This window comes from Mytilus trossulus, chromosome 5, assembly GCF_036588685.1.
Source record: "Mytilus trossulus isolate FHL-02 chromosome 5, PNRI_Mtr1.1.1.hap1, whole genome shotgun sequence".
Classification (NCBI taxonomy): Eukaryota; Metazoa; Mollusca; class Bivalvia; order Mytilida; family Mytilidae; genus Mytilus; species Mytilus trossulus.
The window spans coordinates 14779467-14850732 of record NC_086377.1 but is presented as its reverse complement, the minus strand read 5'-3'; the positions used below and the strand labels follow the sequence as shown (position 1 = coordinate 14850732).

The following is a 71266-nucleotide window of genomic DNA, read 5'->3' as shown; positions in this document are numbered from 1 at the left end:
AGGACAAGGTATCACCTGTAAAGAAAATAACATATGTGCTGTATGTCATTCCATTGGCAAAGGACAAGGTATCACCTGTAAAGAAAATAACATATGTGCTGTATGACATTCCATTGGCAAAGGACAAGGTATCACCTGTAAAGAAAATAACATATGTGCTGTATGGCATTCAATTGACATAGGACAAGGAATCACCTTTAAAGAAAATAACAATAACATATGTGCTGTATGGCATTCAATTGACATAGGACAAGGTATCATCTTTAAAGAAAATAACATATGTGCTGTATGGCATTCAATTGGCATAGGACAAGGAATCACCTGTAAAGAAAATAACATATGTGCTGTTTGGCATTCAATTGGCAAAAGACAAGGTATCACCTGTAAAGAAAATAACATATGTGCTGTATGGCATTCCATTGGCAAAGGACAAGGTATCACCTGTAAAGAAAATAACATATGTGCTGTATGGCATTCCATTGGCATAGGACAAGGTATCACCTGTAAGGAAAATAACATATGTGCTGTATGGCATTGAATTGGCAAAGGACAAGGTATCACCTGTAAGGAAAATAACATATGTGCTGTATGGCATTCCATTGGCAAAGGACAAGGTATCACCTGTATAGAAAATAACATATGTGCTGTATGGCATTGTATTGGCATAGGACAAGGTATCACCTGTAAGGAAAATAACATATGTGCTGTATGTCATTCCATTGGCAAAGGACAAGGTATCACCTGTAAAGAAAATAACATATGTACTGTATGGCATTCCATTGGCAAAGGACAATGTATCACCTGTAAACAAAATAACATATGTGCTGGATGTCATTCCATTGGCAAAGGACAAGGTATCACCTGTAAAGAAAATAACATATGTGTTGTAAGGCATTCCATTGGCAAAGGACAAGGTATCACCTGTATAGAAAATAACATATGTGTTGTATGGCATTCCATTGGCATAGGACAAGGTATCACCTGTATAGAAAATAACATATGTGCTGTATGGCATACCATTGGCATAGGACAAGGTATCACCTGTAAAGAAAATAACATATGTGCTGTATGCCATTCCATTGGCAAAGGACAAGGTATCACCTGTAAAGAAAATAACATATGTACTGTATGGTATTCCATTGGCATAGGACAAGGTATCACCTGTAAAGAAAATAACATATGTGCTGTATGCCATTCCATTGGCAAAGGACAAGGTATCACCTGTAAAGAAAATAACATATGTACTGTATGGCATTCCATTGGCATAGGACAAGGTATCACCTGTAAAGAAAATAACATATGTACTGTATGGTATTCCATTGGCATAGGACAAGGTATCACCTGTAAAGAAAATAACATATGTGCTGTATTTCATTCCATTGGCAAAGGACAAGGTATCACCTGTAAAGAAAATAACATATATGTTGTATGTCATTCCATTTGCAAAGGACAAGGTATCACCTGTAAAGAAAAAAACATATGTGCTGTATGTCATTCCATTGGCAAAGGACAAGGTATCACCTGTAAAGAAAATAACATATGTGTTGTATGGCATTCCATTGGCAAAGGACAAGGTATCACCTGTATAGAAAATAACATATGTGCTGTATGGCATTCCATTGGCATAGGACAAGGTATCACCTGTATAGAAAATAACATATGTACTGTATGTCATTCCATTGGCAAAGGACAAGGTATCACCTGTAAAGAAAATAACATATGTGTTGTATGGCATTCCATTGGCAAAGGACAAGGTATCACCTGTAAAGAAAATAACATATGTGCTGTATGGCATTCCATTGGCAAAGGACAAGGTATCACCTGTATAGAAAATAACATATGTGCTGTATGGCATTCCATTGGCATAGGACAAGGTATCACCTGTATAGAAAATAACATATGTGCTGTATGGCATTCCATTGGCATAGGACAAGGTATCACCTGTAAAGAAAATAACATATGTGCTGTATGCCATTCCATTGGCAAAGGACAAGGTATCACCTGTAAAGAAAATAGCTCCCAATTGATACGATATTCCCGTGCTTGCATTTCCTATCATGATTTTCTTGATAGAGGGTTGCTGCTCATAAGGAAGCTATTAAACTAAGAGTTTCAAATTGTGAAGTTGAAATTGTCCCTTTGTTAATTTGTCGGACGCCTTCACGAGTTGGTTGACCGTTATGGAATAACCGTTTCATAAATGATATCGGATATGTTCCTTACGTCGTAACTACAATCCCCTTTCCTTTCATGAATGTGACCTACCGAATGAGACTATTTACCGGATTTGATATCTAATAAGCATAACGACGGGTGCCACATGTGAAGCAAGATCTGCTTACCCTTCTGGAGCACCTGAGCTCACCCCTAGTTTTTGATGGGGTTCGTGTTGTTTATTCTTTAGTTTTCTATGTTGTGTCAACGTGTACTATTGTTTGTCTTTTTTCATTTTCATTTTTAGCCATGGCGTTGTCAGTTTATTTTAGATTTATGAGTTTGACTGTCCCTTTGGTATCTTTCGTTCCTCTACTTGAAAGAGTTAAACAAGGTAAGTGCAATACAATTTCATTACTGAGTCTGATAAATCGATGAATCATGTGGCATGCTGAAGATCAGAGATAATCAATCACTTGTTTATAAATAAAGGCAGCAGTAGTATACCGGTGTTAAAAACTCATAAATCCATGGACAAAAACAAAATCGGGGTAACAAACTAAAACTGAGGGAAACTCATCAAATATATGAGGAGAACAACGACACAACATTAAATTGTAACACACACAGAAACGGTCTAAGCATTAGACAAAATCATATGAGAATAACAAATATAACATAAAAACCAAATACATTAATTTTGGATAGATAAGTACCGTGATATGTCTTATAGTAATGTGAATTCACACTCAAAAATAAGAGAAAACAAACGACACAACGGAATAACCATTCTAAAAATAAGGTTTGCAAAGAACGTATTCTTGAAGTGGACTATCTAAGAATAGGGATAATGATAATATGAGATTTCATTTCATAAGATTGAATCAACTGGTCGAACTGTTGACTCTCTTTCCAATTAAAACAAAACAGTTCTCCACTAGCTTTTAAAACTACAAAATGCAAGCCTAATAGAAAATGTGTTGAATTTATATAAACGCCCGCACTATTGTCATGTAGCGCCTATAAACGCATGCACAGTTGTCTTGAAGTGCAGCAAACGTTTCAAGATTTGTTAAGGACTATAAGAATTATGCTCAAAACTTAGTTAAAATACACCATATATATAGCTGTCGTGAACTATCTCCATATAAACAGGGTTTCAGACGTTCGCTTATTTACGACGAGTCCATATATAGACAGGAGTTCATAGATAAACTCATAAATGAAGTGTCCCGTTCGTCGTCTCATATCATACACTCAGTTCTTTTGTAAATGCGTTTAATAACACTGATAGGAATTTAATAATAATTATAATTATCACACACATCTTCAAATAGACTGCCTTAATGCAAGTTAAACATTAACTCCGCCCGATCAGTCGAAAGAATATTAGTAATAGACTTATGAAAAGAGTTATTTGATTATGCAAGCATCTGCCTATGCTTAACCGTAGATGGCTTTTTGTTTTCTGTTTTGATAAGTTTCTGTAAAACTCACAAGAACTGCATATCTCTTTTTACCTCTTATGACACCTAAGATAGTGTGCTCGGCATGTTTGTTATACCATAAAAAAGCGCTTGTCAGCAACAGAAATTTATTTTCTCAACGATCTGTATGCTAATTTGAATATAAACAATCACGTTTTCAAACATATCACATGAAATGGTGCCAGACTTAATTTGTAGTCAAGTAATCGTATAGGTCATGCCCGCATCACCTGCCAAACAAATCAAGGCTGACATGACGCAACAGAATATTTACAAGAAAACATTCAATAATTAATATATGAACAAAAACTGCGAAAAAATGTGTCTGACGTAAATAAAAACCTAGACAAAAAAGTGTTTATTAAACAAGTTGTGATGTTTAACTTATGTTGTTTAGACTTCGACTATTCTATATCAAAACATTGAAAAGCAGTTTATGCGTTTTGCTACATTCCAAATAACTAAATCTGTTTAGTAGAAACATTCACGCGCTGGAAATAAGCAAAGATATCCCAACTGTGATTTTGATTTAGAAACAATAAGGATAAACAACCCTATTGATTCATGTAAAATGAGCTTACTGATTTGATCAAATTTGATGAATACATCAACCTCAGACAACTTTCCTTTCAGTATAAATAACTAAATGTATTAATTATATTAAGAGACATGGGGCTGTATGTAAAACGTCCTGTATTGATATCAGGAATATTTGAGTTTAAAGAAATCGCCATAAGTGATTTCCTGGAAAACGTTTAAATCGAAGTAGACAAATCAATCGTCGTATAACATATTCTATTCTCTATGTTTAAATACAATATAAGAAACCATCAATCAATATCTAAACTTGATCAAACATTAAGTAGTAAATTACATGATATTTTGTAGGAGTGTTACACAATGTCGTTTTTCGGCAAATTCAATAAATGACTTCGTATAATTACAGTTTTTTTACAGTCATCAGAGACTGTTCCCGCGTATCGATTAACCAAAAAGTAAAATCACAAAAATACTGAACTCAGGGGAAAATCAATTTGGAAAGTCTATAATCACATGGCAAAATAAAAAAACAAAACGCATCAAAAACGAATGGACAAGAACTGTCATCTTCCTGACTTGGTACAGATAAAACATGACATTTCTTAAAATCACCAATATTAACAAAGGTATTAATTTTGTAAGTATGGTGGTTTTCAACCAGAGAGTTCAAATGCAAAGTAGAAAGTGTCCCTATGAAAATATCATGAACGTGACTATGAGTTTTTTCACAGTTATTTAATATCTGTTTCGCCAGATGACGACTGATAGATTCAATCGACGTAATCAAAATACCGTCAACTCTGCCTTGAATGTCACCTATCGAATTGATACGCTTGGCAAGAAAGTAGGAGTTACATGAGCCACAAGACGGGTGTCACATATGGAACCCCAAATATTGTTTGGGAGGTTTGTGTTACTCAATCTGTAGTTTTATATGTTGTGTTTTGTATACTGTTGCTTGTCTTGTTCGTTTTTTGCCTGGCTTTGTCAGTTTGTTTTCAATTATGAGTTTGATGTCCCTTTGATATAGTTTGTTACTATTTAAGTAGTAAAAGTTGTAGATCATGATAGTTAAATGTATCATGATAACAATTTCGTTCTATATATATATATACATTTATATCAATATTGGGCTGATAACCAATATCAGGGGCATCTCGTGCACAAAATCCATAATAGTGCCTCTCGTATATGTTACTTTCGGTATTTCCGGTATCGGTTGTTAACTTTTCCATTGTGACGTCAGATATTTTTTATGACGACTTCAAAATTTACGGGAACTGTATGTGGAGTTGGTTAGTACTTGCTAACAAATGCCATTGACAATTATGAATATTTTAAAGTATATACATTTATCACGTACTTTACATTAACTTGTAGGATCCTTAACTATAGATAATTTAGCTGATATGTAACAATAACATCTTCATGCCTTATATATCATGTACTGTAGTACGCCGCTAGATTAAAACTGACGTGGAAAGGTAACACATGCCCACCGAAAGCTCTTTTTTTTTAGAGCCCAGGTGGTCGTGGGGTCTAGCGAGACGGCTGCAGTGCAGGCGATTTGGTGTCACGATATTACAATAGCATGGGTTCGAATCCCGGCGCGGGAAGAACCAAAAATTTGCGAAAGCAAATTTACAGATCTAACATTGTTGGGTTGATGTTTAGACGAGTCATTTATATTTATGTATATACATTTATATTCATCATTTATATTCATCATATACTTAGCATTGATATGATAGCTTTTGCATATGTGTAATGAGCAGAAGAACACAAGCCATAACTTCCCAACCGGGCTGATAATCAATATCAGGGGCATCTCGTGCACAAAATCCATAATAGTGCCTCTCGTGTATGTTACATACGATATTTCCGGTATCGGTTGTTTACTTTTCCATTGTGACGTCAGATACTTTTTATGACGACGTCAAAATTTACGGGAACTGTATGTGGAGTTGGTTAGTACTTGCTAACAAATGCCTTTGACAATTATGAATATTTTAAAGTACAACAATCATGGAGTGATAATGATCATAAACTCTTCCAATTTTTCAATGTTTCAAAATACCTCTATAGGAAATAGTAACATTAATAAATATTGATGTAGTGATGTAAGTTGGGTAATTAAATGGTGTTGTTGCATTCATAATTTAACTTTTGTATAAAGTGTTTGACTGTTTGAGATATTCGTATACAATAAATCTAACTTAATTATCCATTCTGAGTGTCGTAACCGAATATTTTAATTGCATTCAAAATACAGAGGAGTATCTTGACTATTCAATCATATTTTAAAGTTAATACATTTATAAATAAAATATCTTCTTGCTAGTATCAAAAGATATTAAATATTTTGAAGTGACATTGTAGTTTCATAATCATTTCTTAGTATATCGTTTATACGAGATTAGTATTGAACTAAACATAAATACAAGGTTGTTTTCATATTCATCATTTCATTATAAATAAATAAAAAAAAGTACAAAGCAAGAAGTTTAAATAACTTTAATGATATCTGTGTTAAAAGAAAGTTTAACAAATAGAATGAAAACACTTTTATTCAACACGTTCGTAGTATTTCTACTAAAACATATATACAATTATTTTCTAATAAAGTTTTTAGATTCTTAGTAGCATGTTTTTATATACAAGCCAACAATTTTCTTTATATAAAAATAAATGTATTTTCCTTTACGTGTTATGTTGCGCCTATCTCTTGGATTTTCTTTAAATTTTCTGCATAGATTTTGTATCTAACTATTTTATTAGTTGATGAACGAAATGTGGAAAATTCTATGTATTTGCGTTATGTTTTAGGAAATTGTCCCTAATCTGAGTACTTTTGTTTGAAGATTTTTCCCAACCTCATTTGCCATTTATCAAATAGAAACGTCAATCTCTGCATAAGAAACAAATGCCATCAGGAATATACAGGTATTCCATTCAATGGATTCTTATTTGTTTTGGAAAACAAACTATGTTGGACATTAGAAGATTCTTAAATAATTCAAAGGTAATCAGAATTACTATTTTTTTAAAGAATTTTTATTTTCGCTTGATCATCATAGTAGTTTCCTTGTATGAGTACTCAAATCCATGCCAAGCGTACCAGAACATCCCTGTTAGATTTTCTGCATGTCCATTAAGGTACTCTCCGTTCAGGTTGGAATATCCACATGTGCTGTACCACCATGCTCCATTGTGTTTCGATGGACAATTATGTCCTTGGTTGTCACGGTCAAATGTGCTGTATGGCATTCCATTGGCAAAGGACAAGGTATCACCTGTAAAGAAAATAACATATGATGAAAATTAGGCATAACAGGGAAATGTGCTGTATGGCATTCCATTGGCAAAAGACAAGGTATCACCTATAATGAAAATAACATGAATCAAAATAGGCATAACAGGGAAATGTTCCGTCACTACAGGTTTTAAGAGACTGTCCTAGAAAATATCAGGCAAATCCTATGATATGGTAGGCACTATACTATATTGGTACTGATAGTGTTACTTGTTTCAATGCTACACTTAAAAACACTTACCTAACATACCTTCTTAAATTGAACGCATCAAACATGTTTTCCTTTCAATATGAACATGATGAATTTCCATACAAAATTTTGTAATGGAATCATTTAAACATAATCGTATTTACATTTTGATGGCAGACGCAGAACAATTACATTTTTATCAATTTGAAAGGGTTAAACAAAGTAAGTGCAATATAACTGAGTCTGATAAAGCGATGAATCATGTGCCATGCTAAAGATAAGAGAAAAGCATGCACTTGTTTATAAATACCATGCAGAAAATAAGGTTTGCAAAGAACGTATTCTTTAAGTGGACTATCTACGAATAGGGAGAGTGATAATATGAGATTTCATTTCATAGGATTGAATCAACTGGTCGAACTGTTGACTCTCTTTCCAATAAAAACAAAACAGTTCTCCACTAGCTTTTAAAATTACAAAATGCAAGCATAATAGAAAATGTGTTGAATTTATATAAACGCCTGCACTATTGTCATGTAGCGCCTATAAACGAATGCACAGTTGTCTTGAAGTGCAGCAAACGTTTCCATATTTTTTAAGGACTATAAGAATAATGCTCAAAACTTATTTGAAATACACCATATATATAGCTGTCGTGAACTATCTCTATATAAACGGGGGTTTCAGACGTTCGCTTATTTAAGATATATAGACAGGAGTTCATAGATAAACTCATCAATGAAGTGTCCCGTTAGTCGTCTCATATCATACACTCAGTTCTTTTGTACATGCTTTTAATGACACTAATAGGAATTTAATAATAATTATGATTATCACAAACATCTTCAAATAGACTGCCCTAATGCAAGTTAAAACACAAACTCCGCCCGATCAGTCGAAATAACATTAGTAATAGACTTATGAAAAGAGTTGTTTGATTATGCAAACATCTGCCTATGCTTAACCGTAGATGACTTTTTGTTTTATGATTTGATAAGTTTCTGTAAAACTCACAAGAACTGCATATCTCTTTTTACCTCTTATGACACCTAAGATAGTGTGCTCGGCATGTTTGTTATACCATAAAAAAAAAAGCGCTTCTCAGCGTCAGAAATTAATTTTTCTCAACGATCTGTATGCTAATTTGAATATTAACAATCACGTTTTCAAACATGTCACATGAAATGGTGCCAGACTGAATTTGTGGTCAAGTAATCGTATAGGTCATGCCCGCATCACCTGCCAAACGAATCAAGGCTGACATGACGCAACAGAATATTTACAACAAAACATTCAATAATTAATATATGAACAAAAACTGAGAAAAATGTGTCTGACGTAAATAAAAACCTAGACAAAAAGTGTTTATTAAACAAGTTGTGATGTTTAACTAATGTTGTTTAGACTTCAACTATTCTATATCATAACACTGAAAAGCAGTTTATGCTTTTTGCTACATTCCAATTAACGTAATCTGTTTAATAGAAACATTCACGCGCTGGAAATAATCAAAGATATTCCAACTGTGATTTTGATTTAGAAACAATAAGGATAAACAACCCTATGGATTCATGTAAAATTAGCTTACTGATTTGATCAAATTGATGAATACATCAACCTAAGACAACTTTTCTTTCGGTATAAATAACTAAATATATTTATAAAATTAAGAGATAAGAGGGCGTATGTTAAACTTCCTGTAATGATATCAGGAATATTTTAGTTTAAAGAAATCGTCATAAGTGGTTTCCTGGAAAACGTTTAACTCGAAGTAAGCGAACCAATCGTTGTATAAAATATTCTATCTTTATGTTTAAATACTAATATAAGTAACAATCAATCATTATCTTAACTTGATCAAACATAAAGTATTAAATCAAATGATATTTTGTAGGAGTGTTACACAATCATGTTTTTCCGCAAATTCAATAAAAGACTGCGTATAATTACAGATTTGTTTTCAACATAGACTGTTCCCGCGTATTATAAACCGAACGTTTATACATGACATTTCTGAAAATTACCAATATTAACAAAGGCATTAATTTTGTAAATTTATCTAATGAATTAATTTGCTCTATTTTTCACTGGGTCGATTCCGCTGCTGGTGGAGATTTATTTCCCCGAGGGTATCACAAGCCCAGTAGTCAGCACTGTTTGTGCTGACATTAATCATCATTGATATTGTTATATTTATAACTGTTTACAAAATTTTGATTTTTTTTGAAATACTAAGGCTTTTCTACCTCAGGCATAAATTACCTAAGCTGTATTTGGCAAAACTTTTAGGAATTTTGGTCCTTAATGCTCTTAAACGTCGTATTTTATTTGGCCTTTTTAACTTTTTTGGATTCGAGCGTCACTGATGAGTCTTTTGCTGACGAAACGCGCATCTCGCGTATATATAAAATTTAGTCCTGGTGTCTATAATGAGTTTATTTATTGGTTACATGTAGTACTTTCTAACAATTGCCAATGACAATTATGAATTATTTTAAAGTACAACAAACATGGTCTTTTGTGGATAGTTGTCTCATTGGCAATCAAGTTTCAAAATGCCTCTATAGTAAATAGTGACATAAATAAATATGGATGTTGCGATGTTATTGTTGGTAATTAAAGTGTATTTGTTGGATCCCTAATTTAACTGTTGTATAAAGTTTTTGACTGTTTTAGTTATTCTATTCGTTAATTTAAAATACATTAAACAATTGTCGGAAGTGTATGATCAAGCGATTAGTACATAGCCTTTTCCATATCGGCCCGGGTATCATCACACGACCAACTACGTCTCGGGTAGATATGGGGGTCTCGGGATGATATCCGGGCCGATAGGAAAAGGCCATGTATTAATATATATATATATATATATATATTACCGTGAGCAAATCAAGTTATTTGCGCGGATATTTGTCTTATTGCGTTAATCTTCTTCACTTTCCATTTAGGCGTTTTCTATGCCGATTTTCATTACTGCAAGTTAATGTACAGTATAATAATACTAAAGGGACAATCAACATCTCAATCCATGAATCAAATAAACTTAGTTAAAACCATGAACAAAGAAAATTAGTCCAAGAGAAGATCAACAGTCCACAGCACAGCATGAAAACTATAACGATATAAAACAGCGAATGATCTTATGAGGTCAGGAAGGGTATTCAATTTTTTAATTTTCTTATTTTACAACTGCTTATAGTGTTTTACAAACACAATGACCTGCATTTGTATTTTAAAAGCTTACGTTGAAAAATACTCAAAGCATATTTTATTCAAATAATTAAAGAGATTAAACTTCTAAACACATTATATATATCTACTACTATTTATACCTAAACAAGAAGCAGCGGCATTATATCTGGTTCGTTTACATCCCACTTAAAACAACCAAGTATTTCTAAACAAGGTTACTTATATCAATTTAGCCTACGATTTAGTCGCAAAGTCATGTTTGCATTTGAACTTGATTACGAAATTGTATATATTCTTTTCGAACTTTAAATATCCCTTCTTTAATTATGGAAAATTATTCTCCCCCTGATATTGATAATTAGCGATGTGCTATCTTAACATAGACCAACTAAATGATCGCTATTTGCAGATGGCAGATTTTTTGGGCAACTGCAAACACTTCAATAGAAGGCTGTTCTATGAAGAATAATACATAATTGCATCTTTTAAAATTTCAAAACAAATATTCCTCCACCTTAAACATATACATTTATCTATTTTTTTTAGCATACAAATATCAATCCTCCAAGATATATTTTGCTTTTGGAACAATTTTACATTTTCTTAGGATTTGTGATTAATTTAAATTTTTGGAAAATATTGCGCATGTATCCTCATATTTTTTGTTTGATTTTTAAATAATGTATCGTGTTATATAAAGTTCATATGATCTTTTGGAATAGTTGATGGTACAAGAATAGGAAAATTGCTTTTTATATTGTACTCGAAAATATTGGAATGTTTTTTCATGACCCTTGACCATGATTTAACAGAAAATGCACCGTCTGATGTTTTTAAGATCGGACAATACAAGATTCATGAGTCTATAAGCTTTCGAATGATATATAATACAGCCGTGCGTTAGGTGGGTGCATTTAGGTCGTTAAATAGGCGTCTTTGTTGGAATAAGTCACTCGCCTATTAATTGATAAACTCAAGAACACTTACCGTTAACTTAATGATTTTTTTGTCAAATAATAGGGATTGTTTTTATTTAACGACGAAATGTATGCAAAGAAATGTATTTTCAACATGTAAGATATACACATTAATGTCCTACCATTAACTTAAAATTTCAGTATTACACGGGAAACTGTGTAAAACAATTTTAGACAAAACAGATCATTGTTTGTTCTCTGGTGTTAATTTTCTGTTTTATTGCGTTAACCAGAAATAAGAAAATATGGTATGAGTTCAAATGCGACAAATCTTCATCGAGTTCACAGCGTTCATTTGTCATCATCTTACTGTGTTTTTATATGCAACGTTTTAGCTATTTCCCTGTCTGCAGTAATTATGATTTCAATTGACGTAATATATGTCTTACTAGTACATATAATATATTAAAAGCAATGATTTAGCTACCACACATTTTTGTAAACATTCACTATTCCTCAATAATTACAATGTTGGAAGTTTGGCTACACAGATAGCAATATAGAATATCCCAATATTACAGTTATATTGTGAAACGAGTCACTATTTCGATACGATCTATGTAAACCTATCAGTTTAACAATGTTATTTGGCCTTACGGCATGATCTTTATTGAACTACATTTTAAACCAATAACAACAGTATATATACCTGCAGTTCCGGTATACTCTGACACATACAAGCGATAGAAATGTCTTTCGTCACCAATCGACACATAAGAGTAGTTTGCTGTTCTCGTCTCACCTGCAAAGTCTTCTAACACAACCACCATATCGTGTGCACTTGATCGAGATATAAAATGGATGTTGTCATTCCCTGGTAATATAAGATTTAAAGCTAGTCATATGTTTGTTTCTGCTTTCTGTTCAGTATTTTGTTGGCGAGGGAGGAGGTTGGTTAGATTGGGAAGGTGAGGGTCTATGCCAAGCACCCATTGGATATATTATTTCAATCTGTGATTTCTCAATTGTTGCTTGATATCTTTCAAATTGTTTAACATTTGGCTAATATACAAGCTACCCAATTAAAAAAATGGCTTCATCAATTTGGTACGTGCGTCGAACTTTTCTATATTCATCGTCATACGGAAGGATCAATAACCATGGATATGAATGTACTGAAAAAATGATATACTGAATGACCGTATGAGAACAATAAAATAATAGTTAAATCGAACGATCACCAACTCTGTAGAAATGGAAAAACGCTTAGTCTTTAAATAAAGGCAACAGTAGTATACAACTGTTCACAATTCATAATTGAGAAAAAAAACATATCCGGGTTACAAACTAAAACTGAGGGAAACACAAATATAAGAGAACTACGACACAACAGAAACTATAAAATATAAGTCACAAACCGATACGAGATATAATTAAATTGTCAATAAGGAAACTGTTCATCTAAGAAAAATACAAGTTATCGAATAGTCTTCATCAATTAGCAAACCACATTCCATAGTATAAGCATTGACAAATTCATAGATGAAATATGAACAGGTTCATACTAATGTGTTGGGTTTCTTTTCTTTATTTAATATTTTTGTTAATACTGTACATGTTTTAGTAATCATTGTTTAACATACTTTACATCGTGCATTTACTAACATTTGGAAGCAGTAAAGAAAGAAAGTCAGGCAGCCTTTTTTTTAATATTTTATGGACACTATTTTACTGCTTGTCCTGCAGATATCGTCTGTCATAAAGACCAATCGACAGTAAACACACATATATTCGCGATCATTCATTACATAAATACATTATTGTTTCAGTATTAAAACTGGTCTAATCACTTGTTTCGTCTGTTACACCTCGCTAGGATTCCTTTTTTTCAGAAATAATTTTGATATGGAAGATTTAGAATACGATTTATGAAAAAGATCTATCAGACCAACTAAAATTACCAAGTTTTGTGGTAAGACATCCAATGTAATGTTAAATGATAGTTTAAACCTGTTTTGACGTGAACTTACCTAACCAGTATTCGGTAGAAGCTGATCCAAATCCTTTCTTATAATCTGCCCAGTTTCTATAAAAGTCAACCGCACCATTCATCCGTCTTTGTATTACCTATAGAAATAAACAAAACACATTTAGAAAAAAACATACAATCTGACTTCAGGTAACATGACTTTTGATTCTATAAATACCCCCTGAAAGGTAAAAATAAGTTTTAAATGGACGAGTATTGAAGACAAACTTTTCTAAGATTATTGTTGATAGGGATATATATTTAGATTGTCTCGTTAATGTTACAAAACTTATTTAATAAGTGCATCGAAAACTGTCCTGACCATGTGCTGTGATATCTACTTTTTAAATAATTTAGAATTCTGGGTAGTAATTAATTTAGATTAATATTTGGAGATTCTTTTTGAACATGTCTCCAGGATATATAGTTGCTTATTATTCGGTGACACCATGGTAATTGATACTTGAACTTCTGCTTAAGAATATTTTATTGTGTGCGTTATATGAGGTCATAATAATAAAATTGGCTCATCGTTTACAATTTGATAAAACGGTAAAAAGGAATAGCAATAGTTAAGATTTTTCTGTTTTGATTTGATGAATAATTCTTTTATTAAATGATTTTTAATTGTAAAAGTGACGTGCGTTGTGCCAAATAATTTGAAAAGTTTCGTTAATTTATAGTGATCAAGATAATAACAAATGCTGACCATTGTTTTCCTATTTGTTTTACATGTTTACCTTTTATGTTTGTTTGTTTTGTTAACATACGTTTTTAAAAAAATGGCATTTTATAAGAATGTCATACAAGTGAGAGGTTTTGCTAGCTATTTAACCATGTTTAATCCACCATCGTTTGCATACAAAAATGCATGTACCAGATATAAATATCACAGTTGTATTCATTCGTTTGATGTGTTTGAGCTTTTGGTTTTGTTATTTTCCTTGGTGTTTCTTAGTGTTCATTATTTTGTGATTTTACTTTTTATACATGCAGTAATGGCGGATTATATTTTTAACATATTATATACCGTCCATATTCCTCTTCTGTCTAATATACAGTACACTGGTATTGGTTTGAATGGACCAGATGGGTATATCATAAATACTCCGTTGGCGTTTATGTTCTTTATTTCTGAACATTCAGTTGGAAACATGTCTAAACTCCCACCTGTAAAAGAGGGACGAAATATACCAAAGGGACAGTAAAACACATAAATCTTTAATAAACTGACAACGCCATGGCTAAAAACAACAAAGACAAACAGACAAACAATAGTACAAGTACACATGATACAACATAGAAAACTAAATAATAAACAACACGAACCCCACCAAAAACTAGGGGTGATCTCAAGTGCTCCGGAAGGGTAAGTAGATTCTGCCCCACATCTGGCATCGTCGTGTTGCTTATGTGATAACTAATCCGGAAATGGTTTTATTAGGTAGGTCACATTCATGAAAGGGAAGGGGATTGTAGTTACGACGTAAGGAACATATCCGATATCATTTGTGAAATGGTTATTCCATAACGGTCAAACCAAATCTTGATGGCGTTCGTAAAATTTACGAAGGGATGATTTCAAAAAGTGTAAAAGTATAGAGATAATAACAGAATAGTGATGCGAAATTGCATCTCATCAAAAATCTGATTAACAAATTTGTTTTCGTTGAAAATTAAACCTTACATTTGACAATAACTCAGTGAATCAAGTACAAGTCTCGACATTATTTAATCCCTAAACATTTATAATAAGGAAGCAAAAGAATATTTGATATCTAACCAGGACATAAAATCAAAATAAGCACAGTAAAAAAACAGACAATAAAAGCAAAGGAACAGCGCTTTAAATGTCGTTGTTTATCTGAAAGAATGAGACTTCACTTCAAGTTAAAGACTACCTCTAACAACTGAATCTGTCAGAGCAGTTCCTGTATCAGGATCTATATCCTGTCAATGGTGACTGTATGTTGTGTGCACTCATGGGCGTAACGTCTTATTTGTGATTCATAATCACATTTCGATGACATAGGAGGAATGTCAATGCTATAAAATAGAAGGTTGATTTCATCGTGTTTGTTCAAGTTTTTTTGTTTAAGTAATGTATTACTGTCAAAATCAAAAACAACAATTTCAAGATAGAAAATTACTTTCTACCGTTAGTATCATAATGAATGTCAAATGTATTGAAATATTTAAAATGCAGATCCTCATTAAAATGTATGAGTTTTTATTGACAGAAAATCAAGAATATATATATAGGTGAAGTTAAAAAATAATTTATGCTTTTTTAATCTTTTTTTAATCTTTTGTTATGTTCTTTATTAATAAACTGCTTGGCATGCAAACAACAACAAGCAGCCATTAGGGATGCATAGTTAGTAATCTGGTGAATAAATTACTCGTTTCTAAACAAGAAAGTGTTATCATTTATTTGTATCTATCATGTCTATATCGACCTAGATTTGTTTGCGGTTTTGCTTTTATAATACAATATTTTCACTGCATACTAAAACATTATGTCGTATTTATGCAATACTGTAAACCAACTTATTTTTCCGCGAGCGATTTATTTTCGCGACTTTCGCGAGTGGAAAAATAACGCGAATATAAATCGTCGCGAATATGTCAATCATTGATCGTTCCTTAATAACCATCATCAAGTAAATCAGATAATCGCGAAAGTAAATATCCGCGAAGTGGTCAAGAAAGGGTAAAACGCGAAATAAAGTATCCACGAAAATAAGTTGGTTTACAGTACTCTAGTGACTTCAAAACGTTAACATATGTTACCTCCATTATCATTATGGTCGCAAACTAAGTCCATATTACATATATTTGTATTGTTGCAACAGCTTTGACATACAATGTGATGACCTTCGTCTGCTCTTTTACCGATAGGAGGTAAACCACTGCCTCCCGGACATAACTAAAACATTCAAACATTGTAGTCAAGTAAAACCACCATAAAATCTGAATCAAGTTATTCAAGACATATAGCATGACAATAAAATCAGAATATGCTCGTTTATATAGTAATGAATCAACGCCCCTCATTTCTTTGAAACCGCCTCGGTAATGTTGTTACAGCTTGTTCGCGTCGGGTGCAGGGGGTCATAGGTGTAAACCCAGTTGAGGTCAAAGTTTGAAAGTGAGTATTTAGTTGTTCTCATCCAAGAACTGCACATAAAGGGGTTATTAAAACAGAGAGAGTGGTTATGATTTCATACTTAAACAGGGCAATCCAACTTTTAGAAAAAAACAATATACGTTGTAATGAATGTTTAAGTTACCTTAAGAATTTAAAAAAAAAAAAAAAAAAAATTTGAGACCTATAGTTAACATTTTATTTCACATATCTTAAATGGCCGTATTTTCCATAAAAATACTTAGTGATATTGATTGTTGTAATATAATATTTTTAGTATCTATTGATACATGCTCAAAAATATTATAAAAATGATAGGTCACCGCGCATTTTCTCAAGCTACAGGTTGTGACAAAATGACAAATTTTGTATGGATTATACAGGAAAAAAACACCATTTTGTGAATAGAAACTAAACAAAATGATAGAATTGTAAAATAAATAAGGAAAAGATTGCTTTCATACAATGCTTTGAGAATATCAAAAGAAAAGATAGGGTCACCGTACGTTTTTTCCGGCAAAAAGACAAAATAGGAAAATTTCATGTAGAGTCCTTCAGAAAATGCACTCTTTTAGATTTACCTCCCCTTAAAATGCCAATTTGAAAATATTCAAAAACAGCCAAAAATAATCTACACTTGTAAAAATATTATTATTTCTAAGTTATATTCTTATAAATTGGTTCTTTTAAATGAAATTTCACATTAAATATCTGAATTCCTGAATAAAATTTTGCTAACTTGATAGAAAATATGGACCTTAGATTCTCTGTTTTTTACAATCCAAGATGGCGAAAGACACCCATACTACCTTAAGTGATTTGATACATGACTTGAACATCAAAAATACATGTAATAATATTAAAAAAAAACACATCAGAAACGTGCTTTTACTTTCTAAATATTTTATCGAAAGAGAGGCAATGGGCTTTTTAAAAAGAATGTTAAAAATAGTTTCAGAATAGAGGTAAATGTCCTTTAAAAAGAGGGAAAAATACTTTTCGAAACAAATCCTCATTTCTGCAGGTTATTGATTTTTTGTTTCATGATTGAATACGTTCCAATGAAAAAGACCCTTAATATTATAATCATAATGATAGTCAATAATTATATGGATATGTACTTTTTAACTATGTCGGTGAATTGAAAAATGTTAAGTGCTTATGCTAAAATGCAAAAATAATGCTGTTCCTTTGCTTTTTGCTTGTTTGGGAGCTTTTTTCTGTGCATTTTCCGATTTTTTGTCAAGGATGCATACCATCCATCCTTGTTTTTCTTTTATCACAATTGAGGGCACAACTAAGTGCTTAGAGTACAGTTTTTAAAGATCATGATAGCGTGTTGATGTAATTTTGGTTATTTTTGAAAATCATTAATTCAGTGTCAATGACGTATATTTCCTTCTTATAGATTACTTGATTTCTAAATTAATGTTTACTCCATAAGTACACTTTATATTTAGATTTGAAACTGCATAACAAGAGTTGACACCTAATAATCGACAGACTTGATCTATGTATTTGTAGATTGAGAATTCGCTTTCAAAAACACAAAACGTCACATTATAGCACTTACAGGGTTCCCACTAACTGAACTCAAAGTCACAGTTAATGGAACCACTTCGCTGTTTATTTTTATCACTTATTTGTACATTTACTTACTTCTGGATAATTACAGCCAAAGTCAAAGTGATTGACATTGTTCTCTGTTGTGTAATTGTGCATAAAACAAACCTGTAATTGATACATAATAGTTAATTTTAGTATTGGTAATTTTTGTTAGCTTAAGACATTCCTTTTTTTGTGTTTTTTTTTCAATATTCAAATTGCAAAACAAAATTACTGCTTTCCTATGTATACTTTTATGCCTCTTCTTTTAAACTTTCAGAATTCATTCACCTTGGCAATCGTATCAAATATGCTCTAGAAAAAAATAGTTATTAAGTATTTACACTACCACGTTCAGGCGTTTTCTCATTCATATTACAGGAATCCAGAATCAATTGATCACAAAGTTGAAAATGTGCATCTTCAATTCTTTTTCTAACATATATGTTACATTCAACTTGACAAAATATAGTAGTCAAGTGCTTACACTGCAACTTTCAGACGTTTTCCTATTTATAGCGTTAATAACATTATAAGGAAACCACGATGAATCAATATATTTATCACAAAGTCGATAATTAGCTTTTTCAATTCTTTTCCAATTGTGCAATTGTACGTTGATCAGTAGAAAATGATGACAAGAACACAATTAATTATTTAAGCTTAATTTTTCTTTTTCATTTATTGACCATATTGTGTGGATTCATTTTGCCAAATGCGTACGAACCTCTTCAGGATGACATGTTATTGTCTCTCTGCACATAAAAGGGTTAGATATACCGTTACATGACAGACACTGTTGTCCACAATCTAAATAAATATAAACAAAATTGTTGACCATAGTCTAAGTAAGAACATTTAGTTGTCCAAAATCTAGACATAGACATTGATATGCACTTGTTATCTCTAATCTGAAAAAATAATGTATTATCATAGTCTAATGGCATAGTTATATTGATAACAACTATTTATAATATCATAGTTTGTGAAAGAATGAGGTCATACCTGGAGTATTTTCAAATTAACAGCTTTGAAATACCAACATTATTTTGTTCTATTACTTTGAGAAAACAGTTTACATAAGTGAAAAAAATATTTGCATATGTTCAACATAATTCCAAAAAACCTGTTTCCGTTCATTGTCTACATATTTGTGAAAACAAATTATAATGATTCTCATCATCGATCGAACGATATCAGGTGACTCCCCTTGTCTTGACACTTATACGGTGATTTTTGTTTCACAGATTCTAGTACAAAAACTGTATCATAAATCAAATTAAATTAAACAAACAAGTTACTTTTTGTTACATTTTACTCCTTTTTACTTTCACACGTATTTCGAAATATTAATTGGTATCTTTGATGCATAGAAATAACTAAGAGGTGCAGTTCGATCAATCCATGTGTTCGTAGATAGTAGATGTTTTTGTGTCCCGTTAAATTGTTATACGATGATGACTGATGTACCCATATATTGACTATTTTATTAATTGTTACTTTATTTAACGCATCATGTAAATGTAGCGGAATTTGATGAGACTGTTATTAAAGTGAGAGGGTTAGCGCTATAGAACCAGGTTTAATCCACCATTTTCTACATTTGAAAATGCCTGTACCAAGTCAGGAATATGACAGTTCTTGTCCATTCGTTTTTGATGCGTTTTGTTTTTTGATTTTGCCATGTGATTATGGACTTTCCAAATTGATTTTCCTCTGAGTTCAGTATTTTTGTGATTTTACTTTTTTCGAGTATTAAGATCGCCAAGAAAACGAAATTGTCTTTATTAAAATTTTGAAATTTCGTTACAATTTTCGAAAAAAAAGTTATATCGCATTTGATAGTTTTAGTAGGTTTACGTCTACTTGTATTGTTGACCATCTGATGATTTCTGCCTTTTTCAACTGATTTTTATAGTTCGTTCTTATGTTGTACTGTTATACCACTGTCCCACGTAATGGGAGTGTTGGTATCCCGGCTAACATATTTAACACCGCCATATTCTGCACGTATGTGCCTGTCCTAAGGCAGGAGCCTGTAATTCAGTGGTTGTCGTTTGTTTAAGTATTAAATATTTGTTTTTCGTTCATTTTTGTTCATGAATAAGACATGTAGTTAGTAAATGCTCTGTCATTATGTTCTCTTGTCGACACTTGTCTCATTGGCAATTATACCTCATCTTATTATTTTTTATATTGTTATGCACGTAATGTTCAGATACAAAAAAGCATACATTGTTTGTCCCATTACAAAAGAAAACATAAACACGGCATAGATTTCTGGTCTTAGCCTACACAAACATAAACATTGTCTATAGTGTTGTCCATAGTAGTAACAAACATAAACAAACAGACATCGTAGTTTACGACATGAACAAACATAAACAAAGACATTGTTGTGAAAAGCCTTTGTTTTTTCTGTTAAATTTACAAAAATGATAGATTTTTCATACCCTATGACTGATTCATAAAGAATGTTCCAGAGAAGGATGAGGAGGAGGAGTTTTAACTAAAATTAATAAGGTTACAGTATTTAAAACAAAAATAACAGATTAATTTGACGTCGGAGTGACCAATGATGAAATTAAAGCTGATAACATATAAATATTCAGAAAGATATTTACATTGTTATGTAAATGTGATAGCATGATTATGATCAATGTATCATTGGAAAGACTGTCCACGTTTGTATGATAATTTACAATATCTTTTTTTCTTGTAGTAGACATACAAATATGTTCATGAACCTCATGCAGTTCTTTCCCCCTGATAAAGACTTGTTTGGTGTGAACAGGTTCTCTCGATGGTGAATAGATTATGTTACTATAGTTCACGTTAAAATGCTATATTTAATTTACTCTATCACATGGCTGAGTGGGTGACTTTTTTTTTTAATGTCACCCTCTCGTCAAGTCCAATCAAAAATTGATAATTTAAAGAACAATGCATTGAATGTACATCAAGTTTTAAAAGACAATGCTGAAGTTCTACGTTTTGATTTAGATTCTATTATTTGACTGTCTTGATTTTTGTATTACCCGTACGGGTTAAATACAATACTTTTAAATTAAATTAATCTGTAAAAGACAATAATGATATAACATTCAGTATAATAAATTTAATAACAAATAGCTGAATAGTTGATAGAGCTGATTGGTACCCCTCGAAAAAGCATTGCCAACCTTGGCTTATCATCCTCTCAGCTATGTGTTTTTGTAAAATGTCTCAATCTAAGTCTTTCTAAATATGTAATATCGTTATAAGTTATAAAACTTGACATTAGACATATTGACCAAATGCTTTAATGGGCCACATGAAAAACTGATACCTCACTCCTTCAACATAAACATGACGACAAGGAAAAACAAAAACCACTTAAAAGCAATAGTATGACTTGATGAAGTCACGAACTATGGTTGAGTTAATCAACTTTTATATTTCTGAATTCTAGAATCCGATAGCACGAATTTAACCACGATTACATTGTACCGAGTACTAAGGATATACCAAATATTTTTAATTTTATGAAATACACAATAAATTGTGGATCTTACACTGATGTTTACAATGCAGTTTTTTTTTAAAAACGTCCCGCATGTTTGCAAACGATGTACAGTAAAATCGACATGTTTTATAATAATAAATTTTCTTAGGTGTGCAACTGATCATAAATGATATCATTATATTTAAATGACCATTTTCAAACTTGTAATCTCAAACTTTCCTGTTGAATATTTATTCAGAGATGTGTGTTTAATCTTCATAAACCAAATCAGGTCAAGTAATTGTCAAATTGAAGCCTGTATCTGATTTAACGATATTACGACCTAACGTTTAACGAAAGGAAAATATGCGTATGTTCATTAACATAGATTTATACATAATATTATATATATTTCTACGATTTACAAAAGCTAGTTTAATTTTGTTTTTATGGATATTTTTCCTTGTAAATTGTATTTGTTATATACTAGTAAGACGTTTATAAAAAAGTAATATCACACAAATGCTGCACATCAAACGAGTGCATAACAACTGTTATATTCCTTACTTGTTACAGACATTTTCCTATGTAAATATGCTAGATTTTACACACTACTTGCATGATTTATGATAAATAAGTGCAGTAACTAAAAAAGATTTCTTTCCTCAATTAATGAATTGTTGGTAAAAATTCTTTGTAATATATTGTTAAGTGCCAATTGCAATTTGGCATAGCAAGTATGATTACGTGAAACAGTATATTGTTAAGAAACACATTCATTCTGAAAATAAATCTACAATTTACGAACTTACGAATGAATCCTACCAGACTGGTGATAAATAAAAACAAACTTCCTACAAATTACATAGAACTTTTTATGAAAAAGCATAGAAAATGTTCTATTAAATAATTTTGGAAGATATATTGTACATAATCGACTCTGCATATTTTGGTTCTAAAAGCTAATTGATATTAAAATTTGAGAAAGGCACTGAGGAATGTGTCGAAGACACAACAACCCGACCACACAACGTACAACAGCAGAAGGTCGCAAATAAGTCCTCAATGCAGATTGAAATTCCCGCTCCCATATATTAATATATATATTAGTGACAAGTCTAAATTAGAGCAACATTCAAAACTTTGATTGATTTGGATAAAACCCGCAATTTGTATACGTGTGCATATGTTCCGGACCATATGAGTATTTGGACCATACGCGTATACTCATATGGTCCGACCATACGCGTATGGTCCGACCATACGCGTATGGTTGGACCATATGAGTATGATACTCGTTTGGTTATTAACGGGCCGGACCATATGAGTATTTGGACCATATAGGTATTTGTTTTTTCAATAATATGCATTAGAAAACTTTATAAAAAACAATGATTTCTACATGCAATTGTATTATTTATAATTCAAATAGCATTAAAAAATTATGCCAAAGCTACTTTTCATCGCTAATGGTATTATTGGTTGTATGCCTAGGGTGGCATTTACTTCCATACGGTACCATAGTTTTTCATGGGTCCTGGGTCATTCCGATGTGTCTACGATGATTTATAAAAGCTCTAGATCTCCAATATCGTAACAAGACTGAAGGTCCTTACCGGTTACGTCATTCATTTTTTAACAACAAAAACAGGTATTAGTATAAAAATTATGAATATTGCACTGCTAAATAAATGCTAATTATATAAAGTTTCAAAAGTAAGCAAATTATTAGACTCTTAATCCTGCCGACTTTTACGTCAGTTTATAGTAAAACAATTGACTTCTTGTGTAACGTTATAAGATATTTTTGGAAGTTATCTTCCCAGGTCGACATTTTGACATTCACTCGTAATAGCACATCGAAAAATGAAAAAAAATGTTTTCACAGTAGTTTTGACTAGTGATGAAATTTACTGTGTGTAACTGTTTATTTCATTTTGTTAATCTTGTTAATATAAGGTTTTGTTAAGATCTATAATAAAATTAAGTTGGTAGTGTCTTTTTAATGGGTCCTTTTTAATGACGAGACAACTAGAAGTAGAACTGTTAATTATCCCGACCATACGCGTACGGTCGGACCATATGAGTATATATCCATATGGTCATGACCATACGCGTATAGTCCAAATACTCATATGGTCCGGAACACATATACAACAAATTTCGTTGTCTAAATGCAGCACAAACAACATTTTCCAAAAGACCAAAAAAGTGAAGAAAGTATATGTTAACGACACGTATTTGACTAACAGGTCGAACAACTGATGTTCTTAAACCCTGCTGACTGCCATTGACGGTTTCCAAATAAATTGATTAGAAAATTTAACAAATGTTTTTTTTTATATTAATTTTATAGCAAACAAAAAACAAACTTTCGGAAAAGATGTTAAACCACAAACATGAGATGCTTTTTTTAACATAATTTTATATAATTTATTCTATAAATGTGCAGAAAGACGTTTGTTTAAAATGATATAACTATGCTTGAAAAATATATAACTTTTCACATGTATGTACTTTAAAATGAAAACAAAATTTTATAACTATCTATAAGAATAAGTGAAGTTCAAGGAAACACTGTCTGGTTATGTATGTGGACCAAAGAAGACACTGTTACTATCTAGCGTGACTAATCAAAATCATACAGTCTATTTGACATACTAAAATCTGTGTAAATAGATATAGGAAGATGTAGTGTGAGTGCCAATGAGACAACTCTCCATCCAAATAACAATTTAAAAAAGTAAACCACTAAAGGTCAATGTACGGCCTTCGACACAGAGCCTTGGCTCACACCGAACAACAAGCTATAAAGGGCCCCAAAATTACTAGTTTAAAACCATTCAAACGGGAAAACCAACGGTCCAATCAATATAAAAAAACGAGAAACGAGAAACACGTATAAATTACATAAACAAACGACAACTACTGTACATCAGATTCCTGACTTAGGACAGATGCAAACATTTGCAGCGGGATTAAACGCTTTACTGGATCCAAACCTTCTCCCATTTTCTGAAACAATAGCAAAACATTACAACATAGAAAACCACACAACAAAATATCAATTTGCAGCCTTAACTCAATCAATAAACGTAAATTAATACCATAATAGATCAATCGGTTGTGTTCTACATCTACTAAATTTTATTTAGTATAAATATTGATCGTAGAATACATCTAGAACTTGATGAAAACACATTTTGTATTCCCCATGTCCTATGGGTTGTTTTCTACTACTTAACTGGGTCGCAGTGCCGAGTGGTCTAAGACATTACTAGCCAGTCAACACTAAGGTTGTGAGTTCGAACCCCGCTCGTGCGGGCGCACTCGACTTCAATCATTATTGACTATGACATTTATCGGTTCTAGCTGCATTGTCTTCTTTGAAACGATAAATAGACATCTTTTTCAATATGACATCCGTATCAACCCGAAACGTTCATACAATACAAATTAAAGAGAGTAAAGTAGTCGAGTAAAGTTAACTAAAATATTTGATTTTGAATTGTTTTACAACCAATTATCTTTAACGAAAGCAGAAGAAGACAATACTAGGTTTTGTGAAATTAATGGAACACATTTGTAACGTTAAAGTATGCAAAGATGGATAAAATTTTAATTTGGTTATTAAATTATGTTTTTTGCTATATATTTTTCTTAGTTTCTTCAACTAAACTTGATAATAATAAATTGTTGTGTTATACCTTAATCAATATAGAGATCGTGACCTCAAAAACTTTCATTCCTGTATTCAAGTGTATCTATTGGTGTTTATTTTTATTTTGCATCTGGGAAAACATTTGAAACATTTAAAAAAAATTATTGATGAAAATCTACTAAAATTAATTTACAGGTATTGGTGGAGGGGGCAGTTATAGTAATGCAGGACGTAATTCGAATCCAATTTGTGTCCCGCATGATCCTGATCTGGGACAAGTTAGTCATGAATCAGCCTTTGGAACAGTTTTTGGGATGGAATATGAAACCAATGTTTTTGGTAGTAACCTAGTTAATAAAGATGTACCATGCGCAGTCTGTCGTGTAAGTCATGCATCGACGGTATTAATGATTCCAGGAAAATCGCATTGTTACGCTGGCTGGAAAACCGAATATAGTGGAAATCTGATGTCAGGACATCACGGCCATGCTGGTGCGTCACAATACTTATGCGTTGATAGTAGTCCAGACGTATTGGAGGGTGGTGCACGTGATGACAACGGATACATTTTGTATGCAGTCAAGACTTACTGTGGATCGCTTAAATGTCCTCCTTATGTTCAAGGCACTTTGTTTAAATGTGTGGTTTGTTCGAAGTAGAAGCATCCGTATTAAGGATATTTGATTTCAATTAAAAACGAATCATCAAATGAATGTTTTCTGTTTTTGGCGCCAATTATTTTTCTATATCTCAGAAGATTAATATATTAAAATTAGTTATACAGGATACCAGGATTATAAATTTAATTCGCCAGACGCGCGTTTCGTCTATATAAGACTCACCAGTGACACTCAAATCAAAATAGTTATAAAGCCAATCAAGTAGAAAGTTGAAGAGCATTAATGACCCAAAATTAAAAAAAGTATTGCCAAAAGATAATCTATTGCTAAGATTGGCGTTCGTTTGAGCTTCTAATTTACCTCATCAAGCTCTTATCGTCTGTCCTTATAGAAAAGTTTGTCTTTAAATGATGATTTTTGAAACATAATAAGGTCTTTGTCCTTGTCTATGCAAAAATCTATATATATTGTATTTATTCTGATTATTATTGAAGTTGATTTTGTTTTGATTTTTTCTCCCCTAAACATTAATCTTGCGGTGTTTATCGGTTTCATAAGATGTTGCTTAGATTGTTTGCATATGATATTGAACAGTTGTTGCGCTTTTGAACATACCTTTGTTAACCGAACACTTTGCATCGTAGGAGCTTTTTCCCCAACACCGTTTTTCTTGTGTAGTTATGTCCTTCGGAATGTTTTTCCGTTGCTTGTATATGCATCCTATATTATGGTTAAAACGCTGAATGCAAAAGAGCGATGATAAACGATTTTGTTGTTGAGACAAAAACAAATGGCACAATTTGATCAGATACTATCCGTGAAGATCTTATAACTTGTTTGAGTTCGTTTTGCTTAGTCTTTATTTATTTTTCATGATGTGTTTTGTGTACTATTGTCTGTCTTTTGTCTGTTTTAACCATAGCTTTGTCAGTTTATTTTCAATTTTTGAGAGGAAATGTCCTTCTGACATCTGTAATAGAGATTTTAATCAGGTTGTATAAACTGTTGATGAAAAGGGTAAAGCGACTGTCTCCTTTGAAATTGTTTTGTATTTGTTTGAGTATTGAACATTCCGATCTTTTTTCTGTGTAATGTAGTCATACATTTATATTCAATTACTGTATATGCTGCCAAACCTATACATCTCGTTCCTTTGTATGGTGAAATTCCTATACATCTTGTTCCTTTGTATGTTGACATTCCTATACATCTTGTTTCTTTGTATGTTGACATTCCTATACATATTGTTCCTTTGTATGTTGACATTCATATACATCTTGTTCTTGTGTTTGTTAACTTTCCTATAAATCTTGTTCCTGTGTATGTTGACATTCCTATACATCTTGTTCCTTTGTATGTTGACATTCCTATACATCTTGTTCCTTTGTATGTTGACATTCCTATACATCTTGTTCCTGTGTATGTTGACATTCCTATACATCTTGTTCCTGTGTATGTTAACTTTCCTATAAATCTTGTTCCTGTGTATGTTGACATTCCTATACATCTTGTTCCTGTGTATGTTGACATTCCTATACATCTTGTTCCTGTGTATGTTGACTTTCCTATAAATCTTGTTCCTGTGTATGTTGACATTCCTATACATCTTGTTCCTGAGTATGTTTACATTCCTATACATCTTGTTCCTGTGTATGTTGACTTTCCTATAAATCTTGTTCCTGTGTATGTTGACATTCCTATACATCTTGTTCCTGAGTATGTTTACATTCCTATACATCTTGTTCCTGTGTATGTTGACTTTCCTATAAATCTTGTTCCTGTGCATGTTGACTTTCCTATAAATCTTGTTCCTGTGTATGTTGACATTCCTATACATCTTGTTCCTGTGTATGTTGACATTCTTATACATCTTGTTCCTGTGTATGTTGACATTCATATACATCTTGTCCCTGTGTATGTTGACATTCCTACACATCTTGTTCCTGTGTATGTTGACATTCCTATACATCTTGTTCCTGTGTATGTTGACATTCTTATACATCTTGTTCCTGTGTATGTTGACATTCATATACATCTTGTCCCTGTGTATGTTGACATTCCTACACATCTTGTTCCTGTGTATGTTTACATTCCTATACATCTTGTTCCTTTGTATGTTGATATTCCTATACATCTTGTCCCTGTGTATGTTGACATTCCTACACATCTTGTTCCTGTGTATGTTTACATTCCTATACATCTTGTTCCTGTGTATGTTGACATTCTTATACATCTTGTTCCTGTGTATGTTGACATTCCTATACATCTTGTTCCTGTGTATGTTGACATTCCTATACATCTTGTTCCTGTGTATGTTGACATTCCTATAAATCTTGTCCCTGTGAATGTTTACATTCCTATACATCCTGTCCCTGTGTATGTTTACATTCCTATACATCTTGTTCCTGTGTATGTTGACTTTCCTATACATCTTGTTCCTGTGTATGTTGACTTTCCTATACATCTTGTTCCTGTGTATGTTGACTTTCCTATACATCTTGTTCCTGTGAATGTTTACATTCCTATACATCTTGTTCCTGTGTATGTTGACTTTCCTATACATCTTGTTCCTGTGAATGTTTACATTCCTATACATCTTGTTCCTGTGTATGTTGACTTTCCTATACATCTTGTTCCTGTGTATGTTGACTTTCCTATACATCTTGTCCCTGTGAATGTTTACATTCCTATACATCTTGTTCCTGTGTATGTTGACTTTCCTATACATCTTGTTCCTTTGTATGTTGACATTCCTATACATCTTGTTCTTGTGTAGTTTGACATGGCTATACATCTTGTTCTTGTGTTTCTGTTACTGTGTTTGTTAACATACTCAGCAGTATACCAACTTCACCTGCACATGTTTGCCAACTTATTCGATACAAGACCTTGCAGCTTCTACTCAGACTTTGTAAAACGTCATGAGTGTGTGAGTAGAAAGTTGATGAACCAGGGGTATGTCAAAGAACGTCTCGTCCTTTTTCTAAAAAAGTTCATCGGAAGGTACCAAGACCTTGTTGATGAATATTCCGTATCAACTTCTCAAATAATTCACGATGGTCTTTATGTATATATTCTGCGTACTGATGTTGTTTATCATCTTAACAAAGTGCTTTGTTGTTCTTTCATTTGTCTTTGTTCTATTATTAATATTACTTTGACTGTTGAATGGTTTTATGTGATATCCTTTTGACGTGGCTCAGTACTTATACATCTCGTCAACGTGTTTGTAGTGGTTTTCATTTTTTTGTGGTTTGTTTAGTATATGCGACTTTTTGTATTTCTTTTGTTCTTATAACGTGACTCTGTACTTTAAAAGATCCCGTCAGTATGATATTGATATCGTGTATGTCATTATGATATATTTCTATTATGAAGTACTATATACGTTGAACCACAATCGTCAAAATCATTCAATCGCGTAGTGGAATCCACTGTTTTTGGTTTCTTATAAATACTATGTATAACTTTTGAACTAGTTTAAATCTGAAATTTATTCTTACACACTTTTGATTTTTTGACCGTGTGTGCTAGCATTTCCTTTGTAAATTTTAAAATTATTTGTATGCACATTGAACGACAAATTTATGTGACGTATACAAATTTCTGACGTCAGAAACTCAAATTAATCAATGTATTCGTAGATAGTAGATGTGTTTGTGTTCTGTTAAATTGTGCTTTTTAAAATTGCTTTACGATGATGACTGATGTACCCATATTAAGACTATTTTAATTATTGTGTCTGTTTAATTAACGCATCGTAAATATAACGGAATTTGTTGAGACTGTTATTAAAGTGAGAGGGTTAGCGCTATTGAACCAGGTTTTATCCACCATTTTCTACATTTCAAAATGTCTGTACCAAGTCAGGAATATGACAGTTCTTGTCCATTCGTTTTATATGCGTTCTGTTATTTGATTTTGCCATGTGATTATGGACTTTCCGAATTGATTTTCCTCTAAGTTCAGTATTTTTGTGATTTTACTTTTCACACACATATTAGTATTTGTTGTCGCAATATTTCTGGTGTAGGACATTGTGTATTCACGGGTTTTATTAGTTGCAGGTTAACAAGCAGCAAAAATGATTTAATCGATTTGGGTCGAGAAAAAGTAACAATGTATACAAAAAATCGCTCTTGTTAAAAGGATAGTCTGGGATTTTCAACTTTATACTTATTTGGCTTTCTAGACGAGACGCGCGTCTGACGTGTCAAATAATAAGCCTAGTACCTTTGATAACTATGTCGCAGCGCAACTGACGATTAATACATTCAAACTAAATATTATTAAAGTATTGACACCAAGGAAGAAAATTGTTTTCATGCAAAGAATATATGGTTCCCTTTCTCTTTATATGAGGTGGATGCACAGCTTGTTAAATCAAACGTGTATCATGACGTTTGTGCATATCAACATATACAGTCACAACATGTTAAGGTAGATCGATCAATTCAGAAACACTATTTGAGGGTATGTCCGACATATGCAGACAACATGTGTGGGTATGTGAACAATTACAGAAACAAAATGTGACATACATAGAAATAGTATAGGTTTGGCAGCATAAACAGGAATTGAATGTAAAGGTATGCCGACAAACACAGTAATACGATGTATAGGTTTGGGAGGTTATACAGTAATTAAATATAAAGGTATGACGACATACACATAAAGAAGATATGAGTGTTTGTCAACATACACAGTAACATAATGTGTGGCTATTTACACATATACACAGGAATTCAATCAACTCAAAATATAGTCAGATTTTTATAACAGTTGTTTACAAAGATCTTAACATAAATTATACATAATTACGATATTACAGAAATTGTACTGCACGAGAAGCGGATATTGCTAAATATTCTTGTTTCGGTGATGTTTGTAGCTTATTGAAGGTGATGTGTTTAACTATGTCATGTGTATGTTATTGTTTTAGTTATCAAATATTCTCGGACAGAGCCTTTAAAAATTTAACAATAAAATCTTCTTTAATACTTGTTAATTCTATTCGTCACACTTTGTTTTTTTTAAACAAGGCATATATTGATAAACATTGTCGTATTGGACGTGTTGAATGTTCTTATCAGCAGATCTATATACACGTACAGTGTAAATACATGTTGTATGTTAGATTTATACAGTATGGCATTGCATCTAAGTTTTATTCTTGTGTGGTGCATGCTTACTATATGTATCAACTCAGAATCACAAAATTTCAACGATAAGCGACTTTTAATCACTGACCCTGATTATACTGATAACCAACAAATTCACAGGGATATACAGTTGATGAAGACCACAATTAGCCAATTACAAGCCACAGTTAATACACTTAACAATAAGGTCATAGTTCATGCTTCAGTAATTACAACTTTCCAAAATAGTAAGCATACATTCATTATGTATTTACTTATTTATGTAGACGTATACGAATGTTGTTTCTTACTTTTCACAATTTTTACTGAAAACACAAAAAATATCACAATTGTAATGTCTTCCAAATTATGATAGAGATGATTTGAATTAACAAGAACATGTTCTTTTGACAATAAAACATTTGTAAAACATGTGGTAAACATGCTTGACATCTCAATTTAAAGTTCAACGTCGCGATTAAATCAAACTGGACATTTCTATCGAAGCTTCCCGACATGAAATGAAATAAATACTTTTAACACAGACTCATAAGGCATGCAACACCTTGTTTTACTGGGTGTTTTTTTTTTTTGTTAATTTTTGTTTTGGTAAATATTCCTTAGTAGTTTAAACCTTTCCTCTAATTAAAGACGTGCTTGCCTTAATCAAAAAGGTATTATAATAAAAGTAGCTTATATATGTTGTCTATTTAGTCATACGCATTCTGACATGTATCAACTGTAATGATATTTTCGTTTCTGCTGGTGCTTTGTATGAAAATTTATTTAAAAACAAGACTAGTGCAATCCGTAAAATCGTAATGGTCAATAAGTTCGATTTCTGGTATTTTTATTTTTTTTTTTTATTTTTTATTTTGGCGAGTTCGTTTATCAATGGGAAACGCTTTCAACTTAAAGTTTGTCATTTCAGCTGACCTATAAATCACGTTACATAGGGAACCATTTTCATATTTAACTGTCGTCAAATCAAAATGTATGTTTTTAAACGTGTACTACCTTTCTGGTTCGAATACAAATCATACCTTCATATGGTTTCCCAATTGAAAAAAAAAATCAGTTTCAAAGATTAAAAATACACACAAAAAAATGGAATTCATTCAATTCGAAAATTTGAACTCCGTAATTTATATAACACATTTGAAAAGGAGCAATTTTCATATAAAGCAATCTTCAAATCATATTCTTCTTTCTATCGTGTGGGTGTCTCTGAAGCATACTATGGTATAACAAACCCATAATATAAAGCATTCAAGTGTCGACTGTGTTACTAGTTGTACTTGTATTTTAAAGATCCATCTGGAAGTACTTATGTCAGATGGGGAAGAAAAGACTGCCCAACAAATTCAACCGAAATGATTTACTCCGGTAAGAATAAATTTAATAGAATAATACATATTGTTGGATTGCTTGACGTATTGTTTTCAATGACGAATATCCATTTATCCTTATAATCGTTCGAAGTGGTCGGTTCTTAGCCACTGAGAGAAAAAGCAAAAAAATGTCAACAAATCAATATTTAATCCAAACATATTATTTATGTACGCGAAACCCTAGTTTCATAAATATTAGGTAAGGACATTTTTACTTTGCAGATATATCTTTGTCTTGATGCTTTTTAGGGGCCTTGTTTAAAGAATTATCCTCTATTTCATATATCAACACATTAAAATATCAATATCCGACCTATAAACAATCAGTAAATTTTGATGAGTTGATGGTTCGATTTTTTTTTTTACATTTTTCAAGTTTCAAAGTGTACCTGCTGATTTCATTTTAGTTCTTTTCTATTTTGCATTTGAAAACAAAATATAAGTACTAAATAGTTCAAAGACAAAATTGTTATTTAGAAAGACCGAACAAATCATTTACAGGTACTGGTGGCGGTGGCTATTATGGAAATTCGGGACGTAACACAAATCCGATTTGCGTCCCTCATGACCCTGATCTCGGACAGGTTAGTAAAGAAGCACATTTTGGAACAGTATTTGGGATGGAGTATGAATGTTTTTGGTAGTAACCTAGTTAACATAGATGTACCATGCGCAGTCTGCCGTGTAAATCATGCATCAACTACTATGATGATTCCTGGGAAATCGCATTGTTATCCGGGCTGGAAAACTGAATATGGCGGAAATCTAATGTCAGGACATCATACTCATGGTGGCGCGTCTCAATATCTATGCGTTGATAGTATTCCCGATGTATTAGAGGCTGGTTCGGGCGATGATAATGGATACCTTTTGTATGGAGTCAAGGCGTACTGTGGATCGCTCAAATGCCCTCCGTATGTACAGGATACCTTATTAAAATGCGTAGTTTGTTCAAAGTAGAAGAATCCATTCGACAACATCATTGTTTCCTAATTAAAAGTTGAATTATCAAATGAATATATCTTGTGTTTTTTTGCTCCTAAAATAATACTTTACATTCAAGATGAGTATACAGTCGAACCTAATTATGTCCAAGTCGAAGGACCCGGACCAAAGTATTAAACTTATCACAGGTTCGACTTATCTGCGGTCGAGTGTTTCGTCATGTAGATACTTTGAACAGTGTGCCTTTTTATGCCCCACCTACGATAGTAGAGGGGCATTATGTTTTCTGGTCTGTGCCTCAGTTCGTCCGTCCGTCCGTCTGTGCGTCCGTTTGCTTCATGTTAAAGTTTTTGGTCAAGGTAGTTTTTGAAGAAGTTGAGTTCTAATCAACTTACAACTTAGTACACATGGTCCCTATGATATGATCTTTCTAATTTTAATTTCAAATTAAAGTTTTGACCATAATTTCACGGTCCACTGAACATAGAAAATGATAGTGCGAGTGGGGTATCCGTGTTCTTGGGACACATTCTTGTTTCAATATGACACATAACGATTGTGTTTTCAATCTCGATATTTGTTTTTAAGTGCAGAAGCTAATCATGAACAAATAAAATCCATAATTTACACAAATCTTTTAGTTTAGTCACTATACGATATAAAATCAATCACGGAACGAAATGATGAGGTTTTCTCTTTTAAATTTAATTATTTTTAATTCATGAAATTGCTTTCTTCTTTTTATTTATTGTAATTAATGAGTTTTAATGCTAACGGACCATCTAAGCTTCTATTATACTCATCTGGTATAAGGGTCCAGTGAGGGCTTTTCTCATCACTTTTATTCTAGTTGTCCGTTGTCGTCGTTTGTTAACTTCTATAAAACGATTTATTCTTTAAACTTCATTCAAATGAAAAAAAATATGGATGCCCTTGCTGTATACAGACAAAAAACGGATATAATGATTTCAACGGTCAACCAACATGACTGCAAAAACCTAACATAGAACAAAGGTGTTTGACATGAAATTTGATAGGCCCTTAAAGTTGAAAATGTCAAGACCTTTTATATTGTCTAGTTTTTATTAAAATAATCAAGCTATAACTTGAATTATTCCCTTTACATTATGATTTAACAATCTTTCTTCGTTTTTATGCTATCTTGGAAATTTTAATGAAAAACAGATTTCGACTTGAAACATTGGCAAGACAATTATAAAACAAATACATTGAATGGTCAAAATCGTTAATTGACTCCTTAAATTAGTTTTTCTCATAAATGAAAGAGAGAAATAATAGGCATAAAAAATAATCGGAAAAAAATTAAAATAGCTGACATCGAGTACTCTCAGATTTCTACGTTGTCTTTTGTTATTGAAGATATATATAAAAAAAAATGTCCGGTCAAGTCCGGTCTGTGTTATTGTAAAATGTATTGTCTACCTTGTAGCAATCTCATGAATTACATTTTGTAAGGATGGGCCCTTATAAACAACAACTGTTTACAGTTTGTTCTAATGTTGTGCTGTAACACCTCTATCCCAGATACAAGGGGGGTTTAGATTCACAAAAAAAAATCCTATAATTGGTTTTGTATTTATTGGGGGGGGGGGGAGGTGGAAGTATCATTATCCTTGATATCTGTATTCCTTTTTTTTTATTATTTATTCGTGGAATTTGACGTCACGAAGCTAAAATTCTCTAATTTTCAGGACGATAATGTTTTCAATAAATAAAAAAAGAAGGTCCTGTAATAAACGGCCGTCTGGGATGTCCCGGGGTTTCAAAATTACAACTTTTGAACTCAAAGTTAAACGAGTATGTTTCTTAGGACACTAAATCCACGAAGACAATTTTTTCATGCAACAATATATTTTCCCGGAACCTTTAGCATGCTCGTTATTCGTGCATAAAGTGGATGTGAAAGTATATCAATTTAAAGAGGACCATATTGCAAAGACGTGTCAACATACAGTAACAAACTGCGAAGGTCAAAATACACCGAAACAAAATGAAAAGTATATCAACATGCATATGAATAAGTTCTGTCTGTACGTTAATATACATACAAACAAAACAAATTTTAAAATAATATTGTTAAGTTTGTATTATCGCTGTTAACATAAACCTAAAATAAAGTATATAAGGTTTCGTATTCTTTCTTCGTTGTTTTTGAAGAACAAGGCATATATTCATAACCTTGTCGTATCGTATGTTCTTATCAGTCGATTATATACGCGTTATGCAGTATATATTGTATGTTAGATTTCACAGTATGGAATTGCATTAAAGACATTTACTTGTGTGGTTTATGCTTGCTAGATGTATCAAAACAGAATCACAAGTAGCCAACGAGAAGAGACTTTTACTGACTAACCTCGATTATGCTGACAACCAACAAATGCAGCAGGATTTTCAATTACTGAAAGCCACTGTGAGTGTGTTATTAACAACTGTCAATACACTTAATACTAAGGTCATTGGTTAGAATCCTCAAATTTAAACCACAGATTCAGAGTCAGCAAATGCAAATTCAGAATCAGGATAAACAAATACAGAATAAAATTTAGAAAGGAAATGGGGAATGTGTCAACGCGACTACAACCAGAACATAGAACAGACAACATCCGAAGGCCACTAATGGGTCTTCAATGTAGCGAGAAACTCTCGTACCAGTTGGTGTCCTTCAGCTGGCCCCTTTTGAAATGTATATACTAGGTCAGTGATAATGAACGCCATACTAAACTCCGAATTATACACAAGAAACTAAAATTAAAAATCATACAAGACTAACAAAGGCCAGAAGCTCTTGACTTGGTACAGGTGCAAACATGTGGCGGGGTTCAACATGTTTATCAGATCTCAACTCTCCCCCTATACCTCTAGCCAATGTAGAAAAGTAAACGCATAACAAAACGCACATTAAAATTCAGTTCAAGAAAAGTCTACATTAAGTCCGATGTCAGAAGATGTAACAAAAGACAATAAATAAAATGACAATATAACATAAATAACAACAGACTACTAGCAAAAAGATTAAGAATTTTCTCTTGTCATGTTTTGGAATTTTTTGTCAGATTTTCGGAATCTTTTGTTTTTTCCAGTTTTATTTATTTAAATGCATTTAAAAACTATGCCCATTGACCCCATTTTTTTCTTCTTTCATAAATCTTTTACATGTATAATTATAAGCCATCTGTAAAAGTCTTATAAAAATCGTTGTTATTTTTCAATAGCTTTAAAACTTAAAATTGACAGTGATAAAGCTATGAAAAATAGAGAACATTTTCCAACCAAGCTATTTTGGTTCCTTTATTGATCCTCTTTTAAGGTATACTCGTGTTATGAAAACCTTGTTATGTTGAAACTGAGCAGCGAACTTCCTTAAGAAGTGCATCTTATCGGTCAACCAACATAACTGTTATGACTTACATTTGAACGAAGGTATCACGTACGTGTATTGTCGGTACTCTTGTAAACCGTTGTAGATAGCGGATTATAACAGGTCATAAGAGTTCAAAATGTCTAGACCAATTCGTAAGAGAGCTATCTATAAATTATGTCGATATCTTAGACGGCATCTGAAATAAGTAATAACAAGCCAAAATAAAAATTAAGAACTTGACTTTTGTCCATGACCCAATTTTTCTATGACGAAACATAGGATATTAAATCAAAATAACTGAGGTCACTGGTTATGTTGTTCTCATGTATTTTATGATATTATGACACCAAACCCCTAACGGGAGGGAGTGTGCCTGATATTCATATGATGAAGACATAATCTTTCAATCAGTTTAATTGGGGTCTGGAGCTGGCATGTCAGTTAACTGCTAGTAGTCTATTGTTATTTATGTATTATTTTCATTTTGTTTATTTTTCTTTTGTTACATCTTCTGACATCGGACTCGGATTTCTCTTATGCGTAGTTTTATGCGTTTAGTTTTCTACATTGGCTAGAGGTATATAGGGGGAGAGTTGAGATTTCGCAAACATGTTTAACCCCGTCGCAGTTTTGCGCCTGTCCCAAGTCAGGAGCCTTTGGCCTGTGTTAGTCTTGTATGATTTTTAATTTTAGATTCTTGTGTATAATTCGGAGTTAAGTATGACGTCCATAATCACTGAACTAGTAAACATATTTCAAGGGGCCAGCTAAAGGACGCCTCCGGGTGTGGGAGTTTCTCGCTACATTGAAGACCCATTGGTGGCCTTTTGCTGTTGACTGCTCTATGATCGGGTTGTTGTCGCTTTGACACATTATCAAATTTCCTTTCTCAATTTTACTAGGTCTCTAAAACAGTGGTTTGCGATCAACTATTTCATATATTTCATATAACTTTTCTGAAATACATGAAGAAGGAACTTTTATATGGAGTCTTCGTAACGCTTCGGTCAAAATTAAAAGTAATTTCTCTTACATGGAATAGTAATTGCAAAACAACCATACAGCGAAGGAAAACAAATAGGCTGAAGAAATTCATGTTTAAATGAAAACAAAGGAGTGGTGTTTGATTATATGTTATTGTTCTAATGTAGTTGAATGTACTTTATATTTTGATAGCTTCAGTTAAAGCAATTTTTAATATATTGTTTATTCTTTTTACAATTTACATACATAAAAAGTATGTATTGTATTCTTCGTTCTTTCATTTTTAAAAAACAAGGCATATATTTATAACCCTGTCGTTTTCGTATGTTCTTATCAGTCGATTATATACACGTATATTGTGATATACACATTGTATGTCAGATTTCAACAGTATGGCATTGAATCTGAAATGTTTACTTCTATGGTGCATGTTTGTTACATGTATTAAAACAGAATCAGAAAGTATCAACGAGAAACGACTTCTTCTGACTGATTCCGATTATGCTGACAACCAACAGATACAGAGGGATATTCAGTTAATGAAGGCAACTATGAGTCAGTTACAAACTACTGTAAATACACTTAATGCTAAGGTCATAGGCCAGGATCAACAAATTCAGATCCAGGATAAAAAAATCCAGAACCAGGATATACAGATTAAGAGTCAGGCGTCAGTAATAACAACTTTTCAAAATAGTAAGTGTTCATTTACCATTTAGATTTGTATAATTACATATCAATTGAAGTCTTTTATCTTTTCCTTGTTATTTGATTTTTTTAGAATTCAATCTTTCAAAGTTTGTTTTATTTCTAAATGATAAAATCGATACACTTTAAAACAGAAACGTCTCTTGCGGATAATGAAATCACGTGTCATACAAATATTAATTAATTGAGGAAGTTCGTTCCTCTGTTTCACAGTAATAAGTTTTACTGCTTTTAAAAAAAAATAGGCTAATTTTATGTCGATTTCCTACAAATTAATAGCATCTTTTCTATAGAGTACAGCAGTCATAAAATCAAGATAATGTATAATGTCAATCTAATAATGTATAATCCGAAAAGCCTTTTCAGAAAGTAAGCTTGAAAAAAAGTCAAATTGACTGATTATGTGATTATCTATAAATTATAGATCCATCCGGAAGTACTTATGTCAGATGGGGAAGAAAAGAGTGCCCAACAAATTCAACTGAAATGGTTTACACGGGTAAGATTTAATACTTCACCAATGAATGCCATAAAGCCCTTTGACTTGCTAGTAATGTTAGATTGTTGTCACATTAACGAAAATCCAACAAACCTTTCTGTGCATTCGAAGTAGTTGGTGATATATATTGCATTTTCTAGACCAACCTATGTTCCTCTTTTGCATACAAAGTATTTTTTAATAAGGATTTCCCTTCAACCTAACCTGTTTATAGTCTTCAAACAGGTAATACGGTAATACCGTTTTATATAGTTAGGAGACGACACTTTGATTTTTGAAAAATTTGAGGTGGGACGTTATATGTGAAAGAAATATTTATTTTCTCTTGATGCCAATAGTTATCAAAGGTACCAGGATTATAATTTAGTACGCCAGACGCGCGTTTCGTCTACATAAGACTCATCAGTGACGCTCCTATCAAAATATTTATAAAGCCAAACAAGTAAAAAGTTGAAGAGCATTGAGGATCCAAAATTCCAAAAAGTTGTGCAAAAAACGGCTAACGTAATCTATGCCTGGAATGAGAAAATCCTTAGTTTTTCGAAAATTTCAAAGTTTGGTAGACAGGAAATTTATAAAAATGACCACATTATTGATATTCATGTCAACACCGAAGTGTTGACTACTGGGCTGGTGATACCCTCGGGGACGAAACGTCCACCAGCAGTGGCGTCGACCCAGTGGTGTAAATAGTTATCAAAGGTACCAGGATTATAATTTAGTACGCCAGACGCGCGTTTCGTCTACATAAGACTCATCAGTGACGCTCCTATCAAAATATTTATAAAGCCAAACAAGTAAAAAGTTGAAGAGCATTGAGGATCCAAAATTCCAAAAAGTTGTGCAAAATACGGCTAGGGTAATCTATGCCTGGAATGAGAAAATCCTTAGTTTTTCGAAAATTTCAAAGTTTGGTAGACAGGAAATTTATAAAAATGACCACATTATTGATAACTTGATATTTTATCACTGATGCGTCACTGATGCGTCTCATGGAAGCGAAACGCGCGTATGACTTATTAAATAATAAGCCTGGTACTTTTAATAGCAAATAGCATCTTGTATATTTTTAAACTAAATTTCTGCCCTATCCAAAATACCATATGTTTTTTAGGCGGAAGACCAAATTGCACTTGTTGTAGCAATTTGCAGAACACCCCTTTTTAAAATATTGTATAATCTTCAATTCGACAGAAATAATAAAAAATTAAATATTTAAATTTAACTTTATATAAGACTAGAGGAATACATTGTATGGTACAATGTTAATACAACATGTACAATGCAAATAATTAAGCGGTGAGATGTTAAAAGTTTTAGAAAGACAACATGTATTTGTTTAAATGTACGTTAAAGCATTCAAATCCGTTTAGTCATACACTGTCTTTTTAGCTCACCTGACCCAAAGGGTGATATATGTATTTATATATTCATGTTAATGCGTTACACTCGACTACTTACATGTATAACTCATCGAGGGATTTAAGTATATCAAGGGCAAAACATAATTATATAATAAATGGAAATGGAAATGGGGATTGCGTCAAAGAAATAACAATGAATATTTCAGTGCCGTAATATCATTTCCGTTTTGCACTGAAGAACAAGACGAATAGTTTGAAGCAATTCTATAAGATTCTTTATAACGAATTATGAATTTGCAGGTATTGCTGCAGGTGGCCATTACAGTAATCCAGGACGACCTGCAAATCCAGTGTGTGTCCCACATGATCCTGAACTTGGTATTGTTAGTCATGAATCCGCTTTTGGATCTTTATTTGGGATGGAGTATGAAACCAATGATTTTGGTAGTAATCTAATAGACAAAGATGTACCATGCGCAGTTTGTCGTGTAAGTCATGCATCAACTGTATTAATGATTCCCGGGAAATCCCAGTGTTACTCTGGTTGGAAAAGCGAATATAGTGGAAACCTGATGTCAGGACACTATAACCATGCTGGTGCGTCCCATTGTATATGCGTTGATAGTAGTCCAGACATATTGGAGGCTGGTTCCCGCAACGACAATGGATACCTTCTGTATGGAGTCAAGGCGTACTGTGGATCACTCAAGTGTCCACCATATGTACAAGACACCCTGTTAAAATGTGTGGTGTGTTCCAAGTAGAAGAATTTGTCAATACAAATTTGTTTCCTAATAAAAAAGAACAACCACATCAAAACGTCTTTTTTTAGTTTTCAAAACTTTTCAATATGCCAGTATCTCTAGACGTCTACTGCAAAACTTAAGGTAATGCATGTGAAATATGAAAACGTATTTTTTAAATATGAAATATTTGTTTTTTTGGAATGAAAGACAAATGAAGTTTGGTCGTTGTAGATTCTGCAACTTTATTTCATAATGTTCTTAATAAACGCATCATAGATACCAGAATTAAAACTTTACATTTACGCAAGACGCGCGTTTCCTTGCAAATATTCATTAGTGACGCTCGAATAAAAATATTGTTTATAAGGTCAAATAGAGTACGAAGTTGGGGACCATTGAGGACCAAAAATTCCTAAAACTTTTGCCAAATATAGCTGAGTTAATATATTCCTGAGGTAGAAAAGCAGGTTAACAGTTAATTTATAATTATGAACATATCAATTAATCAGAAGTGCTACCTACTGGGCTGGTGATACCCTTGGGGAAATAAATGACCACCAGCAGTGCATATGGTAATTACATGTATTAAATGATTTAAAGTATATAATGAAAAGGATATTATATTAAGTACTAAGGTGTGCATCTGTAACATGACTTTTTCTAGTGATACACCTGGTAAAGATGATATCAATCGTTCTCGTTGATTCTGGTGCTTTATTTATATATTATTTTTAACAACATAAGACATAAAAGATTCACTTTGTCATATATGAAAAACAATCAATGTATATTATAAAGACAACATTGCATTTGCTTTTGTATAACATTTTAATTCTCCCATACTGCAGTAGAGAAATATATGTTCAATGAATTGTGCATAAATTTGCACTTGCCATGTTTTGTATAAATAATAATATTTCTAATATAAATCCCCGTTACACGAAATTTCTAATCAATGGTAATTATATTAGTTGATTGATTGTCGGTAGGTATATGTCCAGTGGCAAATATTCCATGGATATTCAGAACAAGAATAGACAATAGGTGGTCATGTAATAGAGGATGGAGTGAAGCTTAAGTAAATAAGGACTGCCACTACGAAATGAATGCATTTTGGATACGGGTATACTTTTACCCTGCAACAGCCCAACACCTCGGGATGTCTTACAGTAGCAAACGTTCGCATGACCGGAAAAAGTATAGACATTTTGCAACCGTACTTTGTAGAAATCAAATTCAAGTACAAAAGTATCAATCATTGCATTATGATAACCAACAGACATATATAAATTTTCAACATATATAAGTAAACAAAAAGAAAGAAAATTTTCAAATGTACCTTGCCTTGTATTTATTTTATCTGTCCATTTAAAATCTGGGCAATTAATAAATAAACAATATATATGTATGCATTGTCTGAAAATGGATAATTTATTTGTTTGAACATTAGAACAGTACCCAAGTGAAGCTCGCCGAGCTCTTTGTTTGCTTCGTTTCGAGTATTCATACGAGAAAACTATATAACGGCCTTATTTCTGTACAAAACGCATGGAGAATATCCTTCTTGATTTTCTTGACATTCCTCGTCGTCAGCGTATTTATACAAACATTTAGCATTGCCAACCTACAACATCCTTGGTAATACGAGAGTGAGATGATGACATTGATCAAATAAATCACAGACCAAGTTTGAAAGTGTGTTTATTGCTCATTTATATGATGAAATAATACAAATTTTACAGTTATATCTATCGTCGATACTTTTAAAAAATTGTCATTTTTAGTATATTGGAGACACAAATGATGACCCCTCGATAAGATGAGCGTTATTTTAAAATACACGTTTGGCTTTATAAATATTTTGACATGAGCGAGTCGTGTATATACGAAACGCGCGTCTTGCGTACTAGATTATAATCCTGGTACCTTTGATAACTTTTATCTGGAAACGCTATGCATCATCAAACAGGTATATACTCCACTAATGACAAAATCATGTTATACACAAATTTTCTAATAGGCAATTCACAAACTACAACGTGCTGTATTAAGTGGGTATAATTTAACCAATTAACAAAGCGCAAGTAAAATTAACGCTTGTATGCATAATTTGTTAGTTAACAAAAAAGAAAAAAACTTAATAAATAAATAAATTTTTAAAACCACGAAGTAAATGAATACATACGTCATTGATAACTAAAGTATCATAATAAATAGCTTGAAATTGCATTGTGCTATAATATGTTAAGTGAAATACAACAAAATACAAAACCAACAGTATATTCCATGTCTTTCTTAAACCTGATTCCGAATGTAGACATCAAAAATGAAAAAATCATAACAAATTATCTATGACTGATATGTTAAACCAGCAGAAACAATCTTACCGGTCGGCACACCTGGTATCGCTAAATATTAATGAGAACTATATTTTTTTTTATCAAAATAACGATAAAGTTAATACAAGAAATGAAAATTCGTATTTTACATGTGAAATATATAGCTCAACCAATACAGAAGCGTCAAAATAATCTCTCTATCAGTTATAATATTTCTAATAGTACACACAAACATGTAAATGTTAATAAGAAAACATATTGTATCACAGACATCTCCTGGACGGTAATTGAGCAAATAGTCCAATCATATAGCACTGTGTTAAAGATGCACCATGTCAGCATGGTACCAGTTAAGGAATACAGTTAATATCGGGTACGTGATGGTTCCACATACATACGTCGTGGTGCTGGTTGTACTTTGCCCTTTGAACTTTTTGAGCAGCATTTTATCATCATAACCTATAAAACGATTACAAAATACATTCATCTCTACTGTTTAAATCAGACATATAAAAAAGAAGATGTGGTATGATTGCCAATGAGACAACTATCATAAAAGGACTAAAATGACACAGACATAAACAACTATAGGTCACCGTACGACCTTCAACAATGAGCAAAGCTCAAACTGAATATGTCTTGCATGATAACGGTTAAATGCTGAAATGTATAATAGCCAATTGACATTAACTTAAATATAATTTTTACTTTCACAGTTTACAAGAAATTAAAATAACTATATCTTGATTTGAAACTAGACTGATTTTTTTTTAGTTTAAGTTAAACATATTTATTTATCAACCGACCAAATCATTGTTGGCAATTGACATATAAAGTATGCACGTTTTTTTGTGTTTATAATATTTGCCATCATCAAGGCTTTCATCAACAACATTTTTTAGCAGAGCCTCACTCACCAAAAATCATTCAAAAAGTAATATCAAAAATACCAAACTTCGAGGAAAATTCAAAACAAAAGCCCCGTATCAAATCGAAAATGGCAAAATCCAAAGCTCAAACACATCAAATAATAAATAGCAACTGTCATATTTTGGAATTGGTACAGGATAGATATTATGTAACAAATGATGGATTAAACCTAGCTTTAAACTAGCTAAACCTCTCACTTGTATGACTTGTTGATACTTACAAGTAGTATAATGAGTCCAACACCTCCTGCTATTGCAACATACCAGTACTCTGTTAAAAATTCCTTCACTTTATCGATTATTTCTCCGTTCAGAAAGAAATTCTTCAGTTTACTGAGAGGACCTGATGGATCAACCTGTATTTAAAAACACAAACAGATTATTCACAGGAATTGAAAAACACATTTTCGAGAATACTATTCACTTCTTTGCTGAGATGTCTTTGTAAATCAACCTAAATCAAAAACTTACAGTATATCACAACTTGTTATAATCAAATTACCATGTATCGGGGACTTTTGCGCATGTGTCCAATGTTTCATTTTTTGACGGAAAGTGTACCAACCATGCATGGTTTAGATATTTGTCATTGATACAGTTAACCTTTGCAAAACAGAAAATGAAGTCGCATTTCTTATTAATATATCAATATGCAACAAATAATTTCTAAAATAAATTCAATAAGTACCCATGACATCAAAAATGTTTAGGCAAAGCCAAAACAATTCGTTAAGAATCATGAAACATATAATGGCATAATTTAAGCTACAATGATTATTTTGGGGTGATTGATCAATGACAAGGATTATAAGTCTGCTAATATACTCGTATATTTTGAGACTTCCATTGACGTAGAATATTCCTGGTTATATAACGTCAATTTTACGCAACTGCCCATTTCTAACTCATTACTGATCAACAATAATAATAATGGTATGTGCCTTTGAGAAATGAACTATAACTTGTTAAGAGTCAATAAAATTGCTGAACCATCTTGGTTTTTTTTTGTGGATGCAACATTGATACTGTGCACTTTTTCTTTGTTGTCTGTTCTTTATATACACACCAGAGAGAAATTCTGATGAACAATCTAGGATAGATTCCTGATGATCTTATACTGAATGTTTAGTTACTAACATCTGAGTATCCTAACCTCTCGTATGAACAAAGCGTCCATATATTTAAACATGTATTCGAATTTATCAAAAGGTTTACATTCACGTCATCATCATCATAATCTTTTCTAACTTTAACGTTATTACAGTTTCATCTTTTTCATTTGATAGACTCGTAAAGTTTATTTTAAATTAGTGCATGCTCATATTATAGTTGTATTGTAATTTATTGTTAATCGGTGCGGACTACATACGTAAGGTTTATTTGTGTCCAATCCATTTCACTTTGAGTAAATAAAATATGCTTAAACTAAATAAATGTATATAATATTCAATATTCAAATAACGTTCGAATAGCTTTTTCCTAATCTACCTTAATCAGGAATGATCACACCAAATCAAATGAAAAACCAGGATAAATAATTACGCAGCATATTTATTATGACCTCTGGATTCCAAATAAGACCTTGACATAATCAAGCTTGAAAATTTATCTCCCTGTTTTAAGCATGTAAACAAACCTCTCTACAAATATGAAAAACATCACAGTATCCGAGAAATTTATTACATGGTGTCCCTGGCACAGCCTTAGTAAACGCTACATTAATGTTAGAAAGTTGGTCAGCAGTTCTGAAAGAAAGAAGAAAAAAATTTGGTATTTGTGTTACAAAATTGAAAGATGATTAAGTACTCGTTCTGCATGATTGGATAATAAAACACAAACAACAAAACAAAATTGGGTTAACATCGGTTCTTTTCGAATAGTATATTGCGGTTAGCGACCCAATATATTTGAGACACAGAACACTATAACCTTGATGAGACAATTATCCTAACTCTAATATTCACATAATCAATATTTCATTTGGAGTAATTCATATGTTGTGATAATGGTTTATGCTTTAGGATCTTATTCATAACAAACAACACTGCTGTTAGTAATGTTTTAAAGATAATTCACGATACAGTTTGTTGATTTTTAAATATAATCTTTATTTTGCCCACTTCATTCTTTATGTGGAATTCACCTTTTGTCAAACCTGACTTTAGTTTCAAATGCTATTTTTTTAATAAATTTCAGTGCACAATTGTGCCTTTAAATATCCTTTAACCATTATTAAGGTAAACATCAATATGCATTCGAAGTGTTGTTAGTTGTTCTAAAGACTTTGCTCATTATTGCTTCATCTTCAAATTTATTTTCTTCTTTTTTTTTCTTTTGCTTTGAATTTTGCAATGGCTGTAACAATTTTTGTAGTCTTATTCAGGTCAACATATTTGAAGTGTTAATGTGAAACAACCAAACATAGTAACCCCTGTTATTGGCCACGGGAAAAGAAAAAAAATAATAATTTCTATGATTTGAATAAAAGGAATTTGTAAAGTTTTTGCTGAACTAAATTATTTGCCTAACTAAAGTATTTGCTTAACTAAAGTATTTGCTTAACTAAAGTGTTTGCTTAACTAAAGTGTTTTCCTAACTAAAGTATTTGCTTAACTAAAGTATTTGCTTAACTAAAGTGTTTGCTTAACTAAAGTGTTTTCCTAACTAAAGTATTTGCTTAACTAAAGTATTTGCTTAACTAAAGTGTTTGCTTAACTAAAGTGTTTTCCTAACTAAAGTATTTGCTTAACTAAAGTATTTGCTTAACTAAAGTGTTCTCCTAACTAAATTATTTGCTTAACTAAAGTACTGGCTTCACTTAAGTATTTGCTTGACGTACTTGCAAGTGTTGTCAGCTGGATCAGTACAACACAACGAGCACAGCAGTTCGTCTTTCCAGTTACCCGCTGTTGTGGGTTCACACTGACATGGTTGATATCCATGAGCTTCACATACCTGGCCTGAACATTGCTTAAACGATAAATTTACGAAGTCGTTTATCAAAGTTTTATACTTGCTTGAAATATACTGGAGAAGTATTTTTTAAAAGTCAAAACTTTTTTGGATAGTATTTTCTAAACACGATCTAAACAAATTAATTAATGAATTGTAATACAACAATCCAGCAACAATCAAATATAAATGTGTTTTAAAATTTATTTTGACGATAAAGCTTTAAATATTATTGACTCACCCCAAAGTAGCAAACTTTTTTATCATCACAAACGGTACCATTGGCTGATTCTGTGGAATCTGGACAGGTCAGGCCACCAGTTTACTTGTTAAGGATCGTAATTATTAAATCAGCATACATTTAATATCAACACCAACCAAATAGGGTCTAGAATAATGTTTCACAATAGAACCATTTGGTAGTTAGGTTCTTTCAATTGGGGTATGTATGAGTCGAAAGCAAATTTAGTTTACATGTTATAGGGCTTACGATGCTACATTGTACAATCCGACTAAATGTTTTTAAATGCCGTTTTTAATAAAAGATTAAAGGATTGATAGTTCAATATTTATTGAATATTCGAAACGTTTTAACAAAACTTTTAGCTCTAGATTTAGAGTCTTGATGGGGAAAACGTCTTTTAATTTGGAGGAAAAGAGGAACGTGGTATTTTTTCGACTATCAAACAAAAGTTTACAATAACATCAAGCAATTTAAAGAATCAGATAATATTTTGAGAAAATTCTATATTGAAATTCTGAAAAATAATGTTCCCTTTAAACTTAGAATAATTCCTTTAATTTGTTAGTATAAAGCTCCCCCTTTAAGGCTTTTACATTTAAAAATCTAACATTATGCAAACAAAAAGGGTAAACTATTTGATATCGAAATATTGTTTCATACAAACACAAATTTGAAGAGCAGCAAGTACGCTAATATCCATCATTTTTCTGTCTCTTTGAAATATAAGTTATATGTATTTGATAGGCAGATGATCCGAAAGTGTCATTGTAGAAAATTAAGGTTTTTTCCTTCACTTTTCTGTTTTTCTACATAAGGCACAAAAATTAGGCTTTATCGTGATAACTCGTCTTCATCAAGTGTAGTTTTAAACAAGTATGCTCAAAAAAAAGATTATGTTAATCAAGAGATCGGAAATAAATGAACATACACACTCATAGCTTAATATAACGCTGAAAACGCCATGACACGAAACGGAAGACAGAAAAAAGAGAACAAAAGGCAACAGAACACTATATATAAAATATCATAGACTGAGCAGCGTGTACTCGTTACAATATTGGTGATTACAGGTGAGCAGCGTGTACTCAACACAATATTGGTGATTACAGGTGAGCAGCGTGTACTCAACACAATATTGGTGATTACAGGTGAGCAGCGTGTACTCAACACAATATTGGTGATTACAGGTGAGCAGTGTGTACTCAACACAATATTGGTGATTACAGGTGAGCAGCGTGTACTCAACACAATATTGGTGATTACAGGAGCTCCCAAATGGTAAGCAGATCCAACTCCGCTAGTATAGTATTAAAGGATATTCGCAGATTGCTTCATCAAGACAAGAAGAGTTTGTTCTACAGACTTGCTTGGGAGATGATGGATAATAAGAACAAGTTGTTGGATTACAGCACACTCCTTCACTCGGACTACAAGAAAACAGTCAGTCTTCATAACGATTTAACACATTATGCATGTTATGGTATACTAGTAATAAAAAGTCAGCCTTCAAAACGATTTTAACATATTATGGTATAATAAAAAGTCAGCCTTAATAACGATTTAACATATTATGCATGTTATGGTATACTAGTAATAAAAAGTCAGCCTTAATAACGATTTAACATATTATGGTATAATAAAAAGTCAGCCTTCAAAACGATTTAACGAATTATGGTATAATAAAAAGTCAGCCTTCATAACGATTTAACACATAACGGTATAATATAAATCCATTAAATCGGAATATATGGTACATATACTTTCATTTAAAGTTTAGAAATTGAATTAAATAAATAACCTCGATACTTTGCGAAAACATATAATATATAGAAAAAAAAATCTTATAATATCATAATGCTAATATCCAATATTGAATTGTTTCCAGTAATTTAAAAAGCTTTTTAAACCAATACATTATAATAATAATAACCGATTTTCTGAAAGTATGTAAAATATTTCAATGGTTTCTTTCAAACCTTATGTAATTATGCTTTTAAGAAAATTGTAGATGGACCCATTAAAGTATCTTAATTATTTTATATAAATAAATAATACCAAAGCAAGACTTCATAAAAAATATTATCTTAGCCAACACAAACACTCGATCGAAAGTAAAACTATGCCATCGTTCGAAAAAAACATATAAAGTGAACATTTTTTAATTAATGTATTTTTTTTTAATTGTACGTTATAATAGATTCAAGTGAGTTTTGTCTTACATCTTTTAACCTTATATGCTAAATGAATAAAACGAAGTTATAAAACTCCGATGGCTCTCAGAATTGTATATGCACATGTCCTTTAAAATGAACTCACCTACACGTGGCCCCGGCTCTATACTGACAGGCGTTAGCTGTGTTCGAACCAGTGGCTGACAACATAGGATAACAACAAGGATCAGTACAATCATCGTCCCAGCCACAATCACATTTCTCGTCACCTTCTACTATTTTGTTACCACATGTTGCTGAAGAATATTCTGAAAATACAAAAATTTAATACTAGTTCTAGTAATTTCAACCATATTTGAAAAAAATTCACACAGACAGGTAAAAAGTAAGTTCATATTGGTAGTTACTTTCACGTCTTATCGCGAAAGACTCGGCTGATGACCTAGTATCTCAACAATGCTTTCTACTTTTGCACGTGATGTTTCTTCCAAGTACTTTTGAAAGAACATACATATACAAGTGTCTAGCCTTGTGATAACGTAGATATTAGCAATTAATAGATTTTGACATCAAATTAAATTTCGCGTGGAATTATAGTAAACACATCAAATGCGATTGTAAAAGTGATATGAGACCAACAACATATTCCGAGTAAAATGACAATATAATAGAAATATTGATATGCTGGAATATTGAATGATATTTAACAGTCTGCTAACCACGTATTGTGTTGTATGAACCCAATAGAGAAGATACAGTATAGGACGGAACACATTCATATTAAGGGGTATTGGTGTAAAAAAAACAGGTGCTGGTTGACTCATAAACTGTTCATGTTAAATCAGTGACCTATCTGTTCCCTGTGAACAATAATTTGATTTTATTCACTCAAATAATTCTTACCCACGAAACATCCATTAGCTGTATCGCGTCCTCTTGATGCAACCATTGGTGCCATGGAAGATATACTACATGACGAGAACAGTACATTATTAGATTTAGTTCCAGCAGTAGCTTGGGCGAACATGATATAGTTACCACTACTCCCGCCAGGGGCACATGTTAGATTAGAGGACTCATCATGCTGAAATATAAATGAATGTCTATCGATAAAAAGGCAGAGCAGATAAAGACAAATTAGTACATCTTGGTTCTTTTTAATAACAAACATAATAACTGTTTCAACGCCAGATCTTCGTTTTGATAAATAAGACTCTTGATGAATAGTAATAAAGTATGGATATAAGAAGTCCCCTCTATCTGGTTAATGACGTCATAAAGGCGCGCATAATTAACGATTTTTTCCGGTGAGGGTCAAACTCGAAAATTGATTATTTGGTACGAAAAATTAAATTACTCATAATACGTAATGTGCTGACACACAACAGAAGTAGACACTTAAATATAGCTGATTATTCAGGAGATTACTAACGAAAAAATAATATAGTTACCAATGATCCAAAATTATGACCTATCTCATGTGCAAATGTGACATATGAAACAGCTGTAGTAACATCATTTCCATAATTAAGATCTGTCACTATACCAGTGTTTAGACTAAGACGCCCATCTGTGTAAAGCTGAAAGGAATAATTGCTATTTAAAAAAAAAATATCGTGACCAAAATCAATTATAACGTAGGTCGTACAATCATTTATCATAACTCAAAAAAAAAAAATTGGCTAAATTCAAATTTGATATCAATCACAAAATTTCACCCTCTGACGTTTTACTTAAAAAATGTTGTTGCCAATGGCGTAACATATAAAGCGTAAAAAATAAATAATTCTCTGTACAATCTGTTGAATATGCATCAAAAATAATAACCCAATAATGAAATATTAAAAAAGGTTAAAGTCCTCACCAAACAACAAAGATAATTCGCCCATAGAGTTATCCTATACATATTACTTTCTTTTTTTATATAACATAAGGTGACGGATACAACAAAAACTAATAAACAAAACTACTTTTTTTTTAAAACGACTTTCTTCATTCACTTATTTTCAAGAGTACATAAATACGTAGTTAAAGAAGTGAAAGACTAATGATTCCATTATGACCAAAACTGCTGCACTATTTCTTCGATAAAATAGTTTATAACTTGTTTCAAAATACATCTCATTCTTATCGACATAATTTTATGAATGAACGATTGACATTGACGACATTTCAAAAACTTGAAATATTGATGGTATATACACAGCATTTGCTCAGGGAAACTTATGTTTGTACACTTTCCTCAATCAATAACCGAAACTATCGAATATTACCATAAACCTCGAACTAACGAGTCATATCGTTTACCTCGAACTGACATATCTCATCGTATACCTCGAACAAACGAATCGTTCAGTATAAATCAAACTAACGAATTTTACAGTTTACCGCGAACTAACGACGCTAACCGTATAGCTAGACCTAGGGAATTTAATATATACATCGAACAAAACTATTTTATAGTATATCTCGAACTCACGAATCTTACAGTATAATTTAATCAAAAGAATCTTACCGTATACCTCGAACAAACGAATCGTTCAGTGTAAATCAAAGTAACGAATTTTACTTTTTACCGCGAACTAACGACGCTAACCGTATAGCTAGACCTAGGGAATTTAATATATACATCGAACAAAACTATTTTATAGTATATCTCACGAATCTTACAGTATAATTTAATCAAACGAATCTTACCGTATACCTCGAACAGAGTCCACCAGACGTTCCTGGCTCTGCTGTCCAAGCTAGACCAAGAATACCATTATCGAAATCTCTATGGGTAAAAATGTAAGATAAGCAAAACTGGTCATAGTTTTCTTCTGAATGGAGAAAGAGCATTGAATTCACGCCATGATTACCAGAATATTTATATCCGGCAATAGTAGGATCATCATGAATTTTTATTCGTTTAATTGAAAACCCTATACTGTCTGGTGAAGTGTCACTGTCAAAATCTGTAAACAGAAAGAGCTTAAAGTAATAGCAGTAGAATTAAAGCTTAGGTGTGATATATCTTACTCAATGCATTTGACTGTTAATTCATTTAACGTATTACTTAATTAAAAAAATTAAAAAACACATGTGTAGTATATTTCAGCAAACTACTGAAAAAAAACCAGACAAAGGTTGTAGTGCCTCCGATTGCTTATAATTTATTTCTATATTGAGAAAATCAATTAAAAAAAGCTGTGATGACGTTACCGCTAAAATGACAAAATTATGTCCATGAGCTGATAGACAAAAACTCGGATTGGGAATTATTTCTTAAGATCTTATACTTACCAACAGCATTAAAAATAGTATTAACTGCCATCACGTGGTTGTTAATGTTGGCTATCACGTCATCTGTCACGTTATTATATCTAAAGAAAAGTGTATGATCAACTTGAATATACAGTTCACATATCTTTTTCTTAGGATCAACTGTTCTTCTATATCTTCTATGATTGTCTGTTAATCCAGATGTATATCGAAGTTTGAAATCATCCATACTGTCATGCGTATTTATGTTTTCTTTCACATCCGGTTTCACTTGCGTACTTTTTCTTTTCAAGCCACAAAAATGTGATTCTTTAGGAATATTGACATCTTTAACATTATAAATCACTGTATGGATGTCTTCATCTGTAATATTATGACGAGATGCTTTTTCAATAACAAATGAGTCATTGTGAAGCTGAATTTGACCTTCAAAATATCCAGTTGTCGTTACTGTTCCAAACACATGTGACTTTTCACCTAGATAAAGAAAAGAAAATTTAAACATGGTTACTTTTCAGCATTTCAATCATGATTTGTGCTACAATAAAAATATTAAAGCTATGATAAACAATACAGCGGAGTATTTGTAGAGTCGTTAATCATCATTATGTCAACGTGTGTGCAGAGTAAAAAACAGTCTTGCAACATGCAAGATTGGGAAACTAGCCTAAAGGCTATAATCAATATATCCCTTGTATGTAGACTCGTACAACAGACGGGTAAAAGAATTTACCTTCAATTTTAAACGTGAGTGTTGAGTCAAAATCCTCCATGAACAGCCTAAAGCTTGAATTTTACAAGTACAAATATGATGAGACAATGTCATATAACAATAGACTTGAGAAATAGCCTTCTGAACTAGTATATATTTATTTAGGGGCCAGCTGAAGGACGCCTCCGGGTGCGGGACTTTCTCGCTACATTGAAGACCTGTTGGTGACCTTCTGCTGTTGTTTTTTCTATGGTCGGGTTGCTGTCTCTTTAATACATTCCCCATTTCCATTCTCAATTTTATTCTATTGTTATCGACAAGTGTGTTATAAGACTGGTGAAGTATATCACCTACCATTTTCAATAAACATACGGGGTCAATGTCATCCATGAAAGGCTTCGAATGGTCCCTTACCTTCTATCCTCCATATGTATCGAAGTCGTATGTCAACGGACTAAAGAACCTACTAACATTTTGCTTCCCAAGTGTCTTGAGAATACATGTCATTAAAAGACGGCGGATAGAAACTATCTACCTCCTACATTTTCTCTTAATGCGAAATACAATTCAATCATTGACAGACAATAGAATTAAGCTACCTTCATGTATACTATGCAGAATCATACGCTAACTAATATTAGTCTTACAATGTATATGCAGAATACAAAGCATAGCGGGACGGCTGCAGTGCAGGCGATCTGGTGTCACGATATCACAGTAGCATGGGTTCGAATCCCGGCCAGGGAAGAACCAAAAATTTGCGAAAGTAAATTTACAGATCTAACATTGTTGGGTTGATGTTTAGACGAGTTGTATAGGTGTAATACCACCAAATCATGGTACGCCACATCCGGTTGCATACGAAAGTAGGCCTAAAAAAATATTCCCTTGAATTTGACAGTTGTATAAAATTAACCCTGCATTTCAATGCACTTAAATTTTTCTGACTCGTAAATATATATGTTGGATGTCTGAATGCATCATTCTTTTTTTATTTGATGGTCTTATAAAATATTTTGGAACGTTAAGGTTACATAGTTACCAGATCAAGTAACCAGTAAATAACAGTGTAAAAATTGGGTTGTTTACTTCCGGTGATGATTATTTTCTTATATGCAATGAAATTTAGTGTGAAATTTTCACTGTGTCACTGGAAAGGATTAAACTTTACACATGCAAAGTATTTCTTTGGTTGAAATAAAGGTAAATACTGTACATTTTTTTTAAAAGTGCCAATTTAACAAAGACTAATAGGGAAAAATCAATGGTGGTATTACACCTATATACATTATGTACTCAGCCATGTATCATCATCATTGATGGCGATCCGATGGATACATCTGTTGTAGAGTTGTCACTGACTCAGACGTAACTACAGAATACAAATCATATATAGACGGTGTATATCAGCTACTTACCTTCAATCTTCCCTGTATATGTAGAATCAAAGTCATATATCACCGGACCTTTACTGTTCTCTATGATTATATTGTTATGAAATATACTGGCATCTCTTCTCAGTTTTACTGACCATTTCCTAAAAGGTAATCGATTTTTTATTAACATTAAATTAAATCTTCGTCAATGCATAGACCGTCTAAAACATAGACTTACCTATTGTCCGTGCAATCATCATTCATCGTTTATCTATCATACGTGTAGTCATCGTTCATCATTCTGTGTTTCCATTTATGTGCGCACAACGATTATTTATTGTATCGTGAATCGTGTAAATAAACTCATCACAGATACCAGGACCAAATTTAGCATAAACGCCAGACGCACGTTTCGTCTACAAAAGACTCATCAGTGACGATCGAATCCAAAAAAAAATTTAAAAGTCCAAATAATGTACGAAGTTGAAGAGTAAAGTGCAGTCAATGTGGGATAATTATAAAACAGTGGATAATTATTCAGCCTATAATTCATTGTGTTTCTAGTTTGATTACTATTAGTATTATATATTATTGAAATTAACGTTTATAATGTATTTGAAAAAATAACGAAATAGTCCATATACTCATGGGGTCCGGCCCGTTAATAACCAAAGGAGTATTATACTCATATGGTCCGACCAAACGCGGGCGGTCGGACCATATGAGTATACGCATATGGTCATGGCCATACGCGTATGGTCCAAATACTCATATGGTCTGGAATATTACCATAACCACGTACTAATTAGAAGATATCTTAACTACGAGATATTCAAGGAGTATCATTTTTGTACATCCATGTTATACTGATATAAAAATGGGTAAATTATATTGTGTTAACACAATCCTTGTGTCTGATTGTGCCTACAATTTGTTTTAGTTGTTTCGCAATTGTTGTTTTCAACAGGCATACCTCAGCAGATGTAGCAACCCTGCATCCAACAACAGATTGTGCCGAACAGAGTGTAATATTCTCTGGGGCCGTATATATATGATAATGTAGTAAATCCTAAAATTTAATCGGATTACTGATTTAAAGTAACTGTTTAAAAAAACATATATATATATTTCATTTCGTTTGAAATTGGGGTTTTCCCTTTAGGTATTTGTAGTTATTATATATAGATGGGAATTAGTGTAACTAGTTTTAGAACTAGTTCTGCAGGAGTATGTACTATTTATAAAGTCTGATGTTACGTGTACAAAGCACGAGAAAAGTTTTGGCGGTTTCTACGGGTGGGGTACTATATAAAGTTTGGCATTTAAATGTATTAGTATCGAAGGTGCTCGCAGTTAGGTCGCATAGTACGAAGTTAGTCACATTAATTTACGTTTATGATGTCCGATACTGGTTCCGACCATGATGATTTGAGACCGTCCAAAAGTAAAGAGAGTACATCAAATACCGAGTTGTCTACTGATGGTGCCGTATCGTTGTTTTCAACAGTTTTAACGAACGCTCTAGAACAGCAGAAGGTTAATTTAATCAAACATTTCGAAAACCAATTTATACAACCAGTGAAGTCAACCGGTGTTTCGACTCCAGATTTCGTTTTCAAGAGAGAGGGACATCGTATTCAGTACTTATTTAATACAGAAAGGTCCGACACGATTTCAAGAATAGAGAAACTGATAAGGTCCAAATCGTACTTTCAGGCGTTGGAGGTGTTAGTAGAAGAGAAAGAAACCTTGCGGAAGAGGAACAAAATTGTGAAAATCGCCGACAAACATGGATGGGACACCGTTAATGAATATCTTGATAGTCCTTTGGCTGACGATAAGGATGATGCAGCCAATTTGCGTTCCGCTATTGCCAGTGCTTCTAGAAAAAGGAAAAGTTCAAAACCGTATGATCGGCCCAGCAATAAACCTACAGAAAGTGGAAATAAATTCAACGCAAAGAATTTTTTTCGTGGGATTAGTCAAAACAGTGGATTCGGAGAAAATGCAGGTCAGTCGCAGAACAGATCCGGGAAATGCTTCTATTGCAATCAACAAGGACATTTCGCCAGATACTGTCCATTCAAGGCAAGTCCGTCAGCAACAGTCAGCACGGCCCCAAAGGAACAAGAAAAGTCACAGTAAAGAACCGACGTTAGATGAAGATACTACGAATGGAGTTGAGTATAATTTTGACTTTATTAACAATTATGAAATTAAATCTGGAGATCAAGTTATTAACGTTAAAGGGAATTTAAAACATAGTGTGTCTTTTTGGAAATCTGTTTTACAGGCAAATGATTTTATCTTAAATACTATAGAATTTGGCTATCGTATTCCATTTAATATTGAACCATGTTGTATTTATTTACCTAATAACAAATCAGCTCTTAAGCATGCCACTTTTGTTGAAAAGTCAATAGATGAACTTCTTACTACCAATTGTATTAATGAAGTAGAGTGTCCACCTTTTGTAGTAAATCCGTTAACTGTTTCGGTACAAAGCTCGGGTAAAATAAGACTTGTACTAGATTTAAGACATGTAAACAAATACGTTGAAAAACAAAAGGTTAAATTTGAAGGTGTTAATGAAGCATTATCTTTTGCACATAATTCAAAATACATGTATAAATTTGATTTAAGGCATGGTTATCATCACTTGGATGTGCATTATGATCATCAAAAATTTTTAGGTTTTTCATGGAAATTCGGCAATAAAACCAGATTTTTTACTTTCACAGTTTTGCCTTTCGGTTTGTCATCAGCAGGTCACATTTTTACTAAAACGCTTAGAGTTTTAGTAAAATATTGGAGAGCAATGAGTATTCCTATTGTGGTTTATTTAGATGACGGGCGGGGAACTGCAGAAAATTCAGAAATATGTGAAAATATGGCTTTACAGGTTAAAAGTGATTTAGAAAAATCTGGTTTCGTTGTAAATAATAAAAAGAGTGTATGGACACCTGTTCAAATTATGGAATGGCTAGGTTTTAATTGGAATTTAAAAGACGGAACTTTAGAAATACCTGTGAAAAAATTTGAGAATTTAAAAAACATAATATCTGCTTTATTTGAATGTAATATACATATCACTTGTAGAAATTTAGCTAAAGTGTGTGGAAAAATAATTTCTATGTTACCAGCATTAGGCAGTATTTGTCAAATTATGACAAGACATTTACATATGACTATTTGTTGTAGAGATTATTGGGATTCTTTTGTATATTTGAATGAAAATGTTATTCAAGAACTTAGATTTTGGTATTTTTACTGTGAAAAAGTTAGTTTTAGGCATATTTCATATTTTCATAGAATGCCTGAGAGAATTGTTTTTTCTGATGCCAGCGAATATGCAGGTGCTGGTTATATTGTAGGTTCAAATAATGTCGCTCATTTTATGTGGGATAAATCAGAAAAAACCAAGAGTTCAACTTGGAGAGAATTAAAAGCAGTAAGCAATATTTTACAGTCTGTACATGATCAATTGAGTGGAAAACTTGTAAAAATTTACACCGATAATCAGAATGTGACTAAGATTATTAGAAACGGTAGTATGAAGTCAGAGCTTCAGGACATAGCTTTAGATGTTTTTAATATATGTTTAGATAACAATATTGTATTAGAAATTGAATGGATCCCGAGAGATAAAAATATTCAAGCTGACGAATTGAGCAAAATTTTCGATTTTGATGATTGGGGTGTTTCAGATATTATTTTTAAATATTTTGATAGATTATGGGGTCCATTCAATTGTGATTTATTTGCTGACAGTAGAAATAAAAAAGTATCTAGGTTCTTCTCAAAGTTTTTTACACCTGGTACTTCCGGTGTTGATGCATTTGCATATGACTGGTCAGCATTTAATAACTGGATAGTTCCTCCTATTTATTTGATTACTAGGGTTATTAATTATATGCTTATATGCAAGGCAAAAGGTGCATTAGTAATACCTAAGTGGAAATCAGCTGTGTATTGGCCTATGATTGTGAATCGTTTAACATATGAATATAAAGACTATATTAAAGATTTTCGTGAGTACAGAAATCCGAAATCATTTTTTATAAAAGGATCGGACGAAAACAGTATCTTTGCTAAGCAACCATTTAACAGTAATGTGTTAGTGTTGTTAGTTGATTTTACAACTTAGAAATTTAGATGATTATCTATTTAGATACAATTATATATGTGTATGTCACACAGTGTGAAATGTTTACGGGTGAACAATATAGTTGTTCTGTGGTATAATATACAGTGTTATGATGGATTATGTATGAACTTTCACGAGCTATGTTGCACAGTGTAACATAAAGAATCACACAGTGTGATTAGAGGATGATGTATGTAGATATGAGATGTATATATTAATAGAACTTTAATGTTAAGATACATGTATGTATAAAGATTTTAATTGGGTTTTTTCTATTTACAGACTCAATGGAAACAGTTCGAAGAATTAGCCAATGATTCTAGATTTGCCAAAATTGTCAGTGCATTGCCATCAATTGTGGAAGCGTCTAGCTCAAAATCTACTGTTAAAAAGTATAAATTTTATTTTGGAAAATTTCGTATTTGGTGTTCCGATTGTCAACTTGAATCTTCTCCGGCTAATTCAACTACAGTATGTTTATATATCGGTTCACTGATACAGCAAGGTGTTGGCGTGTCCGTTTTAGAATCTAATTTTTATTCAATTAAATGGTATCATGACATTAACTTTAAATACAATCCTTGTTCTGATAAGTTGTTATCTAATATTTTGGAAGGCGGTCGTAGAATTTTGAGTAAACCCATCAACAAAAAAGAGCCTATTACTACTGACATTTTAAAGTTAATTGTTTCTAGATACGGCTCCGAACACGATTTGTCTAATTTAAGAGTGTGTTTACTATGTCTTCTTGGATTTTCCGGTTTCTTACGCTACAGCGAGTTAGCTAAGATAAAAAGAAACAACATTGTTTTTTATGATTCTCATGTTGAGATTACTATTGATAAGAGTAAAACAGACATTTATAGAAGAGGAAACACGGTTATAATTGCTAGGACCGGGAATGAAACGTGTCCTGTTAAGTGGTTAAAAATTTATTTGAAATTAGCTGGTTTAGAATCTGATTCTGATTATTTTATTTTTCGGTCTTTGTCATTTTTGAAATCACAAGGTGTATACAAGCTAAGCAAAAACAATACATCCTTATCGTACACTAGAGCTCGTGAGATATTACTTAAGGCATTGGAAGACATTGGTTTAGATAAATCTAAATTCGGGTTGCATAGTCTGAGAAGCGGAGGTGCTACCTCAGCAGCTAATAACGGAGTTTCTGATAGATTATTGAAGGCCCACGGTAGATGGTCATCAGATCAGTCGAAAGATGGTTATATTAAGGACAATTTACATCGTCAGTTGGTAGTATCTTTGAATCTTGGCATATAATTCTGAACTGTTTCATTTCCTTTGATTCGATGTTACTGCGAGCAACTTACTCTATTTATGTGTTTGTTTTGTTTAAAGCCTAATTGAATTTAGAGTAGAAATACTTTAAATTCGGACGAGCAGGGCGAGGGAGAATTTAAACTGTAATATTCTCTGGGGCCGTATATATATGGCGATAATAAGAATGACAAAGAAGCAGCGTGTTCATTTGTATTCCACACGAATAATATACAAAATAATATACGGGGTTTACAGAAATCATATCAGACTGATATCAAAGGGAAGTAACTCAACAAACGTAAATCAAAGTACTATATAAGAATAATGTTACACGGAGTTAATTTAACATACCTTGAGAAAGCTTTAAACTGAAGGTGAACCAGTTCTTCAGTAGATCTCTTTGTTCTATGTTGGTGATGGAGTGATTCTCTGTCATAATGGACGGCTTCTAAATATGATACACTAGACGTGTGCAGGTGTCCTGAAATTAATAACAAATAAATACGGAACATGTTGTTCAGGTGTTGGCATTAAATTTTGTTGATGTGGTTTACAAGTGTTTTTTGTTTTTTATATTGATTAGACTGTTGGATTTCCTGTTTGAATTGATTTACAATATAGTAATTTCCCTTAACAACACAACGTAAATACAACGCTAAGCTGGGTTTACAGGGTTATCTCCATGTAGTGTTAGGTACCACCTTAACAGCTCTCTTACTGAAAATCCACTTTTATTTTAGTCCACATCACATTTTTCATTAGTTTGTAATGTGCACCGGTTTCACAGTTTACAGAAGAAGTATGCTCGTATCTTACAGAAAACACTCGTGTTGAGTACAGGGGGGCGGGTCTAGTCAGTTTTAAAACGGGGTAACCCCAGGATAACAGGGAGGGGGGCAACCATATGTTCCTATTCAAAAGTATTACTCGTAAAAAAGTTGGACCACCCTATGTTATATAACACAATAAAAAGAGAATAGGATAAAAATGGGCAATAATGAAAAATTGCCTAAAAATACAAATAAAATTGTGTACTAAATTTAAGATGGGAAACTTTGATCTTATAAGATAATCTGACTTTGATAAAGTTGTTCTTGAGTCAAAGGACTATTTTCTCACACCAATGTCATGTGGACACATGTGTTGTTAAAGTATAGAAATGCAGTTCCACCCTAATAATGCAACGTCCTAACGGTCACAAATATCGGAAATGTTCTATCAAAGAACGTAAACATCCCCCGCTAATTTAGTAGATTGCCGTTTATAAATTTAAATTAAAACGGACTACTAACACAAAGGTTCCTGGTTCGATTCCCGTTTGGGATGAAAATTTCAGGAACTCAATTTTCGGCTCTCCCTTTACACCATTTGCGAGTATGGTCTTGAGGAAACGATGATAGTCCGTCGGAAGGGGACGATAAATGGCTGACCCGTACGCGTGTTAAGAGAGAGCCATATCTCTTGCACGTTAAAGACACCCTTGTAGATTTTGAAAAAGAGTAGGTTAATGCCGCTATAAGGCAGCACTCACACCCGCAAAGTGGAAAAGGAATAATATAAGTTACAAAACTTGTTTCCCAATCCACTATAAAAAAAAATATGTTTAAACTAAAACTAAAAAAAACATATTATTTTAAGCATGGCCCTATTCGTAATCACCAAAATTATTTGCAACCCCCAAACATATAACCATGCAAAACTGTCCAAACAAACAGGATCGACAAGTGATTTACTCAATTAATACTTCTAAAATAATATTTTTCTGGTACGAATGTAACAGTTTAATTAACAAAATTCTATTTTCAATATTCTATTGGGAAGGGAGTTTTACTAACATTAACCTTCTACCATCGATTTCGAATCCCCTTTTTGGTTCGTTTCCGACAACTTGTAAATAATGTTCGTTTGCTGTTCAAGTTTGTTTTTTTATCGATAGGTGCTGTCATGATGTTGTTACAAATGCAAATTCAATATTCAAGAATAAATCATGTACAATGTATTTAGATAAATGTTACTTTTCCTATCCCGAACGATCTTAATTGTCTGATGTTTAAATGGATTAACGACAAAGTATCGTTTATGAATTTGTAATTTTCAGAATAATAGCTTAGACGTGTCAATGGTTAAAAAGGGACAAGAAAAACGCTTTTCGAAATTAAAAGAGTGCATAAGGTGCTATTGAATTTACATTGTAAGTGCCCTGATACCATCCATTTACTTGCCAATAATCTTGGTATGGTATAATGAAGTACATTTATGTAAATTACTATTTTTGGGGAGTTCTTTTTCTTCTTTTCGATTTACTTTTAGTATCATTTGTATTACTTTGTTGGTGATTCTCTATTAAAACATTAAGTGTCTTTTTACCATCGGTCCATTTACTTGCCAATAATTTTAATTTAAGGTAATTAAATACATTTACGTAAATTGCTATTTTTGAGGAGACCTGTTTTCTTGTTTTCGATTTCCTTTGGTATCTTTTGTTTTACATAGTTTGTTATTCTTTTTGTTCACAATTTAAGTGCCTATCTTCCACCTACAATGTATTTATCTGCCATTAATCTTGGTTTGGTCTAATAAAAGTACATTTATGTAAATTATTATTTTTGGAGAGTTCTTTTTTCTTTTCGATTTACTTTTAGTATCTTTTGTTTTACTTTGTTTGTTATTCTCTATTAAAACATTAAGTGTCTTTCTGCCATCCACTTACTCGCCAATAATTTTGATTTAGGCTAATAAAGTACATTTTTTTAAATTACTATTTTGGGTGGGTTCTTATTAATTTTTTTTTTCGATTAAACTGTAGCATCTTTTGTCAGTGCGTTTCCCTCGCGCCGTTTCCCTCGCGCCGTTACCCCGTCTCTTTCAGATTTTCCTTTGTTGTTAAGGTAAAGTTTAGCTTGGTTACCATATTCAGGCATTGTGACATAATTCATACATGATTTACAGATCTATAAATACTAGATTGGTATTGGTCCGTTTAACTTTTCCTTGGTTAACACTTCGGATAATTCGGAAACTGAATGGAATTCTGCGAGTCCTTGAAATATGGATTTTTTTTAGGTTGTAAGTGTATCGGTCTGTATAAAGTATACAGTATTAAATATAGTTTTTTACAAATAGAACAATAATATCACAGTGATTGTGCGTCCCTTTTCACCATTGATTGGCAATACAATTAAAGTATTTTAAAAGGAACTTTGATCCAACAAAATATATCAGATGCATCCTCTGTGAGAGTAGATAAGATAGAGAAAAAACGAAATTAATGTTACCCCCATGAGCCCACTTTATTCCTAGATACAAGGTGATAGGAAGTGCAGCTAGAATAGATCACCTTTCAGTGGCGGATCCAGCCATTTTAAAAAGGGGGCCCACCCAGGACAAAGGGGAGGGGAGGGGAGTTCCAACTACATGTCCCCATTCAAATGCATTGATCGGCCAAAAAATGGGGGGGTTCCAACCCCCGGACCCCCTGGATCCGCCACTGACCTTTTAAGGGTTAACAATATGTGAATGTGTCTGAAAAACTACCTGATATTTAATAAAGTCAATAAATTTCCCATAATTTCTTCACGGTCATCTTTCTTTGTGTTCTATGCTTTGTTTTTATCAACCATCACTTTCTGTATTGACACCTTGGTAATCCATTTGTACATTATACACCACACGACCCCAAATATATGGGAAAATGTGAACTTCTACCTACACAATATATGAAAACGTAAACATTTTTATAGAAATATCAATTCCTGAGGCATCCCTATCAATTAAATATTGAAGTGTCCCCCTCCCCCTCCTCCTTCTCTGGAGACTTTTATACATTGATTTTGCAAAGAATATTTGCAATCAATAAATGAAATTAATAAATGATACTATCTTTTTTTCAAATGTAAGTAGCTTTTTAGAATAATGATTTCTTTAAGTAATGTATTTACATCTGCGGAAGAATGAACCGCTTTTTTATTTTCAATGACTGAAACAAAAATCAATAATTATATAGTCTAAAACATCGTCATTAAATGTAAAGGTTTGTTCTAATTGTAAGTACAAATAGTTCAGTTCTATGAATTACACGCGGAAATATTGAATATTGACAAAAACCTAATTACCGTCTTCTGGGGGGTTATAAAAAAATCTATGTTAAATGTGTGTAGTGTATATAACATTTTGAGAGCTTAAAATTGACCTACAGAAAAACAACAACTGGTCCACAAAAAACGTTTAAGAAAAACTACATATTGGAAGATATGAACCCTATCATAGATCATCATACAATGAGGGGGAATCGGGGCCTCAGTACGGGAAGTGGTCACTGCTCCAGAAACTGTTTTATGTTCTGTAACATGATTCGTCTAGCTTCCGTTACATCACTGGGTTTATTTGACATCGCGTCCGTTGTTCTATTTTACGTATAAGAGCACGCCGCGTAAGGTGATATATTGACGCGGTGAGCTAGAGGGACATAGTATTAAACTTGTTCATTCACATCGATTTCAATAGTAAAGTGGTAATATGCTAAAAATGTTTTAATTACAACTTACATACCTTAATACAAGCTGACAAGCGGGGTTTCACTGACAATTCAACAGGAGTACTGAAGACAAACAAATGAACTCACAAACGGGTTAGGTGTAATGAAAATAGCAAACATATATACCTTTAACAATGAGACAAAGGGCACTGGCAAACAAGTAAACAAATGAACTCTCAAACGGGTTAGGTGTAATGAAAATAGCAAACATATATACCTTTAACAATGAAACAAAGGGCACTGACAAACAAATAAACAAGTGAACTTACTGCTGAATTACTGGACAGAGAACCTATAACCGGAGTGGCTATCATATCCTACGTTTCTAATTGAGCAACTGTGTAATTTCGAGGAGCCGTATGATTTTTTCCGACGATATCAATCAGATTATTTATTTTTAAAATTTAGCACTATAAGGTATGCTGAAGATCTGGATTCAGATGAATTTTTTTTTTTACATCTGCTTGACCACAATATTTTTTTCTTCTCGTGAAATCGGAGATCAGAATACCTTTTTAACGAAAAATACCATAACCCTACCACCTCCCTTTAAGATACATGAATGGTCTTTCCTAACCTACTGATGTCTAGAAAATGTGAATTTTACGCTAGGTTTTTCTTTTCCCCCATTTTCAAATTATTCATTATTTTATTTTAATAATATTTTTTAACTGTCATGGTTGCTGATAAAGGCAAATAAGGTTATGTTTAATGCATTTTGAAAGATAAACATTAAATATATCTCACTCCTACAATTGAAAATACAAATCGCCGGTTCTTTAGAAAAAGTTAGTTAATTGGTTTTTCTAATCATCGATCATACTTCTTATTATTAAAAAAACTGTCAATCAATTATTCATTGTAATGTTAGTTTGGATATATATAAGTGAAATTTGTATATTTAAACTCTTGCTCATGATAGTTCGCTAGTGAAATAAAGTGGTTTTAAAAGGTTGATGTAATGTTAACATACTATTTTCAATTAAGTTTTTTTTTTCATCATAAAATCATAAAAAAATATTTATAGAAAGCACTGAACTCCAAGGTTAATTCAACAAAACCTGACGAAATAAAAAAAAAATAGCAAAAAAATCATAGCAACTGTCAAAAAACATGTTTAACCCCGCTGCATTTTTGCGAATGTCCCAAGTCAGGAGCCTCTAGCCTTTTTAGTCTTGTATTATTTTCAATTTTAGTTTTGTGTGTATAATTCGGAGTAAAGTGTGACGTCCTTTATCACTGAACAAGTACCATATTTGTTTAGGGACCAGCTGAAGGTCTCCTCCGAGTACGGGAGTTTCTCGCTGCATTGAAGACCCATTGTTGGCCTTCGGCTGTTGTCTGCTGTATGGTCGTTTTTTTTTCTCTTTGACACATTCCCAATTTCCATTTTCAATTATATGTCATATTATTGACTTTGGAAATGCATTTTCTGAAGATAATGCTGGGTTAAGCTTGCATGGTTTTAAAGCTAGCAAAACCTCGCACATGTATTACTGATCTTGATTGTATAAATCTCTTTTATTCCTGTTGTACACTTTGAGTCTGTGGTCCAAAACGATATCTTTGAATCTATAACAGGGCAAGTTCATGTCTCTATAATAACGTATGTATCTGAGCTCATTCCAAATATTGTGTACTTAACAAAAAAACAGTAAGTTAAAAAAGACGTAACATTAATATTTTAAAACAAACTCCGGGCTCGTATTATCTTTTAAACAGACCAACGTTTATCCATTGTATCCCCTTTACATGGAATTTCCGTTACAATATTATATTGATGCCATTATCATGCGATTTTATGGATATAGTTATTATTCCTTTGACAGATAATTCGTCGTTTCAATTCACTGAATTAACAGAAATAAAATGCATAATCATTGTGTAGCTGATGTTATCCGTGTCAAGATATCGCCATGGTAACAAAAATACAAACATTAAAAGTCAGATGGGAGTAATATTACTTATTGATGTTCTAGTTAAAAAAACTTGTCGTTTCGGTTTTAATTTTTATTGAAAACGGCATTAATATTAAAAAGTGTATGATTATTTCATTAGACATGTGTTGTTCCGGAAAGTACATGTACTTAAGTGAATTTCACAAAATCATAACAAGAAAGAGAAAGAGAGACAGAGATATCACTCCGTTGAATATATTTGAAAAGCAAAAAGTAGGAAGTTCTAACAACAAGAATTATTTAATTCTTGTTGTTAGAATAAACAGATGCGCCATGAGTGCATGATACGCCCGACATCTGGTGTGGAAGTTTAATGCAATAAGCATAAATAGTTTCTGAGAAAGTTTTAAGTAATAACCGTAATTGTTTTTGAGATACGGCGGGACATGTGAAACCTTCCTCTTTTTTTTTTTTTTTTTTTACAAAAAACTAAATATCACTAAAATAAAATTTTGAATCAAAACCAAAAAGTATCCAGATCTTTAGATTAATATAATAAAGAAGTGTGTAAAGTTTTAAGCAATAATCATAAATTGTTTTTGAGCTACGGCACGGCATGTATATTTTAAAAAACCTCTCCCTTTTTTACAAAATACTCAAAATCATTTTTGAGATACAGTGCGACATGTGAAAAAAAACACACCCGTGTTTTAGTTACAAAGTGCCGTAACTCAAAAGTTTTAATTTTATTTTCATCAAAAAGTTTGCAGATCATTTGACCATCATAAGAAACAACTATATTAAGTTTCATGAAATTTAGATAACTCGTTCTCAAGTTACGGTGCGACATGTTTACGCCGGACAGACAGACGGACGGACTGACAAACGGACATCGAACATTTGTATATCATAATACATCCCGTCAAAATGTTGACGGGCGTATAAAAATCACATATGGTGACGAATAAAAGAATAAAAAATGGAGGACCCCCCATCCACACCCTTAAAACTGTGGTATATCGTTTCTATATCTGGTCTGGTTTTAACTCTGTTTTTTAGTCGTGTTATTCGTTAATTTAAATCCTTGGTAGAAAAACATCAGATTTATATATGTTTTTGTCTTGTATTTTTATGTTCAATACTTTGAACTGAATTAAGGAAAAACAATGGCTTGTATCCTGTCACTTCTTTCGTGTTGTTTTAAAGTGGATTTTGTTTTAGATGCATTATCGGAATAGACGGGAAAGTCGGATTTTTATGAATTGCATACAAATTTACTATACTGTAAATGCTTGAAAAAAAAAATTCTGTGGGATTTCGTAAGCTTTTGGTTACAGGTCCGTTGTAAAAGGACGTTACTCTTTCAGATTTCAAAATATATAGCACTAACGATACATTTAAAGGATCGAAAGTTCTATACCAATAACAATGAACATATGTTATCAAGTGCACGAACCAAGTTAAAATATTTGGGATGCATTATGCAATATATTTTAAAATCTGCAAAGTGGAAAAAATCTGTTGCAGATCTCTAATCTATATGGCAAATGTGACGTCATGCCATCCCAAATCAGTCAATTGTATTTTTTTTATAATCGTTATCTATGGTAAGTTTTGTTGCTTCCTAGTCTTTGGCGGATTTTTGCCAAATCTATGGCAGGTGTTGTGCAAATGGAAAACAATGTATTTCATATACGACTAATGTTTGTCCTAAAGAAGTTGATATGTACGACAACGGAAGCATGTCTAAACCTTTGTAAAATAAACTTTTTCTGGTCAAATCGTGAAAAATTCGTAAAAGATGAATTCATTTACCTCAATACAGACTTCGAGATTGAAATGGTGTGTCCCGTATACATAAACATTAATACAACTAGTAAGTCCCTTGACAAACAAAACGGAAGTTTTTTTTTCTAAAAGTGAACAGTTTTAGTTTTCAAATAATATTTATTTCATTGTTGAAACATCTTTTTTTTTATTCGGAGACGATTTTAATTAAATTGGTATCCGGTAATTTTTTCTTTCACTTAACAAACTTTGCCAGACGTACACTGTTAACTAAAACTTGTTTTCTAAAATTAGCATGTACTGAAAAGAGGTGCCATTGTTCATCGCGGGGTTCGGACGGTACCGCATATCTGTCCCTCTTCCGGATAATAGGTCACATCTTTCTGTAAACCTTCCTCCAATTGTTTTCGAGGGACATATCTTGATCTGGAATGGTGCTAAAATCTATGGGTTTTGTCATTGTTAGCGGCGGCGACGATGTAATTTGGCGTTATTCAATAGTGACTTTATGTGTTAAATCTGCCATAAATTTGGAGAAAAACAAAAATCTACCTTAGATTTGATTTGTTTGACTTTTATAACGTCAAATTTACCATAGATTAGGAACCCGCCATATATTTGAGTCTTAAAATGAATGGTTCCAACATAAGGATGTATGGTACGTGGTTTCTATATATTATGGTGATATGCTTTAATAATATTCAGCAAAGTATTCGCTTAAATAAATTATATTAAATCTTAAGGATGTACCATCTTAGATTGTTTGCGGTTCAAAATATGCCTACTATAAAAATCAAACATTTATATTTGATTTTCGTTTTTTATTTATATTACTCCTTTGGGTTTTTTTTCTGTTTGAACTGTGTAGCACTGAGCATTGTGGGGCTTTCTATATCTTGATGTTCAGTGTGAGCCAAGCCTTTGTGTTGACGGCCGTACTATGACCTACAATTGAGAGTTGCCTCATTGACACTTATACCACATCTTTTAATTTCTATATATACTTACCGTAGACCAGTGGCATCAGAAAGTGACTAAACAGCAAGCAGATTGGTCCAATGTCCACCATTTTTTAAGGATTATATTTTTTAACACACCATGTAAAGACAATTCTGGTAACATCTGTCAATTTCGTTGTGCTAATCATAATTAATTGTCTTATTAGATTAGTTATATTTGTACAAACACAATAAGTCAAGTTTTAGCCAGTGTGTCGGATCACCATTGTTTTATACAAACGTTACGGATGCTCGGTTTCTGCTTTATTTTGAAAATGTCTTAGTTTGCTCATTTGAACTTCTTGTTGAGTGCACTTTACTTATCGCAGTACTCCAAACTCAAAAACAAAGAAATAAAAATATATCGTTTTAATTTGTTTTATTGTCCGGACTATTTGTCATTGCTAGTTTTTCACTTCAATATGATTGCATAACATTGAACAGAAACGATGGTACTCAGAATATTAATTGCATTCGTCTTTTCAAATATTCATCGCCACTTAGAATTATGTCATATATATATTTATCTTCCCAAAGTCAACTTAAATCCATTTATTACATTTACGATCTATTTGATAAAACTCTGACCGACATAAGGCAAAGATAACATGTTCATCCAATATGCATATTGTCATACTTTAATTACAATGTGTAACTAGATACATAAAACATGTAAAACTCCATTACAATTTAAATATTATTCTATAGATGTTGTCAATATAAGCATCTACCTATGATTAGAAATGTCAATTTTCACCTGTCCAGGTAGACAAGGTATCGATCTCTAATTAAAGTCTCAGGTAGCCATGATGTTACATCTTCTACATCAATCAGCAGCAAATATAGGTAATTGATTCATTTGTTAATACAAGGATACTTTAGATAATAATGGCCAATGGTGTGTTTAAGGTTAATATTAAGGATTGCCATGCTGGATTCACCATGTCCATTCTCAATTTTATGGAGTATTGGCTTTACTGTCTTAGCAGACTGTCTTGTACATCTATGTTAAACCAGAGAAAATATAGGCATACATGTACATTCAAAGCAACTAAATGAAGATGGGACTATGGGATGTATCTATACTATTAAATCTAAACTTAAGTCAAACTTACGTAAGGGTATATATA

General features: G+C 32.4%; 3 protein-coding genes across 3 annotated transcripts; 1 reads left to right on the top strand and 2 right to left on the bottom strand.

Moving 5' to 3' along the window:
• Positions 1–7235: 7235 nt before the first annotated feature.
• LOC134717639 (microfibril-associated glycoprotein 4-like) lies at positions 7236–19416 on the bottom strand. The gene is made up of 7 exons (XM_063580133.1): positions 19303–19416; positions 18630–18701; positions 16616–16751; positions 14853–14992; positions 13824–13920; positions 12503–12667; positions 7236–7474 (listed from the first exon to the last, which is right to left on the bottom strand). The coding sequence occupies exons 1-7, from the start codon at positions 19414–19416 to the stop codon at positions 7236–7238; spliced, it is 963 nt and encodes a 320-aa protein (XP_063436203.1).
• Positions 19417–38542: 19126 nt separating this feature from the next.
• LOC134719435 (short-chain collagen C4-like) lies at positions 38543–41521 on the top strand. The gene is made up of 3 exons (XM_063582435.1): positions 38543–38882; positions 39319–39393; positions 41058–41521. The coding sequence occupies exons 1-3, from the start codon at positions 38561–38563 to the stop codon at positions 41519–41521; spliced, it is 861 nt and encodes a 286-aa protein (XP_063438505.1). The 5' UTR covers positions 38543–38560.
• A 1761-nt stretch (positions 41522–43282) lies between these two features.
• On the bottom strand, positions 43283–70879 carry LOC134717638 (disintegrin and metalloproteinase domain-containing protein 10-like). Its single transcript, XM_063580132.1, has 14 exons — positions 70147–70879; positions 61270–61399; positions 55533–55651; positions 53424–53879; positions 52836–53095; positions 51590–51718; positions 51042–51222; positions 50284–50446; positions 49287–49394; positions 47965–48043; positions 47611–47741; positions 46408–46516; positions 44993–45127; positions 43283–44301 (listed from the first exon to the last, which is right to left on the bottom strand). The coding sequence occupies exons 1-14, from the start codon at positions 70205–70207 to the stop codon at positions 44206–44208; spliced, it is 2157 nt and encodes a 718-aa protein (XP_063436202.1). The 5' UTR covers positions 70208–70879; the 3' UTR covers positions 43283–44205.
• Positions 70880–71266: the final 387 nt, after the last annotated feature.

Coding starts and splice junctions, on each gene's coding strand:
- LOC134717639 (XM_063580133.1), bottom strand. CDS start 19,416: ATGGTCAACAATTTTGTTTATATTTATTTAGATTGTGGACAACAGTGT. Junction 18,702..19,302: donor TAACATGTCATCCTGAAGAG/GTTCGTACGCAT, acceptor TATCAATTACAG/GTTTGTTTTATGCACAATTA. Junction 16,752..18,629: donor TTGGCTGTAATTATCCAGAA/GTAAGTAAATGT, acceptor TGAATGTTTTAG/TTATGTCCGGGAGGCAGTGG.
- LOC134719435 (XM_063582435.1), top strand. CDS start 38,561: ATGTCAGATTTCAACAGTATGGCATTGAATCTGAAATGTTTACTTCTA. Junction 38,883..39,318: donor AATAACAACTTTTCAAAATA/GTAAGTGTTCAT, acceptor TATAAATTATAG/ATCCATCCGGAAGTACTTAT. Junction 39,394..41,057: donor AACTGAAATGGTTTACACGG/GTAAGATTTAAT, acceptor ATGAATTTGCAG/GTATTGCTGCAGGTGGCCAT.
- LOC134717638 (XM_063580132.1), bottom strand. CDS start 70,207: ATGGTGGACATTGGACCAATCTGCTTGCTGTTTAGTCACTTTCTGATG. Junction 55,652..61,269: donor CAGTTTAAAGCTTTCTCAAG/GTATGTTAAATT, acceptor ATTACCTTTTAG/GAAATGGTCAGTAAAACTGA. Junction 45,128..46,407: donor TTTTTCATATTTGTAGAGAG/GTTTGTTTACAT, acceptor TTTTAAATACAG/GTTGATCCATCAGGTCCTCT.